The 58,208-nt window shown below is 38.4% G+C and overlaps 2 protein-coding genes and 1 long non-coding RNA gene across 5 annotated transcripts; 1 reads left to right on the forward strand and 2 right to left on the reverse strand.

Moving 5' to 3' along the window:
* Positions 1-870: 870 nt before the first annotated feature.
* Positions 871-4,079, reverse strand: LOC134644158 (nectin-4-like). The gene is made up of 5 exons (XM_063496906.2): positions 3,956-4,079; positions 2,182-2,523; positions 1,769-2,071; positions 1,213-1,306; positions 871-1,069 (listed from the first exon to the last, which is right to left on the reverse strand). The coding sequence occupies exons 1-5, from the start codon at positions 4,077-4,079 to the stop codon at positions 871-873; spliced, it is 1,062 nt and encodes a 353-aa protein (XP_063352976.2).
* Positions 4,080-12,876: 8,797 nt separating this feature from the next.
* Positions 12,877-31,717, reverse strand: LOC134645421 (poliovirus receptor-like). Of its 2 annotated transcripts, none has more exons than XM_063498847.1 (8): positions 31,481-31,717; positions 30,388-30,729; positions 29,972-30,274; positions 28,739-28,832; positions 27,726-27,880; positions 23,187-23,283; positions 13,498-13,652; positions 12,877-12,982 (listed from the first exon to the last, which is right to left on the reverse strand). In XM_063498847.1, exons 1-8 carry the CDS (start codon positions 31,596-31,598, stop codon positions 12,939-12,941), a joined length of 1,308 nt encoding a protein of 435 aa, XP_063354917.1. In that variant the 5' UTR covers positions 31,599-31,717; the 3' UTR covers positions 12,877-12,938. The 2 variants fall into 2 exon arrangements, with proteins under 2 accessions (XP_063354917.1, XP_063354919.1); XM_063498849.1 differs by lacking the exons at positions 12,877-12,982; positions 13,498-13,652 and adding exons at positions 19,616-21,868; positions 22,184-22,271.
* An 18,173-nt stretch (positions 31,718-49,890) lies between these two features.
* LOC134645915 (uncharacterized) lies at positions 49,891-52,920 on the forward strand. 2 transcript variants are annotated; one of them, XR_010096602.2, is made up of 7 exons: positions 49,891-50,120; positions 50,813-50,924; positions 51,236-51,324; positions 51,438-51,589; positions 51,707-51,739; positions 52,044-52,228; positions 52,710-52,920. It is a non-coding gene; the product is annotated as an uncharacterized LOC134645915 (long non-coding RNA). The 2 variants fall into 2 exon arrangements; XR_010573969.1 differs by lacking the exon at positions 49,891-50,120 and having other exon boundaries at positions 50,599-50,924.
* The last annotated feature ends 5,288 nt before the right edge of the window (positions 52,921-58,208 follow it).

The following is a 58,208-nucleotide window of genomic DNA, read 5'->3' on the forward strand; positions in this document are numbered from 1 at the left end:
GTGCATCATGTTGTCAGCTTTACTGTATCCTAGTTGAAACTGGCCAAGCCAATCTCTTCCAAATGTATACACTTTCCCCCCTTTTACTTTCAGTGAGCTCTGGCTCGGAGTCAATCATATGTGGCTCATTACGTGACGCTGTCTCTGTACCAGTGTTAGACATAACCTGAGAGGTCAATGGCACTGTGTCAGAGCATTGGCTATGAATTTCAGACAGATCAGGCCTTAACTTAACGAAAAAGTTATGAATCACTCTTTTCATCTTTTCTCAATACCCACAGCTATATCCACTTCTGTTGGGCTTAGGGTATTCACTAGGGCTGGGTATCGACACTGATTTCTATAACTGATTTGATTAAATACAATTTTTACTCAGTCAGAAATATTACAATTCTGATCATTTATCAGTACTGACACTTGTGTGACTTCATCAGAGGTGTAAGCATCACAGCAGATGCCTTTGTGTCAAATGCGTGTGTGTGTGTTTGTAGTACCTTTGAAGTTGTCTGGATTTATCAAGGTACCATACTGCAGCAACAACAACATTCAGGGAAAACAAAACACCAACTAGGGCCCAAGCAGCCGGACATGCTCCTACAAACATACATGAAAAAAATATATACAAAACTATTGTGAAAATGAGATAATCTTTTCTCTCCTTCATGGTGTTTAGTCTTTTCAGATGTTATTCAAACACCATCCAGCACCTGTACCAAGCATTTAAAAACTTGCTGAAGGGTTCTGAGGCAAGTCTGATATGAAGATGAAAAGAACCACATGCTAGGACATGTTCTTCCAGTGATGGAGCTTACTTTAGTTGGCTTTCAGAACAACATTGGAATGAAGCAAAACCAGCAAAAGCTCAAATAATCAGACAAGCTGCACAGCTAAATCCAAGCTGATCTCACCTGATGCCAGGTGATAATGCACAAAGAGCTGACCATGTTTACTTCCATATGCGTTAGATGCTTCACACTGATAGAGGCCGTTTAGATCAGAGGTCAGGCTCAGCAGTTGTAGCTTTGCACCGTCTACTTTAACAGCAGACTGCAGCAAAGACTGGCCAGATCTGGAAAAACATGAACAAGGCTCAACATTAAATGTACAAAAGGGGCAGTATATTGTGGGTTGTGCTAAAAGTCAAATACAAATATCAAGTGTATACACAATTTATTATTATTATTATATTTTTTAATTGTCAAAGTACTTTACCTGCTCCAGGTAAAGTTTGCATTAGGGTTGGCTTCTGTCACACACTCAAATGAATCTTCTGTAATCACTCTAATGTTGACTTCTGTGGGAGAGACTGCAAAAAAAGAGAGAAAACTGTGTTATTCCTGACTTGGAAACTAATGATATCGAAATAATGTTTCACATATGTTTGAATCTCATTCCATCAGACAAAACCCTAAATCTTTTCAAGACAAAAACAGTTTCAAGGTGTGACTAGCTAATTTACAATCACTTTAATTGTGAAAAAAAAAGAATACATTTCATGGGAATTCTACTAGAAATGGGAGCCCACAGATGTACCATATCACTAACAATCACTCGCTACTGAATGAGCCTACTTTTCACTTTCAGTGCAGCTTCAGTTATTTTTGCTGATGGTGTGACCAACAAACTTCCTTCTCTGACATTTCCCATTTATAGAACTTTGTCGTTTGCTAAATGTGTAAATTATTTTCTATTAAATTTAAGAATTCATATTTGCATTTCAAGTTATAAAAGTTCATTGTTAAAGATGTTTGGGGTTTGTGGCACTCACAGTAGATCTGTATGGTGAAGGGCAGGGTTTCGTCTTTAGTCAGGGAGTCACTGCTGATGACACACTGGACCTGGTGACCGTTAATCTCTCTCGTAGGAACACCAAACACAGAGCTGACTGTGGTAGTCGTACCGTTGTCATACTGGGTGGAGTTTGTTGTCGTCCTCACTTTGTCTCCCAAAGCACCAGTGAGCCACCTCACCTCTGGGGGAGGCCTCGAGCCAGCAGCCGTGCAGGTAGCAAATAAAACCTCTTCTATGCCCAAAGTGGGAAGATTGTCCTTGATGTTTGTGAAAGGAGGCACTAGGAGAGGTACAGCACACAAGTAGGTCAATATGCAAGCAAGATGGTGAAAGTAACTCTGTCTCACACACAAACACCCAGAATATTTTAAATAAAGTTTTTTTTCATACCAAGCAAGTTCAGAGGTATTTCTGTCTTCTGATTTCCACTGGGAAACAAGGTGAAGATGCACGTGTAGCTGCCTTCATCCTTCAGGGCAACATTGGAAAACTGGAGTGTTCCATTTTTGTCATTAAAATTCCCGATATATTTAAATCGATCATTACCTCCATTGACAAACTGCGGCCCCTCTCTGGGCAAGATAGTTAGGAAATTGTCATTGTGAGGTTTTTCTCTTGTCCTCCTCTGCCAGGTAATCTGTGTCAGGTCATCATTGGTATCAGTGACATGGCACGGTAGGATAGCGGTGCCTTCTTGAACCACTGTCACACTTCCACCAATCACCCGGAGAGCTGGAAAGTTAAATACTATTAAGCATCAGACCAAAAAAAAAAATGTAGAAACAAAAGAGTGTCCAATAATGTTAGGGCTTCACAATTAATCAGATCTTGATTTTAGTTTCATACAATAAGCCATTTTTGATTCAGTGCTTTTGCATGAATTAAGCAAACTAGTTTAGGAATGACATCAAACACAGGGTTAATTTTTAGCACTGACTTGGACAACAACAATATGATGTCATCAACTTCAAAAGTCCCACATTTTTCCCCTATCAGATTTGGACAGCCATTGTATTTTATTGTATTGTATTGTATTGTATCTTTTTTCAGACATATACAGAAAAACCAATACATAGAGGTACACATATTTGCATTTACAAGTATAAATATGAATTTATATGAAAATACACACGTATGTGCTCAGACAAAACAAAGAGAAATAAAATAAATAAAATAAAACAAAGTCTAAATGATATGACATTACAATTATTAAGTTTGGAATGGAGTAGGAAGAAATATATAAATACTTATTAATCCCTACCCCATGCTCAACATTCTATTGAATCACACTATTCATTGTTATCCCCAGTGTAGGGACTAACGCGCTATTAAGTAATGCGTTACAGTAGTATATTTCTTGTATTTATTTTCAGCTTCTCTACTTTTGTTCTTTATAAATTCTCTACATAAGGTATTTTTCTTTTTACATTATTTTGTAATCCTTTTGTGATCCATGGGCAGTTTGCTTATTTTTGTTTTTTGCTATATTTCTTTACCGGGTAACGGCTATCATATAACAGTTTAAATTTCCCTAAAAAAGTCTCATAAGCTTTATCAATATTTTTTTTCCTTATACACTATCTCCCATTCTTGCTTAAGTAAATCACTTTTAAATGCATTAATGAACTTCTCTGTTCTCACTCGTTTGTATTTTGTTGTATTTTCCTGGTTGACCTTCCAGTAATTGCTGTCATACACTGCAAAAACAGGTAGATGATCACTGATGTCATTAATTAGGAGACCACTTATAGATCTGTTTTCTATTTCATTAGTAAATATATTGTCTATTAAGGTTGCCGACTGCACTGTAATCCTGCTGGGCTTAGTGATCATTGGACAGAGTCCCATGCTATACATTGTATTAATAAACTCATCTTTCATACTATGTTTGGATTTAATAGGTCTATGTTGAAATCCCCACAAATGAAGATAACTTTTGGATTTGTCCTAACAAATGTTTTATCTACTCACTCCTTAAATATTTCAGTTTTTCAACCTGGTGTTCTATATGTACAACTTACAATGACATTTTTTTCCGTACTAATTTCTATTGTTACACACTGTAATATGTTGTCCACCACCATCAGTTGTAAGACCTGCCAGCTTATCTAATTTCAGCCCAAGGAAATCCAAGCATAAACAAATAATAAAACTTTTGACATACCGTCAGCTTCTCTGGTCAGCAGGAGCGCAGATATTAGCAACAAACGCTTATAACAGAAAAATAGTGTGGCATGACTTATCGCAGCAGTTGCCCATAAAAACACAAACAAAAGTATCAGCTCCATTCATCCATCCATTCACCCCTATTTTGCCATTAGCTCATGGCTGCTATAACAAACAGTAACTGAAATGTGTTGATACAGCTGGCTAGAATGGAGGCGGAGTCCTGGAGTCCCTGCCCAGTGATCCTGGGAAACCTATCAAAATCATCATCATCATCATCATCATGTTGTATTTGAGATACATTATATATATATATATATATATATATACATATATATATATATATATATATATATATATATATACATATATATATATATATATATATATATATTAGGGGTGCAACGATACACAAAATTCACGGTTCGGTTCGATACTTTGGTGTCACGGTTCGATATTTTTTCGATACAAAAAAATGTTCATGCCTTTTTAATTTGTCATTTATTAAAATTATAAATATATATTTTAACTCAAAAGTACAGTTTTTAAATTGAATGTTGCTGAAACAACAAAGTAATAAAAAAATTAATCTATCTGATCGAGAAATCCCTCATCTTTGGAAAAGAGAGTTTATTACAGAGAAATGGCTCTTTCCAAAATAAAAGCTATACTATACGCTTCTTCTGGGCTATATTCTCAGCAGCATATTAAACATATCAGGTCCCCATAAGGAGAATCATGTGCTAACGGCTGTCTAAATGACTCGGGTAAAGTTTGTAGCATGCGTGCTTGTTGTTTTTGTCTGCTTCCACTTGTCTTTGCACTAGGATGATGTCGGAGTAAATGTGCAGTCATATTCGTTGTGTTCCCACTAGTGCTGTCAGCGTTAATCTCGTTGAAATGACGTTAACGCCACAACACGGCAAATCTCCGTTAACGAGCTACCGCGGATCGCCCCGTGCGTGGGGCTGGACAGCGTCAACACGTTAACAAGCTCACTGCGCTAACGCAGTAGTTCCCACCAATGTAATTGAGCATTGCGTGGCACATCCCACATTCTGTTTTACTTTTGTCCATGATGCGCTTACCTTCAGGGTCATACTTCACATAAAAACCAAAATAGTTCCAAACGCCAGATCTGAATGAGGGTGGGGGAGGTTCAATTTGCCATGTTGCAACGGGCTTAACTTCTGTCTCGCTAGCTTGCGCTGTGCTCAGTGGTTCTGCGCTCGACAGTGCAGCCTAGGCGGATAAGTCGAACGCAGATCCACTGAGCTCTCAATACAGACAGCATCATCAGAAGCAAAGTTGATAAAATGAATTAAAAATTTTGTATTGTTCGATACACATGCGTACCGAACCGAAAGCAGTGTATCGAACGGTTCAATATTGATACGAGCATTGTTGCACCCCTAATATATATATATATATATATATATATATATATATATATATATATATATATATATATATATATATATATATATACATATATATATTTAAAGGGAGCTTGAGGGTCCTGCGCAGTATCTTAGCTGTTCCCAGGACTGCGCCCTTCTGGACAGAGATCTCCGATGTTGTTCCCGGGATCTGCTGGAGCCACTCGCCTAGCTTGGGAGTCACCGCACCTAGTGCTCCGATCACCACGGGGACCACCGTTACCTTCACCTTCCACATCCTCTCGAGCTCTTCTCTGAGCCCTTGGTATTTCTCCAGCTTCTCGTGTTCCTTCTTTCTGATGTTGCTGTCATTCGGAACTGCTACATCGATCACTACGGCCGTCTTCTTCTGTTTGTCTACCACCACTATGTCCGGTTGGTTAGCCACCACCATTTTGTCCGTCTGTATCTGGAAGTCCCACAGGATCTTAGCTCGGTCATTCTCCACCACCCTTGGGGGCATCTCCCATTTTGACCTCGGGACTTCCAGGTTATACTCGGCACAGATGTTCCTGTACACTATGCCGGCCACTTGGTTATGGCGTTCCATGTATGCCTTGCCTGCTAGCATCTTGCACCCTGCTGTTATGTGCTGGATTGTCTCTGGGGCATCTTTACACAGCCTGCTCCTGGGATCTTGCCTGGTGTGATAGACCCCAGCCTCTATGGATCTTGTGCTCAGTGCTTGTTCCTGTGCTGCCATGATTAGTGCCTCCGTGCTGTCTTTCAGTCCAGCTTTGTCCAGCCACTGGTAGGATTTCTGGGTATCAGCCACCTCCGCTATCTGCCGGTGGTACATACCGTGCAGGGGCCTGTCCTTCCATGATGGTTCCTCGCCTTCCTCCTCTTTCTTGGGTTTCTGCTGCCTGAGGTATTCACTGAGCACGCTGTCAGTTGGGGCCATCTTCGTGATGTATTCGTGGATGTTTCTTGTCTCATCCTGGACTGTGGTGCTGACACTCACCAGTCCCCGGCCCCCTTCCTTCTGCTTATCGTACAGCCTCAGGATGCTGGACTTGCAGCATGCATGGTAAGGAGCTTTCTTGTCTTTATGTCAGTGGCTTCTATCTCCTCCTTTGGCCAGCTTATTATCCCAGCAGGGTACCTGATCACGGGCAGGGCGTAGGTGTTGATAGCCCGGATCTTGTTCTTACCGTTCAGCTGACTCCTCAGGACTTGCCTGACCCTCTGCAGGTACTTGGTGGTTGCAGCTTTCCTAGCGGCCTCTTCATGGTTCCCATTCTCCTGCGGGATCCCCAGGTACTTGTAACTGTCCTCTATGTCTGCAATGTTGCCTTCTGGTAGTTCGATCCCCTCAGTTCTTACTACCTTCCTTCTCTTTGTTAGCATCCGACTACACTTCTCCAGCCCGAACGACATTCCAATGTCATTGCTGTACATCCCGGTAGTGTGGATCAGTGAATCGATGTCTCGTTCACTCTTGGCATACAGCTTGATGTCATCCATGTACAGGAGGTGGCTGACAACTGTTCCGTTCCGTAGTCGGTATCCGTAGCCAGTCTTGTTAATGATCTCACTGAGGGGGTTCAGGCCTATGCAGAACAGCAGTGGGGACAGAGCATCTCCTTGGTAGATCCTGCACTTGATGGTGACTTGTGCTATGGGCTTGGAGTTGGCCTCTAGTGTTGTACGCCACATCCCCATTGAGTTCCTGATGAAGGCTCTTAGGGTCCTGTTGATCTTGTACAATTCTAGGCATTCCAGTATCCAGCTGTGGGGCATTGAGTCATAGGCCTTCTTGTAATCAATCCAGGCTGTGCACATGTTGGTCAGTCTGGTCTTGCAGTCTCGGCTGACTGTTCTGTCTACCAGTAGCTGGTGTTTTGCGCCTCTGGTATTCTTGCCAATCCCTTTCTGTGCCCCGCTCATGTATTGACCCATGTGCCTGTTCATTTTAGCCGATATGATGCCTGACAGGAGCTTCCATGTAGTACTGAGGCAGGTTATTGGTCGGTAGTTGGATGGGACCGGTCCCTTCTTGGGGTCCTTGGGGATCAGGACCATCCGATGTTCGGTTAGCCATTCCGGGTGTCTCTCATTAACTAGCAGCTGGTTCATTTGTGCTGCCAGATGCTCGTGGAGTGCAGTCAGCTTCTTCAGCCAGTAGGCGTGAACCATATCATTGCCTGGTGCTGTCCAACTCTTCATACTGGAGACCCTTTCTTGGATATCTGCCACTGTGATGGTTACTGGACCCTGTTCAAGGAGGTTGCTGTGGTCTGCCCTCAGATCCACTAGCCACTTAGCATTGCCGTTATGGGCTGCGTCCTTCTCCTATGTGCTCTTCCAGTATTGTTCTGTCTCCAGCCTTGGTGGTGCTGTTCTTATATTGTTCCCCTGCCACTGAGAGTACACCTTGGCTGGTTCCGTGGAGAACAGCTGATTTATTCTATCTCTCTGGTGTACCTCCTCAAGCAGCGGGCCAGTTGGCAGTTTCCAAGGCCTCAGGTATGGACAACTTCCTGTACTTCTTGGGCATGTTCTTCATCTCCGATAGTTGGCTAACCTAGGGTGACCATATTTCGATTTCAAAAAAAGAGGACACGTAGCTCAGTAATGAAGAACTTGCTTAAAGAAACATATTTAACATACTTAAACGATGCCTTCTCTGTGCGGTTAATGAATTATGAAATGAAATATGTCATATAGGCTTTTACAAGTCAACAAGTGCAAAAAAAAAACCAACTTAAAAATCTCTGGAATTAAATAATGGTCCAGAAATAATGCCTCGTCTGCATAAGAAAAATTACCAATACTGGGTCGGTATGAGGGCTGGACTGGGACAAAAAAGGCTGACTAGAGACCGGCCCACCAGGTATTATAGGAAAAGCCATAAAGCCTTTGAATGAATTGTGACAGTGATGTACACTGTCTTGTTGGCATATGTATGATTTCTATACATTTTACATCAGATGAAAACTTTGGTTGTAAGATTCAGGAAATTATTTATTAAAAGCGAGACATTTTTTAATGAGAATAAGAAAGAGAAGTATTTCTTTGAGCCCCCCTTTCCCTGTTAATGCCCTACCTGGCCCCCTGGCAAAACTTTGCTAGACTCGCCCCTGTACAGTTACAAGCTTTTCATTGTTTATACCGTTACAAAAACAACAACAACAACAAAACCATCGGCCCGTAGAAACGAAAAATCACCATTGGGCATTCCGGGCCCGGAATGCCCAATGGTACAAGGGAAATGTCTTTTGCAGTTCGTCTGAAAAGATGCACTTGCGCTTTGGGATCTTTTAAACATCTGTCGGAATACAGGAAAACCCAGACATTTTTATCAATCTCGAAAGTCCGCCCGGACAGAACGTGAAAAGTGGACATGTCCGGGGAAAAGAGGACGGTTGGTCACCCTAGCTAACCTCCCTCCGTGCTACCTTGATCTTAGCCTTCTCCATGGAGGGTATTTCCCCTTGTGGCTGTTCAACTTGTAGCCAAGCATCTCACTGATCACTGCTGCTGTATTGTAGTCTCGGTAATCGTGGCTGTAGGTATCATCCGTAGTGCTGCATTAACATCATCTAGCAGACCTTCTGAGGGTACTTCACGTAATCTTGGTAACCGGCTACGGGGAACCTGTTCCTTCACTGTTGGGAAGTGTGCATAGTCTCCTTGCAGGTCTTCTTTGAAGAGTTCAAGTTTCCTCTGAAAGGAGCGGACAGCTGTCATCAGTTCACAAATTGAATTGTCCTTGCCCTGCAGCTTCAAATTCAGTTCATTCAGGTGTGAAGTGATATAAACCAAAAAGGCCACAATATCCATGTTTTTCCCACCATTTAAAAAGAGAGAAAAGTTTGTTGCTTTCTGACTTTCCAGCTCTTCCAAGAAAGCTGCTACTTCACCAAAATCGCTCCAATGCCCTGCCTTTGCTGAGCCATCTCACATTGTTGTGAAGCAGAAGATCATGACCGTGTGCATCAACTGCTCTGAGGAATTCCCTGAGCATGCGATTCTGACAAGAAGAAGATGCCTTGAGAAAATGTATCATTTCATCATTGTTTTTTATCACCTCAGCATCTGACAGGGTGGAGCATAAGACAGACTGATGAATAATGCAATAGTAAGAGATTAGCTCAGGATTGTCCTCTTTCATTTTTGCTACAGGTCCTTTCTCTCTCCCCATCATAGCAGGGGCTCCATCTGTGGTTATTGAAACCACTTGGTTCATTCAGTCTTGAAAGTTCTTTTTTTGGGGTCTACTTTTCTCTTTTTTGAAAGGACCATAGTTGGCTTGTCTCCCTGTGTCGTTAATCGTTAAGGTAGAGAGAGGTATGAGCCATCTCTATAGTAGAAAGTGTAAAACAGAACCTTTTCTCATATGTTCCTTTTCTGTTTTTCACAAAGTCAGAGAGGTTTGACTGGAATAATTTCTGAAAGCTGAAATTTCTTCTGTACTTAATAGCAGAAATTTGTCTTTCTTGTGTGCCTAATAAGCAAGTGAATAGCCACAGCTGCCCTGGGGCCCACTGACAGAGGCGAGGCTGCCGGACACTGGCGCCACCGGGCCCTCTGACCACCACCAGTAGGCAAACATGAGGTTAGTATCTTGCCCAAGGATATTTGGCATGCAGCCTGGGATCGAACCACCAACCTTCTAGTTAGTGGCTGACCTGAGCTACAGCCACCCCACTGGTTTTACAAATTTACAAATTGACTGACCACTAATAACTGTAATATGAAATTGTCTCGTGTGATGGATATAACTATATTATGGGCCACATATGTTTGAAACTCCTTTTGTACACAGTATATTAACTTTATTATCAGGGACATGACATTTAGATATTTTTGAACATGTGTAAAGCCCTCAAGTATGAATTGTTTTTTTGTTTTTGGTTCATTGTGGTATAATGAGTCATTACAACACTAAATAATTTGTTCCAGTTTGTCTTAATCTGTCTTATAGGTTGCATCAAAAGATGCATTTTGTTGCAGGCGCTCAGCAGTGACACTACATTCTTCTTACTTGCTGTAACACCACTATTTTGGGGGGAATTATGTTATATCCTGTGTTTGTGTGTGTGTGTGTGTATATATATATATATATATATATATATATATATATATATATATATATGTATATATATATATATATATATATATATATATATATATATATATATATATATATATATATATATATATATATGTATGTATATATATATCTCCCTTTAACCACACTTCACAAAAACACTCACCAAAACACTTATATGTGAGAGGTGCTTTACAAACACTGATTACTGCAGCTTTAAAGTTATAAACAAATATCACTGAATACAACAATCACAAGTTAGAGTGCAAAGAATAAAACAGAGTTTCCATTATTGAGTGGAAGTCTTAGTGTTATCTGTGTGGTCACTGGTGCAAAGTGGTACGGATGCTTAAGAAATAAAAATAACCACTCACTAAAAGCAGTTGCTCATCTAGAGTGTCCCAATGTTTAATCACTGACACTGATGTGTAATTTGATTTCATATGAAATAACAATTTTTAATATTCTTTTTTCATTTGGAAAGAAATGTAAATGTTGTGTTGGGCTCTTGAATAAAACTCCTGCTCAAGCGATAATGTGGAGCAACAATAATCTTTAATACAGCTTTGTTCGTGGCTGTTCACATGCCACCCATTTCCTGTTTAGTGGGTAAGTACTGCTGCCTAGTGGCGCATGCATGTACATCAATATAGATTACACCACAGTAAAAACCAAAATCAGTTAGTGGGGTTAGGTTAATTAGTAGCTCTAAATTGCCCATAGGGGTGAATGTGAGTGTGAATGGTTGTCTGTCTCTACGTGTTAGCCCTGTGACAGACTGGTGACCTGTACCCTCTCCCCCTAAGGCTAAGTCAACACTAATACGTTTTTGTTTGAAAATGCATCGTTTTCTCATTTTGGCCTTCCGTCCACACTGAGACGGCGTTTTCGCTCAAGGAAAACGCAGCGTTTTCAAAACGCTCTCGAAAACGCATACATTTGAAAACTGAGCTTTCGCGTCGCAGTGCGGACAGCGAAAACAGAGACTTTCGAAAACGATGACACATGTTAGTCATATGATGCAGTAATGTGACGAATTAAACAAAGATAGCGGAGGGCATTATACAGCAGTTGTTTTGTTTGCTCTCAATTTTGACAGCCCTATTAAAGATTAATATCAGTTTGTACATGCTCCCAATAGCTTTTCTTCAAATTCTCTAATTCTCAATCGCTTTTGCAACTTTTTACTTTTGTGTTACTTGCAGCAACAACTCCACCTCATTGTTCGTACATTTAAAAAACTCGGTGCTTTTCATAGAGACGTTTCAAAGAGCCGGAAAGTAAATAAACGGCAGACAGAAATGAGGCAGGCCGAATCGTCTTGCGCTTCACGCCTGCGCAGTACTGGAACGTAAATGTTTTCGGCCGTTTCAATGTGGACGCAGAACTCTGTGAAAACAACTGAAAACGATAGTGTGGACACGGAGTGTTTTCAGATGAAAACGCCGTTTTCAAATTTATCCGGGCTAGTGTAGACGTAGCCTAAGACAGCTGGGATAGGCTCCTGCGCACCCGTGACGCTAAAAAGCATAAGCAGAAGATGGGTCTGCAAAGTGAAAACAAAAAATTATTTACATTCATTATAATCATACCAAAAAAAGGTAGGTGGACATAAATACTAAATGACATTTAGTTTTCTTCTGTAGAATGAAACCAAAAGAGCAGAGTGAGATATTCTTTCAGTTTCTAGGTCTCTGTAAACCCCAGGAAGATGAATGGTCTAGGAGGTGGTTTCCACAAAATGTTTTTCTCTCCTTGCTGTTCTCTAGTTTTGCTGGTAGCACGAGATGGGAGCCTCAGCCCTTTCAGGTCACACAGATAATCCAGCTCCTCCAAGATGGCAAATCCACACACGCTCTTGCGAGAAAGCTTGCTGTGTCTCTGGGCACAGTCTCAGGAATGTGGAGAATATATGTGCATATTTCTGACCAAACTGTCAGAATCAGATTGCATGAAGGTGGCATGTAGTCCTTACGTCATTTACTGGGATTTGTGCTCACAGCCCTGCATTGTCTAATCATTGCCTGTCAAACACACCTGTTGTCACTTTCATTTCATATCGCTGAAGTTTCACTGATTTTTTGTTATAATCTTTTTTTTTTTTTTTTTTTTTTAACCTTTTTTTTTTTTAACCGGCGGCACCCTGCGCCAGGGCCGGGCCCCCATACACCCACCCGCCCACAACCTCGGCAACACACCAACCAGGAGCCAAGCCCCTGAGGCCCGGCCAGGGCCCCAGCCCAGAGACAGAGCGGAGGTTAACACTTTCAAATTGCAAACACTACACTTGGATCCCTGCTATATGTTTTGCCTCTTTAAGTTATGAAGAAAAAAAAACATTTTTATTAACGCCCCATTAAAGCACATATGCTTTAAAATGAGAAGAATTTTATATTTTTCAATATACAGAAATGCAGGTAAATGTTATAAGTACCTTATAAGATATGCATGTTTATAAAAGTACCATGCTGTAGCCCCAGTGACATTCAGGAAAACCAAAACACGAAGGCCCAAGCCACAGAGCATGGTCCTACATGGACACAAGAATTAAGAATATTAGACTTTCATGGTATTTACTTTCAAATTTTACATTTGGATGACTTGGAAAGCATTCAAATAGCATGTAATAACACCTGTACCTGTAAACATACAAAAACTCTGCCATAATGACAAGTATTAGGGCACAGAAATAAACGAGACAACTTGATACGACCATGAACGGAACCTATCACAAGTTAGGACATGCTCCAAGTTTTAAGTGGTGGAACTGACTTGGATAATATAATGTACTGGATGACTGGAGCATCAGTTATCTATCAGTCATTCATTATTTCATTCAGTTCTATGTTTGATGCTGGCTCGAGTAAGACGACTACTTCTTTCACACTGTCTGCTTAACAAGAATTTCTAACCACTTCATTTGGATGTGGGTGGAACACCTCCATATGGAGAGTCCATCATTTTACTCCAAGTCTAGATGTTTAAGTTTATTTATTTCATTTGATTGCAGCTAACAGAAATCAGAATGATACAATATGACCTCACCTGATGCCACATGGACATACAGCTGACCGTGTTTTCTTCCATATGCATTAGCTGCTTCACACTGATAGAGGCCATTTAGATCAGAGGTCCAACTCAGCAGTTGTAGCTTTGCACCATCTACTTTGACAGCAGACTGCAGCAAAGACTGGCCAGATCTGGAAAAAGACGAACAAGCTCAATGCGAAATGCACAGCGAGGGCACAGAATTTGGGCACAAATGTGAGTTGTGCCCAAATTCAAATGAATTTCAGCTATTAGTTAGTTGTGTTATGCATTTTCCTTGCTCACAAAAATGTTGCTATGTTCTTGAAATTAAACCTAAATACATGATATATGTGTAAGGCTCACTTTATGTGTTAATATCTATTTTTGTGAAGACAATCTTGGTTTTGGTAAGCTAACTCTTTGTTCAAAGTCTGTAAGTCGAGAGAAAAAAATATTGAGACTTAATGTGCAAACACTGCATTTATCATGAATTCTTCACATTTAATGGATCTGCAGCAAACTGCAGACAGAGAAGCCAAGAAGGACCACTGAGTGACGCTGGCACAGTTTAATCTGGAAAAAGCCTCTGCATAATGAAATATACAGAGTAAATAAAACTGCCTTCCCATGTGAAAAAAATATTCATGTTATTTGTAATTTCACTCTCAAACACAATCATGCACTTTAAAATAATCGAGATGGGTCTTAGAGCTGACATTATTTTTTTCAAGTATTACAGAATCAGTCAACACATGTAAATTTGAGTTTTTGTTACTTTTATGCTGCTGTATTTTGTGCTTCACTCCAGTGGAAATGTACTCTTTGACTCCAACACATTTCATAACAATGGTTAAAATTTAATTCAAACAAAGTTTCAACATTGTCATTTTTATTTATTCTGCATTTTTATTTCTAAACATTTTTTGCATTGTTGTCTTTAGTGTATGCTCACTGCTGACACACTTTTAATTTTACCTGTAGGAAATCCATAGTTTTAGTATTTTATGGATGGATGTGGTTGCCACACAAGTAATTTGAAAGATGGCTGGGGAGTTAATTGCAACTAGCTATTTGTTGAGGACTTGTTAAAATTTCACACATTTCTATCTTATCTTTTACTACACAAGAGAAGAAGAGAAGAGAATGCCACGTCCATGCAATACCAGGCTTATGGAAAAATACTACAGAAAATAAGTTCTGTGTCTAGAAAGAGAGGTGTTGACTCTATTCAAATATTAAAGAATTTAAATGAGATAGTTAAGCAAATATTCACTATATTAAAAATGGTGCCTCAATGGGCGTGATAACATAGCTTCAGATGGCTTTGTTGGGGGCATGGTGGAGGACTAGGAAGGTGAGGACGAGAGTCAATGAAACCTGGAAGAAGATGGAATAGATTTCCTCTCATAGTTTGTTTTTTTGTTTTCTTTCCTTCTGTAACAATTATGTGATCAGGCATCTCCCATTAACCTCATGTTGCCCTTTTCTGATGATTTAGGTTGATGACCTGTATAGTTCCAGTAACTATTATGAGAAGAGTGACAGAGCATTCTCACCTTCATGGGACCCCTGAAATAGGTCAAGAGACAAAGACTGTTCCTGTCTAATTTCACACCTGTGAAGGACACTGAGGAGGGACATGGGGCTTTCAGCTGGATTATGGATTTACACCTTAAAAGTGTAAAAGAAGGCACGGAGCGACATCGTGACGATAAACTGTGGCAGTAATTGCCACAAAAAGGAGCAACGTCATCAATCTGCTAATCCTTGGTAGATCAAATAAAAAAAGGGGGAAAAAGATATTCACACATACCAACTTCCGGGTTTGTTAGTACACGAAATGCGTCTTTACTACCCTGGGACGGAAAAAACGAAAGGCAGGATGTATGTCTAATGTTCATGTTCACATGAATGTGTTTGCTATCGAGGATTTTTCAAGGTTTTTTTTTTTTTTTTTGCCAATGGAAGACTCGAATAGGCTAATTAACAGAAATAAAATCAGTGTCCGAAACCAGAGCTTTAGAAGAGCCCTTGATACTGGGGATGCTTATTGAGGATGATTGAACATGTAGGGGTGTGTGTCTGTATTGGGGGGCGCGGTGTACTAGGTTCTGAGGTATACATATATAGTTTATAATATTAAGTTATTAAGTTTATAAATGTTCTCATGAAGGTCACTGATTTCTAACGTCGTCGAAATGTCTGCGGGGACAGTAATCAGGGACAGGTGTGTGAATCTATTTTTCATTATGTTACCATTAATTATGTTTTTAATGGTACGATACTCGGATTAGGCCAACTACAACAGTTTCCAGGGGGATGAAGCTCTTTAATCTGATGCCCGTCTGCTGCACCCACATTGGTAGTTAACACGAAGTTAACATTTTCCTTTCAAATCCCGAACATATGGGTCAAAAGTATGATTGATTCCATTTTCATGATTAGCTTTCATTAAAAAAAAAAAAAAAATTTAAGAAAACAAAACAAAACAGCAAAACATCTCAGTCACGAACAATTTGATATTAAAAGCCCATCATACATTTTCAGAAAAAAAATGGAAAGCTAAACATGTATTTCAATGTCAGTGTCATAGTATCTGTATTTTATTACATTCTGCACGTGCTGTAGGTTGAATAGGTTTTACTGCTGTTTATGCAGAATCATCTGGTCTGGCAACCCTTTGGGCAATAAATTGAGTAGCTGCAGGTACCTAATGAATAGGCCTAATTCTTTCTTTCTTTCTTTCTTTCTTTCTTTCTTTCTTTCTTTCTTTCTGTCTTTCTTTCTTTCTAAACCAGACTGTGGCTGTGTTGCTAAAGTTATGACTTTATTTCATACATAGAAATACCTTTCAAAAGAAATGAAAATATACCTGCTATTCAGATGAACTTTGGCCTGTTTTTACTGCTGCTTATCCCACCACATTGTTTGAAGAGTATTCATCATGGAGAGGAAGTGAATCTGTAATCAGGGCCATCTCCATAGTAAATAAAGAATGTAAACAGAATGTAAAACGTTAAAATATTACTTGCAGCTACTGAAATGGATGGCTGCTTCATCACACATTTTAGTCCAGATCTGTCTGTAAATTACTAGCTTTAATTTCCAGTGACAATGCAACATTTTGCACTTCTTTACAGCAGGTGGCAATATTGAGCTATGTTTCAACGGGTTTTAGTTTCTATTTGATTGGAGAATTTATGTCACACTTAGAGCATAATGTCATTAAAAGCTGGATCAAACCTGATTTTAGAGGATTTTAAACTTCCTAAAGGCCAGATTATATGTTTAGCATGAGTTACCACGGTGTTTTAGACAGATTAAAAGAAAGACACCATAAACCCTGACTAGTGTTGGGTCAAATGAATTGGTTACTGTAATCACATGACATTTTGCAGTAACGCAGTAATGTAGTAGTAAGTAGTAGTACTTACTGTAATAAGTAGTTACAATAATTACATAATTGTAATTACAATAATTACACTACAGCTACAATTATGTCATTACTTGTATTAAAAAGGTTCTTCTGTTGCCTGCATGCCAGGCAGATAGAAAGAAAGAAAAGAACAGAAAAAAAAAGTCCATATCTGTCAGAAAAAAAGCTCAGTTTTTACTCAGCTTCCTTGTGTATGGTTTGTATAATAATCACGTTTTATATCCATGCAGCCTGGACAATCAGATTGGGTATACTGCATGTTATTTAAAGCATAAATAGTATACATGGTTATAACAATATAATGACAAAATAACTAATAACAAACAGTTTTTACAGAATGTTACATAAACTAATTCAAATCAATTCATTCACACAATTCAGAGCAATTGTTTGTCCTGGCAATCTGGATAAAAATGTAACATTCTCTGCATACGTTAAGTATTTGTTTCAATTATTATTCAGTTTATTCAACATTTTTTTAAACACCAGGCGTATTACAAAGCAGTTCCTGCCAGCATTAAGACAGAAGACAATCTTAAACCTCCAGGCAGTAGACAAACTCACCTGCATATTGAACAACTGATTAGGTAACCTGAGTATTAACTAATAGTAATATGGAATGAATGGAAAGGGAATCTACACATTATTACATAGGAAATGCAGATTAATGCTGCTAAGTCATTTACTTTATCTCACTGTGTTGTGTGTGTGTGAGCACTCCGGCACACAGCTTCAGTCAGTTTCTAATTTCTGATAAAAAAACCTTTTAAATAATGGAAATACTGATAATCACAGAAGATGTTCAAAGTTGTTAAATACATTTATTTTACAAAGTCTCAAAACAACACAGCAGTTCAAGGCTGGATTTTAAAGTTTCTAAAAGGGCTTTGTTTGCACTGGAGCAATGCTATGTTACTCCTCCATCTCCAGCATTTGGCATTTCTGGGACATTTTATTTGATGTATACAATAAGTGAATCACTTGGTTCTTCTGGTCAAACATATGTATCCACCAAAGCTACAATGAGCCTAATAAGCAGTTTAGTTAGTCAACTCAACCAGAATAGAAATGAAAATAAAATTTCCATCTACATGATTGCATAACCAACATGAATCATAAGAAATAAAGGATGATACAAGTTGTACATGTTATATAGGCAGTAGAAATGTGTGTAGGGAGGAAGAGGAACTTATATTAATAATGTTTATTTAAATTTAATGAAAACTTGTATGTAATGTAACAACAACATAAAAACGATTAGAAAACACTCTGCAGTTTTGACATTTTCTGCAAAATAATAAAATAAAAACAAAAATGTAAATCAAACACTGTAACAGATCTAAAACTACAAAAACAATAAATGTAAAACTTCTTCAGCCATTTGAGGCACCAGTATAGCCTATTTGGTATTAAAAAATAATAATAATTAATGGTGATAAATAGTTTTCCGACAGCATGGAAGCCTGCCTGTGTAATGCTTTAACAGAGTGGTTCTCAAACTTTCTGAAATGCCAAATGTACTAATAAAAAAATAACTAATTTAAAAAAAAGTTTTGTGTCCACACCAAGGAGTTAGTTAAGTAATTAAACAGTCATTAACAAATCAAAAAGGAATGAATTTTAGTTAAAAGTCGACATCAAAAGCAACAGGCTCTTGTTTTTTTAATGGCCTTTACAAAAACAACAAAAAACTTTTTATCCCATGATGCTTCACCAGCTGGGCCATGTTCCACAGCTTGAGAACCACTGTTATCATGTGCAGTGGATCGATATACGTTAAAAATTAAAACATTTTTACTTATCTCACTTTCTCAAAAGGTTTAAAAAACAGAAAGTGTCATGTCTTCATTGTTAGGTTTAAAGAAAAGAATAAAAACTTGATAAATAATATAAAGTGTAGAGTTAAAATACACACGCAAGCGTTGCTAACAAGCATTTTATTTTAAAATTGATGTAACTGAATTTACCATACTGAGGTATGCAGGTAAAAGGTGAAAAATATCTTTACATCCATTATTAAATCTAAACACAGATTCAGCAACAAGATCCAGACAAAATGAGTCAGCAGTTTCTATCCTAAAATAAAAATAAAACAACCCCTTTGTGGTACTGAAGGTAGGTAACATGTAATAATACGTACAGTATGCCCTCCAACCAGCCACCATCCAATTCAGAGTCATTTACATTAAATGTAAGAAAACACCTTAAGTTTTCCTGAACTGCAAACAGCAAATCAACAGATCTGTGAAAACATGAAATTATAATGTGACCTTTGACACTGCACATTTCATAAATTCTGTTTTTGCTGACTTTGCTTTCTGTCTTAAGTTTGTATACTCGTAGTTCACAAATGAATTCAACACAAAACAGATGATCAGAGGGTTTCACTGACATGACTTTAGAAGCTTGTTTATAAACAGCTGTTAAATATGCTAATTAACCTTTTACAAAAGTGAAGCAGCCAAAATAAAAACTTAAGGCAGTACCAGAATACATTTTTCTAAAAAGTATAAAAAGAGGTATTGTTTTAATAGCTATTATTAATAGCTGCAGTGCTGACATGTCTGCTTGACTGGTTTAAAACTGTAAACATTGTAAGTTTTATACTCAAACATCCACATAAGTACCATCATGACCACTGAGACAATGGAAACTGTGAATCAACAAGACTAGAACATTTTTTTAAAAAAACCCTCAGAATTTAATGATAATAATTTAGAATATGCACTTAACACATGAAAACATGGAAAATCATTAAAAACAAATTAAACTTGACATTACACTAACAAAATACCCACCTTCTAATCTATCACATAATATTTCAGTCAGTGACCAATATGGTGGGGAAAAAATTTTACCATAAAACAATGAATGTTTATTAATTAGCAGTAAATTTCATAAATCCATGTATGAAGTGTGACTTTATAGACTGGTCACTGCTCTCTACAGCAGCTGGAGTTATGAATCATTAACAAAGCTTGTTTTGCCTGAGTGGACATTTTAGAAAACTTTTCCATCTCATTATGTATGATAGCCAACATAGTACACTGCTCAAAAAGGAACACTTATTATCACCATATATCACAAACCAGTTTTAGCACCCGATTCACATAACACTAGACCACTATGGCCCCTCCAGCAGGTGATGGGTTCACTGGAGTAACTGGGGTCAGCCAGGACCCATGAATAATAGGTTTTTAATAAAAAGCCCCTTGACTAAGCTTGGCCTTATGAAGGGGCCCTGGTAACCAAGATTCTGTCAAGTAACTTCTCATCATCGAACTCTTTAGAATAACACTTGGTCTGGCCCTTTACCCATGACCAATTTGCCTAGGGAGACCCTACCAGGGCCAAACTGTCCTCGACAACAGAGTTCCTGGGATCAGGGGGCACGCAAACCCCTTCACCGTGACAAGGTGGTGATTCATGAAAGAGGATGTAGGGAATACTTCTTTCCTACACCTGGACAAATCTTTGCTTTTACTTCTGTATCAATTACCCTATGCTTACTTTGGATCTGTGCCTGAATTTAACTGTTTACTTTTGCTTCTCAGTTCCTTTTTTAAATCATTCCTCACACTGCGCATTATGACAGGGAGTGAAGATAAGGAAAACAGAAAGATAACATCAAAGGGCAAACTAATAACAATACGTTGTCAAGGTGTGCTGTGTGCAGCAGGATGTAGGACTCAAATGCTGGACTCGGAGACTGAATGACAAACTAAAGGCAGCAGTTTTATTGCTGGAAACTTGAATATGAATTCAAGGAAACTAAAACTAGAAACTCAAAGCACGAAGCACTAACTAGAAAAACCGGGGAACTAGGAAACAAAACTGCGAACAGAGAACTAGAATGCTACCAGAAACAGAGAGACGAAAACACAGCACGGTGAGGGTACAACACGACACAGAACAAGGAAAACACAGGGCTTAAATACACAGAGGGAATGGGACAAAGGAGGAGAGCACAGCTGGGAGTAATGAAGCATTACGAGACGAAGGGGAAGCAAAACTGAAAACATTTACATAGGACAGGGACTGTCAAAGTACAACAGGAAACATGAGACAGATCACAAAGACTGCAGCATCCAATCTTAGTAAATACACCAATTACGATTAATGAGAGAAACCAAATTTTCCAGCTTTCCTGGGAAATGAAAGTGTACCTTTCATTTTCCAGGAAAGCTGCACTCTCCTGGAAAATGCTGCAACGTGTTACTTTTTACAGTTAAATGAAAAGATTTCAGCAGGGTGAAGACCTTTAATTTTCTTAAAATTAATTTAAAAAAACAAACAAAAACCCTATGATTCAACACAGTAACAAAGTCTCATTATAACCTTTTTAAAGATGTTTTTTTTCTCTTTCAAATTTCCTTGTATGTTGCTTTATGTTAGGTTATCCGAGCAAAACATCTGCTTTCGCCCCCATGTACAAACAAGGGTGGGGCTGTATTACTCAAGTATTATATACTATGTGGTAATCTTACTGGTTGGAATTACAAGGTATTCAGACGGTGTGCTTCGCTTGACTGTTTGTGCTGTCTGAACCTTATGGTCTCTGCGGTGTACTGATAACACTGATAACATTGTTTCAAATAGAAGCCCTGTGGGTTGATATCCTCAGTAGCTTAACGGCTTGTGTTATCAGGAGATGAAGAACAGAAAGAACAGTCACCTTCTGTGAACAGTCACAGAAAAACTGCCATTCATATTAGCCAGAGCTGGTATGTATACCCTAAATGCTGTGGTAGTGACAAGAAAGCTATAAATAAACTTCATTAAAAACTAAGAGATGATAAACAAAAAGGGGGCCGAGAGATAAACGAACACCAAGTATGTCCACCGGTTCTCCATCTGTTCATTTACCAGCTGACTTGAGAATGTCATGTTGGTCGAGCTTTCAGTGCAGATATACTCCATCCTTTGCTTCCACAGCTGTCAGGGAGATTGCTGTGGTAGACAGTTCAGAACATTTGTTTAAAATGGTATGTAATTTTAGCTGAACATGCAAAGACCTTCAGTGTATCTGCATATTTTAAAAAGAACATTTAAACTTCTATAATATCCAACGCACACATTCATTTTTTAAGAAGAGCAGATTTAATAAAATGGCTTGTTCAGAACTAAAACTACTAATATATCTACCATAACTGCATAACAAAGATTTTTACATTAAATAAAGTCATTAGCATCAAAATATTTGGAGAGAGAAATTGAACTTTGAATGAAAAAACTGCATATTTCAACAAATTAACTGTTACTGACCTCCATCTGATGGTGTTCTTGCTGCGCTGCACTGTCACCAGCTGGTTCATTTGTTGGGACACGCCGCCAAAAAAGTCTAAACCTATGCCTGGAATTTTTGGGACATTAATTAAAAATCCCTCCAACACCACTGCAATAGAGCTGAAATAAAACACGAAATACGCGAAACAAAGGCCAATGGCAAACGAGGAGCTTGTCCCCAGAAGTGGATCATGTATTGTCTGGAAACTTTTGATTTTAGAGCGATGCACTAATTTAGGTGCATCACTCGTGACAGTACAATAAAACATTTTTTCATGAAAAAATCACTGAATAATAATCAAATAATCATATTCTCCATATTGATTCAAATCATAGAGATCAACATGCTACAAGACTAAATTCACTGTGTTTTAAAGAGGATATGTACTTCTTAGATTATCCGATTTTTTCATGTTTCCATCCTTTTCCTTTCTACTATTTTGGTACCAGTTTTACTTAGTTTCATCTGTACAAAAAACATTGTTCACAAGCTAGTCTTCCTTTTTTCCCTCTTGCTGAATGAAATCTAGCCTAAAATGTCTATTGTAAGACGCTAACTAGTGCACTTTTTTTGCCCCACAGAAAGTATCAAAACTGCCAGTTAGGCCATTCCTAAGATTTGCACTCTCTCTGATAAGATTGCTTTGATTTTGCAGCATAAGTACAGCCTGACTAATTACCGTCAAGAGCTCATTTGTCCACACTTCCATACTGTTTTCCTCTTTAATTTAAGAAAAAATGAAGAATCATTCCACACAGCTTTTAAATAAAGTGTCCATTGAAATTCGAACACCTCAAAATAGAGACTGTGTATATAAAAAAAATAAAATAAATAAAAGTAAAAATAAAAATGTTTTTGTTCAACCCCTTCGAATTAAAGAGTCTATACTTCAGTTTGGACAGTAGGTCCACATGCTTTAAAGTCAGGTCTACTAAATATTATTCTACATATTGGATACATGCAAGTTAATGTATGAAGTACCTTTGATCTTCATGTGTATAAAAGTACCATACTGCAGCCCCAACGATGCTCAGGAAAATCAAAACACCAAGTAAGGCCCATGCAACAGAGCACGATCCTGCGGGGACACAAGAATGAAGGATATAATGAGGATTACATTATCGGGCATTTACGTTTTATATTTCATATTTAGATGACTCAGACAATACTTAAACATATACCATGCACAAATCAAACATGTAGCTCATGTAGGTTGAGGGCAGGTTAACAATGATCACTTCTGGTACTGTTGGTCAAAAATGTTCTGGTGAAAACTTTTCTAGTCTTGGGCGAAGATAAAGGAAGAGAAGATGGGAAAGGTGTGTGAGAAAGCTGTCTGATACAGTTGGGGAAAAGCAGAAAGAAATGAACTGTCTCTAATTTTTATGGTAGTTTCAGTTTAATGAGACAAAATATCAACCTAAAGTCCAGAACAAAAAGCCAGAATTCTGGTTTCAACAAACTGACACACAGATTACAACCAATCAATTAATCACAGATGCTTCTGACCTGAACTGAAGAAACCACAGAATTAGTTCCTTCTTTTCTAACTCTGCACCATGGGAAAGACCAAAGAGCTATCAAAGGACATCATGGACAAGAATGTAGATCTGCTGTAATGGATTACAAGACCCTCAGCAAGTAGCTCAGTGAGAAGGTGACAACTGCTGGTGTGAATATTTGGAATAGGAAGAAATATAAAATGACCATCAATTGCCCTCAGCCAGGAGCATGACAGTGACCCAAGGCCACATAGTAGGTCACAAAGGAGTCTCTAAAGAACAGCGGTTTCTCAACCAAGTACTAAGTGATACTTTGCTTGGGGAAAAACAAAACATACAAATCAATTTATAACTTATGTGTTTTTTCTGGGGTTTTTTGATTGATATTCTGACAACACTTCAATGAAGCTAAATGAAACCATTGGAGCCTGTTCATTTCTTTGTAACTGAGAAAAATTACCAATTCACCAGGGGATCAAATAATTTTTCCTCAACTGTACCTGTGGAGGTACAGATATGTCTAGGAGAGCGGACAGTAAACATTTTGACCAGAATGTATAACAGAGAGTGTTGGAGAGTGGGATGATGTCTGAGGAATATGAGGCTATAACATGAAGATTTGAGAAAGAGTTGCTGAACCTCGGGTAAGACGAGAGGTGAGCAGCAGTATGGCTTCATGCCAAGAAAGAGCACTAAAGATGTTTTCTTTCAGAGTGTTGATGGAGAAGTACAGAAAAGGCCAGCAGGCGTTTCATTGGGTCTTTATGGATCTAAAGAAAGGATATGATAGGGACCCAAGAAAGAAACTTATACTGCATGAGGAAGTCAGGAGTGGCAGAGAAGCATGTGAAGGTGGTGCAGAACATGTATGATGACAGCGAAACAGTGAGATGTGCGACAGGGGTGACATATGGGTTCAGGATGGTTGTGAGATTACAGCAGGGATCAGCTCTGAGCCCCTTTTTGTTTCCGATGGTAATGGATATTCTGACAGATGAGGTCAGACAGGAGTCTTTTCAGACTGTGATCATTGCAGACAACAGTGTGATCTGTAATAAGCGCAGGGGAAGAGTTGGAAGTGAACCCGAAGAGGCGGAGGTATGGACTGAAGAAAAGATATGAACGTCAGTAGAAGCAAGAAAGAATAAATAATGTGTGTGAATGACAAGAAGACAAGTGTAACACTGAAGCTGTAAAGAGTAGAGGTGGTGAAGGTAGATGAGTATAAATACCTAATATTTATACTCATCTACCTTCAACAGACAATGCACAAAAGAAGTGGTGATTTCTGACCCCAATATAGCAGCAAGGGTGAAAGCTATGACACTGCTACATAGGTTGCAAATGGTGGCATTGCAAAAAAAGACAGGATGTTAAGTTGAAGATGCTCAGATTTTCATCAGGAATGGCTGGGATGGACATGATTAGAAATGAGTAAATCGGAGGGAAAGCTACGTTTGGAGACAAAATTAGAGAGACTGAGACGGTTTGGGCGTGTGCAAAGGAGGGAGAGTGCATATTTTAGATGATGAATATTTAGTTCCCGGGCAGAAGAAAAAGAGAAAGTGAAAGAGGAACACTGATGTTTAATGAATGTAATAAAAGAGGACATGGAGGTTGGCATGAAAGAGGAGGATGCTAGAGCATGAGGCAAATAGTTTGATCCCTAAACGATCTGAAAAAAGAAGCAAAACTTTTTGAGCCAACCCTCATTTCTTCATAGTTTAGTCTTAAGGAGCCAGACTTTCTTTCTTTAAAGTATTTTTTCATAGCTTCTCTAAGGAGAACAGCCGAAAAAGACTACATGCACCCACTGCACATTCAGAATCTCTCAGACTGACACAATCTAAGGCATAAGACCATGAACAGAATATATCATACGTTAAGGCATGCTTTAAGTTTTAAATTGTAGAACTGACTTGAGTAATATGTACTGCACTGGGTGGGCATTAGTCATCCATTAACTTGTCTGTTTTATGCTGGCTCTAGGGTTAGGCAATCATTTCCTTAAGCTATTTGCTTACAAACGATTCTTAACCTCTTATTTGTATGTGGGTGGAGTGCCTACAGAAGTCCATCATTTTACTCTCATAGTAGATGTTCAAGTTTCTATTTATTTCCTTTGAAGGAAGTCCACAGAAAATGAAACAGAACAACATAGGAATTAGGGCAGGGCAATAGGGGCAAAAATATCTATCACGATATATATTTGATATAACTGACGATATAAGATTGACGCGAGACAAAATACATTACAACTCCAAAACTTTATTAGTGCAAAAAAACCCCCATCAATGTCTTTTCACTTAAACAAGCAACTGTTTTTATGTGCATTAAAGCTATATAAAATTTTAACAGTGCAAATGCAAAATTACTGCTGACAGGCATTTCCAGTGGAAATGGGCCGACATATCCTCAGCATAACCATGTATAATATCCACAAAACTTAAAAAGAGGTTATACACACACAATACGGTAATATTATGTTGAAGCACAGTACGTATCACTCTGCGAGGCTCCTGACTACGGTAGCCGTAATGCTCCGACAACCCATCAAACGGTGCTGCTTCGTAGCTTACCAAAGTCGTATTAAAACTAGTGCTGTCAGTGTTAATCTTGTTAAAATGACATTAACGCCATAACTGCGTTAACACGGCAAATCTCCGTTAGCGAGTTAACGTGGATTGCCGCGTGCGTGGGGCTGGACGGCGCTAACGTGTTGACGCCGTGCAGCCCCAGGTTTTTCGGCCTGCTTGCAGGTTCTACCAAAAATTGTGCTTTGGTGTCTATCTGATGGATGAATAATAAACCAGTGCCACACTACTGAAGTTGGCACCATTTTTACTAGTGGTGCAACGGATCAAAAATCTCACGGTTCGGATCGGATCACGGTTTTAAGTCATGGATCGGATCAATTTTCGGATCAGCAAAAAAAGAAAAAAGACAAAAATTTAACATTTACTTATTTACTTATTGAAGTATTTTTTGCCTGTTAAAAACATTCAACTCAAGACTCATTCCACGCAATTATTTTAAAAAAATTATGATACAATATAGGGCAGTATAGGGCTTTGTATCTACCACTCAATTCAATTCAATTCAATTTTATTTATAAAGCGCCAAATCACAACAACAGTCACCTCAAGGTGCTTTATATTGTAAGGTAGACCCTACAATAATACATACCGCTCATTATATCGCACTCCACTGTGATATAATGAGCTGTCACGGTAGCTTTCCGTTGCCCTGGAGGTCCACCCATTTGTAGTAGTTAGAGCCACCGAAGATGCCTGGGACAGTTCAGCCATAACTTAAATCTTTTCCTGCTCATACATGCTTGGAACGATCTTGCCACTAAAGTGGACGCGCAACGGGATATCATTGCGTGGCTCAAGCACGTTTATCATAGTTTAAACCCCTTGTTTTGCACAACGGAATACGGCCACCCGTCTGCAGCTAAACACCCCAATAGCTTCTGTAATAGCTTTAGCCCGGTCGGACTGGGCAGCAAAGGGCTGCAAACCACAAACTCCTCTGCTCCTCCACTTGGACCACAAGCGCTGGCCATAACTATCGCTTGACAGACCCACCACGTGCACCATACACATACTTTTTTTTTTCTTTTTCGAATCTTCGGATCACGTGCGTACCGAACCGTGGAGTGGGATCGGTTCGGATTACGGATCATCCGTGCACCACTAATTTTTACAAACCAATTCAGGTTCATCTGTTTCATTCAACGATCCGCTTTCGCCCTTCTCATTCTCCCTCGCCGCCATGCTTTTTCCGCCATGTGTGTATGAAAACAAAGGCACTACCTTTGTTTTACCCATATTCTATCGCGATATTTCATTTTCTTATCGTTGCCTAACATTATACCGGTATTACTGTGAACGGTATAATATGGCCCAGCCCTAATCAGAATGATGCAACATCCACAAAAGCTAAAATCCAAAAATCAGAAACCAGTTCAAAAAGATTTGGACAAACTGCACAGCTAAGTCCAAGCTGACCTCACCTGATGCCACATGCACATAGAGATGACCACGTTTACTTCCATATGTGTTAGATGCTTCACACTGATAAAGGCCATTTAGATCAGAAGTCAGGCTCAGCAGTTGTAGCTTTGCACCGTCTACTTTGACAGAAGACTCCAGCAAAGACTGGCCAGATCTGGAAAAACATGAACGAGACCTGAACGTGAAATGTGTATTAAATGTACAGAGACTGCAGAAAAATGTGAGTTGTGCTAAAAGCTAAACATCTACGTTAATGGTGGCAGTTTTATAAATTATGGTCGACATTGAGTGGATGGATCTATGCAGGTCAGATTTTTGGAAGCAATCTTCATGTTTCTTTAAAACTAAAATGAGGTCACTTCAGCTTGTGCAGCCAGTTTTAAACCACAGGCCTGATTAAAAATAGCAAAGCCAGTGGGACTATGAGGATATTGTGTGGTCACAGTCAACTGTCTTGTTTGGTGAACACATTGATCGACTTGTACATAGAACTTCAGATAATGTCTCTCCTCTTTGTCTCCTGCTTGCCTCTGCAATCCAAGACAAACATTCTAATCAGATTGCAGCTTATGTGCCTAAAGTGTTCACACTGAGCTTATTGTCCAAAATTCACTCTAAACACTCTAAAACCATCTTTATTGACATGTGCTCGGTGATAACACCCTTTCCTGGGGGGTGGCTGTAGCTCAGTAGGTAGAAAAGGTCATCTACTGAATGGAAGGTTGGTGGTTTGATCCCTGGTTCCCCAGTCTGCGTGCCAAGCATGCTTGGGGAAGATACTGGCCAGATACTAACAAGTTGAATCCATTGGAGTATGAATGTGTGTGAATGTTAGTTAGTGAGCACTTTAAAAGCATAGAAGAAAGTGCTTATGTGAATGGGTGTGTATAAAGCGCTTTGAGTGCTCCAGGAGAGTAGACAAGCACTATATAAGACTCGGTGCCTTTATTATTACCACTCCCGTGAAATGAAATGAATATTTCAACTGAAACCAATATTCAAACTACTTTACCTGCTCCAGGTAAAGTTTGCATTTGGTTTGGCTTCTGTCACACACTCGAACGAGTCCTCTGAAATCACTCTAATGTTCACTTCTGTGGGAGAAACTGCAAAAAAAGAAAAGAAATAAAGACCTGTGTTAATATGTAAAAAACAAACAAGCAAAGAAATGCATTTTGGGTACTTTTCATGTAGTTTCAAGGAGAGATCACTTTATACACATTCAAGCATGTCGGTGGCCTGTTTAAAAGCATGGCCTTTATGGGGATTTCAACCAGAAATAGAACACCACAGATGAACCGTGTCATTTAAAAAAAGAACCCACACAACTGGAAGCACATGCTTTAACTTTGAAAACAGCCTCAAGTATTTTTGCTTCACTGGACGGATCTGAAACAAATGAAGTCATTTTCATGCTTTACAAACAGGTTTAAGCTAGTCTGTGCACCGTGGTGTCGTGTCACTTGCCTTTAGCTGCTGACAGTTAATTTTTAACCTGAACATCTGCACTCTTACCAAGAGCAAATATATAGTGCAAACCTATATTTCACATGAGCAATGTAGATAGTGCATTTCACAACTGCTAGTAAGTAAAAGAAAACACAGTTGGACTTTGATTAAACAGACATAGTTTCAATTCTACTTTTCCCCTACCAAAGCCTTGCTGGTACACACACTGATGCACAACTTTACTGAGTTTGCTGCATTTCAGCTGAACTGGGTGGTTCTGTCTCAGGACACAGATCAGGTTCCATTACTTGTCTCATCTTTTGCAAAATATTTATCCAGCTATTGTGACAACATGAGTGAATGACAGTAGCATGAGAACAAGGATAAAGCTGGTATCCCATACTGGGAAAAACAAAAAACTAAAAATCAACTCATGAACAAAGAAAAAAAGCAAAACCATGTCAACTCTTAACACTTAAGACTACCTGAAAGTATGAAGTTTTGAGGGTTTATGTCTGCTTCTGTTCCAAAAAAAGATGCAGGGTATAGTTTAAAAAAGTGCAGCTATTACTTTTATTTTATCCATAATTTATGAAACTATTTCTGTTGCATGAGTAGATAATACAGATCAACTGGTAATGAGTAATTAAGTTCTATAGTATTGCTTTGCAGTTTAATCAGTTAATCCTTGATGTGTCTGTGTACTTTTAATATTTGATTTAGTAATCAAAACTGTTAAGTCAACAGCAACACAAAAGAAGACAAATAATAAACTACATGAGCAGCTGACACTCACAGTAAACCTGTATGGTGAAGGGCAGACTTCTTTCTGTAGACAGGGAGTCACCTCTGATGACACACTGGACCTGGTGACCATCAATCTCTCTCGTAGGAACACCAAACAATGAGCTGACTGTGGTAGTCGTACCGTTGTTATGCTGTGTGGAGTTTGTTGTTGTCCTCACATTTTCTTCCAAAGCACCAGTGAGCCACCTCACCTCTGCAGGAGGCCTAGAGTCAGCAGCTGTGCAGATAGCAAATAAAACCTCTTCTATGCCCAAAGTGGGAAGATTGTCCTTGACGCTTGTGAATGGAGGCACTAGGAGATTTACAGCACACAATTAGTCAACATGCGAGCAACATAGTGAAATGTCTGTCTCACACACAAACACCCACAATATTTTAAATAAGGTTTTGGGTTTTTTTTTATACCAAGCAAGTTTAGAGGTATCTCAGTCTTTTGATTTCCACTGGGAAAAAAGGTGAAGATGCACGTGTAGCTGCCTTCATCCTTCAGAGTAACATTGGAAAACTGGAGAGTTCCATTTTTGTTGTTAAAATTCCCGATATATTTAAATCGATCATCACCTCCATTGACAAACTGTGGTCCCTCTCTGGGTAAGATAGTGAGGAAATTGTCATTGTGAGGTTTTTCTCTCGTCCTCCTCTGCCAGGTAATCTGTGTCAGGTCATCATTGGTATCAATGACATAGCACGATAAGATAGCGGTACTTCCTTGTTCCACTGTCACACTTCCACCAATCACCTGGAGAGCTGTAAAGTACAGAAAACGTGATTAAGGCAGAGCTGAAAATAGAAACAAAAGAGAATCCAAGTACATTCATATCAAAGTGTGATGAACTCTTGTGTTTTTGTGTGTGTGTATGCTTCATCTTTCAAACAAATTTTGAAATTAAGCTGGGTAGACATTGAAAAATAACTATGATAAATATTCTTAACTAGTTTCTGGGGTGTTGAATCTACTCAAGCTTGAAATTCATTTTGTTCATCAAATAATCAAAATAAGAAAATACACAGATGTCTGGTAGGTAACGTAACACAGCTTATTTTCTTAACTCAATGTGAGCCAGTCAAGGTTGTGTGAGTAGTCATGCGCCAAAGCATAGGAAAATGGCCCTGAAAACACCCACCTCTACTCTTAACAGAGGAATAAAAACAATATCCTCCAGCGTCCTCACCATGCCCTTATATAGTTACATATTAACAGTTAACTACACAAAAACTCTGTATTGTGCAGTAGTTCAGTAACATGTGACAAGCAGAAACCATCAATTTCAAGTTAAATATGCATATGTAACAAATAGATAATAAATGATGATACACAACCATTCAGTTTGATGAACCACAAAGTTAAAGAAAAAACATATTAAGACCCCGCAGCGAACATTGACACCATATGTCTTGTAAGCCAAATCTCTGAAGCGTGAATGTTAAAATAAGAAGCTGCAGTGGACAAATACAACATTCAAATTCAGTTCATCGCAGCCTAGGTACTACAAAATACCTTCTACATCAGCACATAGAAGAGACAACGTCACGAGAAGGACACGTAGTAGCGCAGAGTCACATATGGACGGTATATTGTGGCAGAAACTGCCACAAAAGGAAGCAGCTCCATCCATCCGCTAATCATTGCTGTCCACTAATCATAATATTTACACATTCCAACTTCCGGGAGAAAAAAGTCCACAGCCCAAAAATGTTAGAACACAACAGGACCGATGATTCTTTTGTGAGTCTAGCAAAGAAAGGAGGCGGGCTGAAAATGGCTGAGCATAGTGACAGGGGGTGGGAATAAAGCCTTTCACACATAAGGGTGAATGAAGGATGCAGCTTTCTGTTCAGCCTTTTAAATAGCGTAACGGACGAAAACACACGTGGCTTTACCTTAAATCAGTGGTTCCCAAACTTTTTTTGCTAGGCCCCCCTTGTTTTACAAGAAAAATGTTCGCGCCCCCCCCAACCCCCGCGCGTGCACGCGCGCACGCACACGCACATCCTCCAACCACACACCCATATTTTGCTCCATTCCGATTTATTTCACACCTCAAACATTTATTAAACAATTAAGCAAATACAAGTAATCTGCAATAAATTACAGGCAGCAATGAAATAAACTACTAACTCTTTTACCCTACGTCCACACCTACACGGGTATTTTTGAAAACGCAGCTGTTTCGTCCACATGTAAACGGCGTTTCGAATCACCGAAAACGGAGATTTTTTAAAAAACACCTTTTCTGCGTTTACGTGTGGACGAGGAATACAGAGTTCATCACGCAATGTCAAAGGTATGTGCCTTTTTTCAAGTCACGTTATTGTTTACATGAGATGAATTGCAGAATGGCAGATAGAGACGAAATACTGTTAATCTGACTATCTGCAGGTTTTACACGCTTACATTTACACACGCAGTTACTGTCCCTCCATTTAGAACGGCAGAGGCATCACGGTGTGATTATTTTACGTGTAGTTGTTTTTTTTCCTGTGTAATAATATTCAACATTGCTATCAATACATTTTTCAAAAAATGCCTCTCTGTACAAACAGCTGTGGGATACTGTTTGTCCGGGATTTGAACAGGGGGAACAAATCGTGGCAGGATCAGCCTGATGTTATTTGTGTCCCACACTGAAAAAAAAAGTTCTTTCAATTTACTTGATTTTATTGTGTACATCGGTCCCACATAATATGAATAAGTATGACTGACTTCGTTTTCCACTTTCCCTCAAGTAATTAATGCTTGTCAAATCAAAGTATTTTATTTACATCAGATTACTTTAAAAAATCATGTTTGATGTACATACTATTTATTTGTTACCATAATATCAATGCATTGCATAATGTCAATATATTTTAATGTTTAACATCAACTTATTTTTAATTGCCAGTGGTACGCAATGATATTGTGTAATGTAAACACATTGCAATTATGTTCCTGCAACACAAATTATGGCTTTAAATCCTACTTAATTTTTTCAATTTAAATATTAACTGATCATTATTGACAAAAAAGGCAAAGACTGTTAGTTCTGCTGAACAATTCACCTTTATTAAACTGTAACAGCAGTGAAAGCAGCAAGCTGCCATAAACAAGCCCAAAATCACATCCATATAAACTTGTTAACACATTTTTAAAGATAGCCTGCAGAAATAACTAAAAGAAAAATTTAAAACATTTGCAAATATTTCACAAAAAACTGACCTTAGCAGCAAATAAAAGAAAGTGCTTATAGATGATCCTGTCATCTCTTACATATAACATTTGTATTAATTACACAATTGAAAATTTAAACTAAATTAAGACTACCTGAAAAAAAGCAACACGCTTTTATGAATAAACAGATTTACACAAATATAACTTGTGTATTATTTGACAACACTTTCAGCTTCTGTACAAGTATTTACCTGTACAAAATTTCAACTAAGTTGAGCCTTAAATGACATTGTTACATAACTAATACCAAACACCTACATGAATCTTAATCTTCCTTTTAAACATATAAGCAGGACATTAAGGTTGACTCAGAACATATTGCTAAAAATCGTCAGTAAATATTTCTTACAACATGATACCAGAAGGAAAAATCATCCTGCATTGCAGTCACATGAGGGGAAAGCAATAAAAAGAGAAGCAGTATAACGTTACTGAACACAAAATGAAAAACTGCAAAGAATTGCAGAAGTGCTGTCTTTGACTTCTCAATGAAACAGATGGTTTTTAAAAGCAAGAATTTAGAGAGTTTAGCTCCATCCAGTTCCATGAAAACCTTCTGGAAAACGTCAAAGGTGTAGGGGAGGTCAGCAGGGTAGGCAAGGTTTAATGCATAAATGAGTCTAAATAGCATTATCACAGCAAATGCTTCATTATCCAAATTTTTCACCACCCTGATGCTGAAGCTTCCTCTTTAAATTCGAACAGTGGTGTCTTCAACAGTCTCACTGATGGCACGTTCTTCCATGCCCTGTAAAAAAGAAGCCATGTTAGTCATTTCATGCCAAGTAAGTAATATGACACACTGTGGAAAGTCCGAAAAAAAAGAAAGAAAAAAAAAGACAAGTACATACCACATACTCCCGGATAAGCATGCCAGGGTCTTCACTGTGTAGATACACACTCCCTTGACACACTCACGTCCAGCATCAACATCTTCACACTGAAATGAAATGTATGTAATTAGCATCTTCATTCAGCCCTTGTCCTTGATTTAAGTTTTATTAGTGTACTTTACATGAATGTTTTTAAAGTAAAGGCACACAAATTAATAATAGGTTTACTGGCAATTAATAATAAGTTGACAAAGTGAAGGATAAAAAAACAAGCAGATGTAAAAATACAAAATGAGAGAATTTATCATGGGAAAACATTTGAAATCTTCCACAATTATAAAGTTTCATCCAAAGAGGATCATGTTAAGTGAGTGTTGAGGCTTTATCACTTACATTATCCATTTGTGCCACAATTCTTTCCAGTATTAGTCCAAGCTCTCCTCTTCTGTTGACCAGCTTCACCAGGTTGTCCAAGTAGAGATCCAGCTGAGCCAGGAACTTTGTTTGAGGGATGGTGGCAATTCTCTTAAACTCAGCATTGATCTGAAAACATGAGCACAGAGGAATGAGCTTCAAAGGTTTAATACCTGGAAGACAGCTGCAATCACTCATGCTGAAGAAATGGGCTGTCAAATAACAATTGTGCCTTAACCGTTTTAGGCTAATACCGCAAGAACACCTTACCTCATGGAAATCAAATAGAGCAGGCCATCTTGCCATGAAAGCCTCCACCATTGGTGCATCACAAACAACTTCATGTCTTCTGTATGAAAAAGTCTTTTCCATCTTGAGTTTCACCAACTCTGTTACTCTTTTTTATGTCCATGTGGTGGGCTTTGACATGTCAGTAGCTTTAAGAGTCCCTTTGTCTGCTACTTCTGAAACTAAGGTGAGGTTAAGAAACTTATTCCCAAACAAGGAATCCATAAACTGAAGTCTGAAACTGTCCTGAAGACCACACTGTCTCTTGACTTCAACAATGAGATCCTCAGTTGACTCAGTCGCTCCATTAGAGAGTGAGCCTTCGACAGGTTCCGTCAGCCAAGACAGTCTTTAGGACCATAGGACTCTGTAGGCAAAAAAGAATTACATATCAGACATTCAGAAAGAATCATTTCAGTTTAGTTTTCATACAGCTATCCATACCCAATAGTCAAAGTTATAAAGATCAGACATAAAAAAAGAAGAATTTATCTAATGAAATACATGCGACTGAACCTATTACACTTATCTGAACACCTTTTATTTCTATATGCCTTTTTAAAGTCACAATGTGGACTGATCCAATCTTATAGTCAACCAATGGATAAGTATCAAGGAGTTAACAGAGTGAAACGAGAGTGAATATTCTTGTGGATACTGGGCTGAGCTCAAAAGCTCTGTCGTGCTCTCTGTACCAGCCACCAAGCTCTCTAACAATGTAGAATATGCTGTGGTACAATGCAGATATGGTTTTTCAGTATTCTGGCAATCCACCTGCTGCCCTTTGGGCCAGTACCATTCCCTTTCTATAAGTTATGCCCTTTAATGTCACACACTGTGCAAGTCGACCTCTAGAACGTCAGGGAATATGTACCTAATGACTTAAGCTATCTCCTCTTTAAGCAAATCCACTAGAAAAGCTGATACAGCTGAGACCTCTAATTCAGACTTGCCAAGAGATGGGGAGTTTAGATGCTAAGCTATCATCATCTGATGTTTTGACTTCTGTAATCATAAAGGTGAAAATTCCACCATCACAAAAACATTAATTTTAATTGAAAAAAGGTATTCCAGTCCAGAAGAGTACCAATCTTTCTCTCATTTATACATAATGTTTTGAGTAGCAGCTCACATATGTTCCACACAAAGTAGAAAAAGAAGGGGGAAAAAAGGGTCCTAATTTTTGCTAGGACAATGTTGGAAAATTCACAATACATCACTTAATAAACTTATCTCCTTGTAGATATCTGCTGTATTATTTGGGCTTGACCAATTGAATAGTCAAATAAGTGACACTTCACCTAAAACAATGACTAAATGGAAAAATGATTTGGCATTTATGGGCACAGGTTCTTAAACCCACGTCGTGTCGGCAGCAAGAATTAAGGTATGGCACTGTGGCGCTCCCAGCTTCTTAAACTCTGACGGTTACAGCCAGACTAATTAGCCACTGTAGCCATAACTAGCACGAGTAACACAAACACTATTGCGCGCTCTCTCAGTGACGTTTTAACTTGCTAAGCCATCAAAAACGCCAGTGCTCTCTGTCACATACATAAATTCCATATCTGACCGACAATTTTGTGCAATTTGTTACTATTTTTCAGCTTTAGCCACGAAGCTAATACCAACTTTAGCTAGCACTGTAAAAACAACATGCAGATGCATTACAGATTACTTTTCATATAGCATGCACTACAACAATTCTGTGAAAACGTACCCAACTAAAACAAATGTATTTAAATTACTTACCTTCTCAGTATGCCTGACTCAGTGCCAAAGGTTGCAGAATCTTCCAGAATCTGGCGGTCAATTGCGCTCTCCTTAAATTATGTTGTTGTCTTATTGGATAACACTCTAGGTCTTATTATCCAATCATATTTAGTTGTTCTCTTTGAATATATTGCATCATTTCCGGTTGTGGTCAAACATGATTACAATGGTTTTAGTATTCTAATTTAGTCACTTTAAATCAATGCAAGAAAAATGAGTAGTCTCAGTATTGTTTATAATCAAGTAAATTGTACTTTATTCAATCATGTAAATAAGAGAAACATGAAAGGCTTGTGTAAGATTAACTAAATTCATTTGTGCAAATTCAAAAGCCTGCCAATTCCCATTTTTTCAGTGCACTGTAACTTTACTGTATAAAGAGCTAACATCTCCAAAATGTCAGGAGTAGTTAGTCATTACAACAAGTGTTTGTGAACTAAAAATCAAGAATGTGGGATACTGTTTGTCCGTGATTTGAAGAGCCCAGCGCGTGCTCCCGATGCAGGGAAAAGCAATTCTGCAGGGGAGACCTACCTTGGAACTTGTGCAGGTGAAGCCAAAGGGAAGATATGCTTCACCATATTTTCTAGTCTTTGGCTTAGAATGAAGTTGGTTTGGAAACATATTCAGCAATGCTTCATCTCCTGCTTTGCGTTTCTGTGGGTGCACCGTGCTAGCAGTGTCCAAGCGTTTTGTTTTGTTTTTTTCCCCTTTTCATCCCGCGCCCCCCCTGCCATGGCTCTGCGCCCCCCCTAGGGGGGCGGGCCCCACACTTTGGGAAGGTCTGCCTTAAATGTACATCAAAACAACGGCGATCACGGGGAGGACCAAAATCCTTGCTGTCTGCGCTGTCTGAGAAATGTGTGGGTTTTTTTCAGGGGAGCATCCAGGATTTTCCTTAATTGGATGCCACAGGACCCAAGAACCAGGCAGAAGCGCTCACATGAAATCTGAATAAAACACTGGGCACCATTCTCAGGTTAGTATACACCACTGTGCCCTGTTCTCAAGAAAACATGGTGCTGCACAAGGGTTTAAGTATCATTTGTGTTGGATAATTGTTTTACAAAGCAGGAATAATGTATTTAGATTTTTTCCTTCGGTAAACAGAAAATAGTGAAAGCTTCTTAGGTAGGATGCTTAGGTAATTCACGTCTGGGAGATCTTAAAATTAAAAAATATACAAATTATTATATTATTATTAGTTGACATTGTTAGAATTTTACTCCTCAATTTAGATGATGCAACAAAACCAAGAGATGCGTGATGAATGTGAGCTGATTTCTTGGCACTACCTTATAAGTGATCAGCCAGAGACCATTCATGTGTAAAGCTTCCAAGTGAAGCTTCCCTTAGTGTCTTTAAGGTAGTTAAATATTTATCCAGCCTCTCTTTTTGGTTTTGCATTCTGTGGCAGTCCCAATACTTTGTGCCATAGTCAGCTGCACAAACACATCAGTGTTATTTGATTTGCATGAAGGACGACTTATTTAAATTAAAAAGAGGTTGTTCTCTTTGCATTGGGTGAGTATGGAAAGTGAAAAGTCATCCGTGAGACTCCAGTAAGTCTAGAAATACAAAAAAGGCACAATTGCTAGTGCTTATAAACTGAGCTGTAGTGTTTCCTGTTTTCATTCTCATTTCATGGTGGCAGGTGATGGATAGATTCACTGAATATACACAAAATGCTTCTAAATAGCAACTATATCTGCATCCTTTAAAATTGCTCATTTTGACTGAATTCAGTCTTTACATTTTGTTTTGATTCAGCTAACAGTAACTATCAGTAATTAACCTGTTGTCACAGCGGGGTGCGCCGATAAGTTTAGTGTACAGGACCCAGAAGCAGACACTGAAAGGCGGAGTTGCTGGCTGAACAGAAGACGATCCTTTATTTGGATGTTGGCACATGAAAAAGCATGAAGCTATGAAAACTAAGAAAACTGTGAACACTCAGAAACCGAAAGGACTAAGAAACTCAGTGAAAATACTATGACTAACTATGAACACTGCGTAAACTATGACATAACACTATGGGGATGCAAACAGACGACCTGACAACGAAACATAGAAAACAGAGGACTTAAATACACACATGAGGTGATCAGGGGAAGTCGAGACACATGAGGAAACAGCTGACAAGGAAATGTAAACTCAAACACAATGACATGAAAACTGGACTTTCAAAATAAACAGGAAAACATGACAAGACACAGGCATGACAGCATCAACCAGAAACATGACAACAACAACGGGAACATTAACACATGGGAACACCGCATGAACCTAATAACAAGGCAGGGGAAGGGAACCTAAATACAATGAACAAAGAACATACTGGACACTTACAACATAACACAGGAAACATGATGAGGCAGACCAAACAACATGGGCTTGACAAACGAGACATGACACACAAAGGGCAGGTGAGACCAAAGCCCAGGGAAAGGGGAAATGAGGGGATCAATACAATAACAGAACTAAGGCTTAACCACTTAGGGGTTTTACGGGAGATATATTAGCTTAACCCAAACAATTAAATGACAAAACATAAAGCCTCAAGTTCTAACCAATAATACAAAACAAGAACTTAACGTCTCCCCATACTAATAAAAGGAATAAACAATATATCATGAACTCAAAATGCTGGGTCACAGACCCAGCCCATGACACCTGTAATACAATAAATTACAAGAATCCATCTTAGATAAAGACTACCATTGTTTTGGTTTTTTTTTTCTTTTTAATCACACTTAAAGAGTTGGTGCTAACCAAGTTATCAATTTATGAATATATTGTGGCATAACAGACAAACTGTCATCAGCATATTGAAACTCATTACATACAGTTATAGTCATAGTTAAGTGAAGTCTTTAGTGTAAATTTAAGCTTTGAATGTTTTATGATTTTTATTCATGATAAAAATCCAGAAAATATCTCTGGCTTACTTTGATAATAAAGTGTCAGCATTTTATTAGAATGTACATGTGCTGTAAGATGAGTTGATTTTAATGTATTGTAGGCAGATCCATCTGCTCTTGGGGCCTCTGGGAAATAAAGCAACAGCTGAAAGCAACTATTTGTAGGCCTAAATCATGTTTTCTTCCTGTCTTTTTTAAAAATCATGCTGTGGATCTGTCATGATGGGTTTCCTAAATTATGAGTTTCATTCATGGAGAAAAATATATCTAAAAAACAAGTGAAAATATAATGACTCACTCAGTAAATGCAGGCTATACTGTGTCGCTGGAGTCATCAATTAAAAATTTAAATACTACCAAATTCCATTTTGATTCTACCTTTATCCCAGATAAAGGTTGAAGAGCAGCCATTATTGCTAAGCTAACATCATCTTCTATACTATAACATTTGTCTAAATCAACACAGAGCAACAGCAGCATTGGTCAGCTTACCAGTGACGCATTTGCAGTTGAGTAATTTCGTGTTACCTCACCTGCTACATCCCTCTTTAAACCCTTCTTTGCTTCTTCTCTCCAGTTAAGTTCATTGTGTAGAGCGCCAGGGGTGTCTTTCTATTCAGACAACCAGACATCAGATCACTCAGGTCAAAATATTTTATTTTACTGACTTAATCTTCCACATTAATGAGGTACAAGATCAGGACCTTTTGAAAAAAACAAACAAACAAAAGGCTTCTTAGTCTTTATAAACTGTAACATGTCTCCTGTTTTCATTCTTTTTAAATCACTGGAATTAGAATGTAAGTCATCTAGTCTGGCAACTTTCTGAATAAAGAACAATTGTTAGTTGCATGGGCTTTTTTTTATAGCAGCTCCTTCCTCCTCATTGATCTAACAGTGCCTCTTTGTTTGGATTCCTTAAACCGTTTCCTTTTGTCTAAGATTCTCGCTAACAAGCCTCTTTTTATTTTTTGTTTAACCTTTGTTTATACAGGTAGTCCCACTTAGACTGGGCTCCATTCCATCTAATGCTACGGATGATCAGAAGGGAGTATGCACAACTCCCTGCTGATCAGGGGCGGATCTACAGGGGTGGCATGGTGTGTAATCTCCTGCCACCCCTAGTGGCAACCTGATTTTGCAAATACAGTGTTGTTTATTAAAATAAGCTAGCATTAGCACTTTGAGCCTAGCTACAATAAACGTTGAATATAAATTCTAAAACTGCATAGTGTATTGCATAGTGAGACACGCACAGAGACGCTGTCATGATCCTGGGTCCGTGTGACCCAGCGTCTTGTGTTTTTCTATTTAGTGTGATTTTGGTTCTGTTCTTCTTCTGTTTAGTGTTTACTCTGTTCGGCCCGTGTGTGTCCTTGTATGTGTAGTTCCTGTTTTATTGTGACGGTCTGTGTCTTATGTCAGTGTGTCCTGTTTACGTTCCCCCACCTCGTCAGCTGTTATGTCTCCCAGGTGTGTTCCCTCCTGTTTCCCATCCCCCTGATTACTGGTGTGTATTTATTGTGTGTGTTCACTCGTCCTCGTTGCTGGTTCGTCTGTGTTGTTTACCTTCGGTCTCCCTGCGTCTCTCCATGTGTGTTTCCTCGGACCTCCCTGCATCTTCGTTTCTGGTTTGCTTTGTTAGTTTTCCCAGTTTAGGTTTACCTGTTAGTGTCACCCGCCATTTCTGTTTATTTGTATCGCTGTTAATAAATTCTCACCTGCACTTGAGCTGCCGCAGCCTGGTCCTAATTAATTCCCACACGGCTTGCACCCGCAAACCGTGAGAGACGCGGAGGTAAGGCTGACTTGGAGAGACAGAGAGGGCACATGGAACATGGAGACGCGAAAAATGTGAAACACAGGAAGACACAGAGACAGAAATCTATAACATAATCAAAACCATAAAGAGAACCAAGAGCACAAATAACAACAAATCAAAGACTGTAACTTAAACCAGAACTACACAGACAGGCTTCCAGAGGAAGGGATTTAACATTATTCTGTAAAGGAAAAATCAATTTAGTGATTCATATAGCCAATACGAGAGATGCCTCAAAAATAACAGAACCAGTTTAAATGCTCCTGATAGTAAATAAACAAAAATGTCAAATGCAGAGATATTCTTTGTAGATACAGAAACATAAGTGTGAAAGAAAGTATTGCTCTGTATCTGACTGTAAATAACTAGCAGCTTACCTGGAGATCTTTACAATACATATAATCAAATTCACAGCGATCAAAATGTAACATAAATCTAAATTCAAGCACCAACATGCAATAATTACACAGACAATTATGGGATTTTATTGTCTTTGTTGCATCTTTGTGTGCGATCCAGTGACCTTGTTTTGCAATACAAGAACTACACAGATAATTATGAAAGGTTATTATTCTCTTGATTATTGTTCCAAGTGTGCCCTGGATCAAAGGTGACCCAGTGTGTCCTTTCTCTTATATTCTCTGACCAACATGCACAAGCTTGTCTATTTAGCTTTTTTTTTTTTTTTTTTTTTTTTTTTTAAATGTCTTCTTGTCTTGAGCCTTTCAAACTGCTACCTGTTATGTACACTGCAAAACGTGTTGCTTGTTGAGGGGCCACCTATGGATTGATCAGGTAGAGCTTAAATTTACTACTAGAGAATAGCAAGCAAGTACTAAAAACACAAGCTTAGTAAAGAGAACATATCAGTCACAGCATTTTGTGAGAAATGAGAATGTAATAACAAGTTCCTCTAACCATTTCTCAGAGCTCAACATGATACTAAAAACAACTCAGTTTCTGATTCTCATACTGGTCCCTGCCTGGGGCTCTTGAAAACAGGAACAAAACACAACAGGAGCTGTGGGTGAAATACATTTTGAAAATATATGTAGTATTTGATAATACTGGTGGTACAGCTGCTGACTAAAATTGAGCCGGTTTTTAGGGCGTACCTATAAGAGATTAGCTCAATACAAAACAAGTGATCAGCACAACAATATTATCACAGAGCATATGAAAAGCATGTGCAACTTAATCTGCTCAGGATGCCTCCGGGGCATGTTCCACATGTATGCGGTCCCCGAGGCAGTTTCAGGACATGCTGGCAAGTTTACATCACTCAGATGGCTTTATTTGATTGAAAAAGGTGAAATAAGTAGCTGGGATGAGGAAGATCTGGGCATGTCTAAGACTGCAGCTCAAATGGATAAGTGGTAGCAAATGATTGGATGGAAGCAAACAGAAATCCAAATGTAATAATATGGAAACAGGAGTTTGGAAGAATTTTTGAAAATGTTTTCCCCCTGTATATGGATAGGAGTGCAATACTGTGGACTGTTTCTCTCTAGAATGCAGAAAATTTTAGCAATTGTACCGATAGTGCAGATCTATAGTTTCAGATCAGCTACAAAGACACAATGAAGCTAATAACAAGTTTAGTTAGCAAACTCAACCAGCGGAATTACTCTAAAAATATCTCTCTGCTCACAGCACGTGAGAGACTGAAGTTCTGTTTCACAAGACTTTGATAATTATCACATATTTCCTGTTTTTGTGACAGAAGTCAGTCCCAACCACATGATCACATGCTGAGTTATGACACTTTGGTCTGTGTATCAAATTTATCCAAAGTATCCAACTGTGATCCTAAAAAGTCCCTGAAAAGCCTTGAGTTGATTCAACGTTCTCCAGAGTACTTACAGGGACTAGCACAAGAGAGCATATTTCTCCCATACTGGCTTCTCTTCATTGGTTCCCTGTTAAATCCAGAATCATATTTAAAATCCGTCTCGTCACATACAAGGTCTTGAATTATCAGGCCCAGTTTTGTCTCAAAGACCTCATAGGTCTGTACCAACCCAGTAAAGCATTTTGCTCTCAGACTGCTGGTTTACTTGTGGTTCCTAGGATATTTAAAGGTATTATGGGAAGCAGAGCCTTCAGCTTTCAGAACCCACTGCCAGAGGTGCAACCTCATAAACAAAAATATCACTTTTGGCCAGACGTCTTTAATTTTGCAAACCATGCCAGTCCTAAAAATATAACACTGTGCAGACATGGATCAATATTCTACATACAAACCTCTCCACCATGATAAGGTGTCAATTCATGTCTGTAGTTGTGTTGTTTCCTCTCCAGTGCACTGTTGTCGGATTCATTTGTACAAAAGCATGTAAAATGGATTCATGGTTTATCAAACACAGGGATATCCCTGAAGATGAACTGACTTTGTGTTATACATGTGACAATCAAATGCTTCCTTAATTTTTTCTGAGCAGTGTACTATTATCAAATTTCAGACTAATATCAGAGTTAATTCTCAGTTGCATTCGGTTTCCATCTTTAGTGTGATGATGATACAATTTCCATAAAAGTGAAGTAAAACCACTCCAGTTGTTTCTCCATTTGTGTCCACGCCTTGTGCATGCCCAGCCCCTCCTCACTCTGGCATGCCCCAAATAAATGAGTGCTTAAAAATATGCCTGCTTTGGCTCACAGCTCAACAGCTGAATGATGGCATTAGTCATTGGAGCCATTTGACCAATCTGTGTTATGAATCAGTCAACTGAGTTGAGTGTATGGAGTTAAAGGTCTGGACGAGGACAAAAAAAGGAAAAAAAAACAATAACATAAAGATTAGAATATTATACTAGGGTCATTCTCCTGGGTCTTTAAAACTGTGTTTTGTGCTTTTGGACTTTCAAGTTCTGAAGTTCTGTTTATTGTTAAGTAAATATTCTCGGTCGTCGTGTCCTTGGGCAAGACACTTCACCTGTTGCCTACTGGTGGTGGTCAGAGGGCCCGGTGGCGCCAGTGTGCGGCAGCCTCGCCTCTGTCAGTGCGCCCCAGGGCAGCTGTGGCTACAATGTAGCTTGCCATCACCAGTGTGTGAATGTGTGTGTGGATGACTGAATGTAGTGTAAAGCGCTTTGGGGTCCTTAGGGACTAAGTAAAGCGCTATACAAATACAGGCCATTTACCAAATATTAATATTACACAAACTAATAAATAATCTTAGTTTACTTACTCTTTTGGTTTTTAATTTCATATTTCCCCTAAGTGTTTTCCCTGTTACTGTTATGTGTAGTGTATGCGTTCTGGTGATATTTGTGTGTTATTATTCGTTTTAATTCCTCCTCTGCCTCATTGTGTTGATTGTCTACTTGTGCTTGTTTGCCCCAGCTGTCTCCACTTCCCTTGTGTATCTTGTGTGTCAGTATACTGATCAGATTAATGATGGATCAGAGAAACCTGATCTTCCTAACTACTCATGGAAAATACATCTTGTGTTTTTTAGTTAAATAAAAAATATCTGCAGCAGCCAAGCTTCAATTTTCTTACAGTTAATAATAATAAAAATAATAATGATAGTAAACATAAATCCAATAGAGAAGCATCTTTTATCAGTAAACTGTTAAAAAAAATCCCTGTAAGTTGCTTTACATTAAATTTTACTAGTGCAAAACGTGTGCATTCACTGTCAGGAACACATGAAAGGCAGTCGTGTATTATTTATTACATAGTGTGCACTATGTGGTAATGCTCTATGTGGCAATTTGTCATCAGACAGACTGATTAATACATTCAGTGGGTTTGTGTTGTGTGAATGTTGTGTTGTCTAAGTGCTGCATTATAGCTACTATCTGTGTGGGCTTCAGTACCATAGAAGTCCAATAGAAAAGCTCTACCTGGTCTTTAAGTGATGACGTGATGAATCCTGCTTCCGGGCCCAAACTACTCTGCGTTTAATAAGGCTGTTGTGTCTTTAACATGTTTTAATGTGTTGTATCTTGTTCTATTTAAACTCAACAAGCCCCTAAAAACAGTCAGTGATCACTGTCGGCCTCTCTTGGTTTGCATTACCGCTAATCATTGTAAAGCTCAGTTTTTAAACCCTTAAGATGTAACTACATCCCAGCCCATGCAGCAGTATATTAATGACTAACCTTGTATTGTGGATGGATTATCTCAGTTGTTCTCCTGACTGAAGTTTGGTCCGTTTCCAGCATCCTGCTATGCGATTACATTTGTCCCTAACCCTCACGTTAACTTTTATCGAGTGGAAAAAAGTTAGCATTCGTCCTCCAGCTTCAATGTGTTTATATTATGCTAACATAGGTGTGTCGCAAGCGATCACCTAGCATATCATTATATACCAGCTAGTCCAACTTCAGTAACCCTACAAACATGTTTACTTTCCTGTCTTCATTTATGTCGGAAGTGATAGCAGAGCTGTACGTTTTATTTCGTTTAAGAAATCTCTCGGTCAGAACATGGTATTGTAACGTTCTCAAGAACCAGACGTTTTGATCTCAGTTTGTCCGTTTATTCAGTGACACAGGCAAACGGGCCGTTAACTCCGGGGAGAGTGCTCTCGAACAACACCTCACTTCAGCCCCGCACAGTCACACAACAACAAGGACCCCCCTCCCCTTCCTGCACACATTAACTCCCTTTTTCCTGCAGCACAACCAAACATGTATCTTAAAGAAACAACAGCGTGCAGAGATAACCAACCTGAATGTAACATAACATTTAACCATCGTTACAGTATATTATATTTAAATGGAAACTAGCGCGCTAACTCTGTTAAATTTAATAAATTCTGTTTTCACGGATGCCTGGATGTTAAATTTAATTGCTACACCTGGTAAAGCAGCCACACTGATCATTTTATTAAAGATGAAAGAATTTAGACAGTTTTTACCTCTCAGTGATGCCGCAGTGATCGTTTGACTTAAGGACCTGCAGCAGAGTTTGGGCCCAGACACGGCTAATGACGTCAAACTTAAAGACCGGATAGGAAGTCTATTGTTTCCTATATAATCACTGTGCTTTCAAATCCTCTGTAGCTTAACAGTTTATATCATTAGGAGGAAAATAGAACAGACAGAAAAACTGAGCTTCAATCAGCACAGCCAGACAGACCAGCTACAACTGCATTCACACAGTGGCTATATACTGTCATGGTGCTTTTCAAACGCATAATGTACAACAAAAAAAGACAAAATGTAAAAGTCTGAGTGATGTGTCTATATTTCCCTGGCACTGTATATTATAAACTTAAAATTTGACATGGTATCCTTAAGGAAAGGTCGTACTAACCAGCGGAGTCTACAGTTACCACATTAACCCTTGTGCATCCCTCAAAATTTACACCCTCCTACGTTCCTCGTTACCCAAAATGGTCCCCATCCAAAAGGTGCTATAGCAATATCATATATGAATTTTTTTTTCATTTTTTTTCACATCAGATCTTTTAAACAACTTCAGACCTATCCACAGATATAAAGTTTTTCATAATTTTTTTTATATTTTTTAGGTTTTTATGGCTTTATTGTCATAAAAACCCCTGTTTTTTGGGGGGTAAAAAACCATAATATGCAATATTTTCAAAAAAATAGTTGCAAATGGAACTACTTGGCATGAGGTTATTAGAGCCTCGAATAGGTAAAGAATTCATAACAGAATTGATTTGGATGCATTATTATTTTTGGAGCAATAAGAGTTTTTAAAATTTACACCCTCCTACGTCCCTCGTTACCCAAAATGGTCCCCATCCAAAAGGTGCTATAGCAATATCATATATGAATTTTTTTTTCATTTTTTTTCACATCAGATCTTTTAAACAACTTCAGACCTATCCACAGATATAAAGTTTTTCATAATTTTTTTTATATTTTTTAGGTTTTTATGGCTTTATTGTCATAAAAACCCCTGTTTTTTGGGGGGTAAAAAACCATAATATGCAATATTTTCAAAAAAATAGTTGCAAATGGAACTACTTGGCATGAGGTTATTAGAGCCTCGAATAGGTAAAGAATTCATAACAGAATTGATTTGGATGCATTATTATTTTTGGAGCAATAAGAGTTTTTAAAATTTACACCCTCCTACGTCCCTCGTTACCCAAAATGGTCCCCATCCAAAAGGTGCTATAGCAATATCATATATGAATTTTTTTTTCATTTTTTTTCACATCAGATCTTTTAAACAACTTCAGACCTATCCACAGATATAAAGTTTTTCATAATTTTTTTTATATTTTTTAGGTTTTTATGGCTTTATTGTCATAAAAACCCCTGTTTTTTGGGGGGTAAAAAACCATAATATGCAATATTTTCAAAAAAATAGTTGCAAATGGAACTACTTGGCATGAGGTTATTAGAGCCTCGAATAGGTAAAGAATTCATAACAGAATTGATTTGGATGCATTATTATTTTTGGAGCAATAAGAGTTTTTAAAATTTACACCCTCCTACGTCCCTCGTTACCCAAAATGGTCCCCATCCAAAAGGTGCTATAGCAATATCATATATGAATTTTTTTTTCATTTTTTTTCACATCAGATCTTTTAAACAACTTCAGACCTATCCACAGATATAAAGTTTTTCATAATTTTTTTTATATTTTTTAGGTTTTTATGGCTTTATTGTCATAAAAACCCCTGTTTTTTGGGGGGTAAAAAACCATAATATGCAATATTTTCAAAAGAATAGTTGCAAATGGAACTACTTGGCATGAGGTTATTAGAGCCTCGAATAGGTAAAGAATTCATAACAGAATTGATTTGGATGCATTATTATTTTTGGAGCAATAAGAGTTTTTAAAATTTACATCCTCCTACGTCCCTCGTTACCCAAAATGGTCCCCATCCAAAAGGTGATATAGCAATATCATATATGAATTTTTTTTTCATTTTTTTTCACATCAGATCTTTTAAACAACTTCAGACCTATCCACAGATACAAAGTTTTTCATAATTTTTTTTATATTTTTTAGGTTTTTATGGCTTTATTGTCATAAAAACCCCTGTTTTTTGGAGGGGAAAAAAACATAATATGCAATATTTTCAAAAAATTAGTTGCAAATGGAACTACTTGGCATGAAGTTATTAGACCCTTGAATAGGTAAAGAATTCATAACAGAATTGATTTTGATGCATTATTATTTTTGGAGCAATAAGAGTTTTTAAAATTTACACCCTTTTATGTCCCCATCCAAAAGGTGATATAGCAATATCATATATGAATTTTTTTTTCATTTTTCTTCACATCAGATCTTTTAAACAACTTCAGACCTATCCACAGATATAAAGTTTTTCATAATTTTTTTTTATATTTTTTAGGTTTTTATGGCTTTATTGTCATAAAAACCCCTGTTTTTTGGAGGGGAAAAAACCATAATATGCAATATTTTCAAAAAATTAGTTGCAAAATAGATTATTTGCAAATGGAACTACTTGGCATGAGGTTATTAGACCCTTGAATAGCTAAATAATTCATAACAGAATTGATTTGGATGTATTATTATTTTTGGAGCAATAAGAGTTTTTACAATTTACACCCTTTTATGTCCCTCGGTACCCAAAATTGTCCCCATCCAAAAGGTGATATACCAATATCATATATGATTTTTTTTCTTTTTTTTCACATCAGATCTTTTAAACAACTTCAGACCTATCCCCAGATATGAAGTTTTTCATAATTTTTATAATATTTTTTAGGTTTTTATGGCTTTATTGTCATAAAAAAAAACTGGGTTTTTTTTGGGGGGGGGGGAACATAATATGCAATATTTTCAAAAAATTAGTTGCAAAATAGATTATTTGACATGAGGTTATTAGAGCCTTGAATAGGTCAATAATTGATAAGAACATTAATTTGGATGCATTATTATTATTGGAACAATAACACTTTATTGCAAAAAAAACAAACTGAACTGATCTGAACAAACTAAACAAAGATGCAATTTACATTATCGTACATAGCATGAACCACAAGATGGGTAGATTTTGCAGACAGGACATATCTTATATATATCTAACATTTGCAGCAGTTACGATAATAATGTGCTGTTTGCACAATGAGCACTGCTTCCTCTTTTTGGAACGCTGCTCTTTCCCAGCAGCCTCCCCTAAATTGACTGTGCGCTTCGTGTTGTGCGTGCGCGCGTCAGTGCATTTCGTGGTGTCTGTGCAGAAATGACTAGTAAGACCAGGCTGCAAACTATTCTCACAGACTTCAAAGATGCACCTAAATTTAAAAAAAGATCATCCTCTATCTTATTGTACAGACGATGATCTTTTTCTGTCTCTCCCTCCTGTTCTCCCAGATAGCAAGACGACATTGAATCTATGTTGATTTTTCATCCGAACCGTCGTATATGGTCGGGGTTGAAATGCCAATGTTGTAACAACATTGAAATACTGTGGTAAACCGACGGTCTTACTATAGAGACGTTGTAACAATGTTGATTCACCGTTGTTTTTTTGTCATTGATATTTGATCTATTTATAGTCGACCAGGTGACAACAACAACGTTGAGAAAACGTCTATTTATAGTTGACGATCATTCGGCTCCGGTCACCATCAAAAACCATCGATTTGTAGTTGAGCATTAAATTGCATTGCAACTGATCGGGTATAAAGTACCAGAGAAAGTAGATTTATTGTTCATTTGTTATCAATGACTTGGTCTAGTTCACCAGCTTTAAAAAATCGTGTCTACGTGCAATTTATGTATAGTTGACCGGGAAATTAAAGCAGCGATCACTTGGACTATTCCGCAGCACCCCTCTCACATTGGTACATCCCCCCAGGTATTCATTGTCTTCTACAGTAGAGCGGGACATTTGATTTACTCTCAGCGGAATTGACCGGAGAAGGCATCAGTTCATGCACTGCACTGGCCCGCACCATGATTAGTATAAGGTAAGAATGAATGATTTTTTTTTACTCGTTATTTCGTTATGTTTGCATTTGAATAACAATAAAAAACTTGTTATTGTTGTACATTAACGACTTTTTTACTGTTATTTACGTTGCTCCCACAAAATGTGGGAGCCCGAAATTGTGTCTACTTCTTACAATTCGGCAACAAATAAATTGCACTGCGAACAAAGTATATCAACAAAGAAAACATTTTTGTTTCATAATTTCTTCGTTATATTCCCTTACAAAGCTAGCTTTAACGCTTCGAGGTTTCCTTTCTTCTTGCCGTCGCTTCGGCGCTTGACCCAGACTTTCGCTCTGTATATAGTTACTTAGTACTACAAAAAATTCTAAATCTGTGATATATGATTGATAAACGTAAAGTTAACTGTATAAACGTGTTCAATGACTTTGTTACTTTTGATGATTGGAGAGCACTCGCTTCAATTCGCACACGAAAACTTTAGACTCAGTATGAATGCTCACGCAGCATGCCCATGTGACTGTACGTTGTACGCGCACCTAACTTTACGTTGCACGCGTACATGACTTTCCGTTTGTGCCTTAAATAATGAATAAGGCTACGTCCACACGTACCAGCGTATTTTTGAAACCGCTGATTTTTCTATGCGTTTGCACCTTTTGTCCACACGTAATGTATGTCTGGCCGTACATTGTGTTTGTATTTCCAGGCACATTTCACGAAGCAGAACGCAGTCTTCAGAGATATCCACGTGAACGCTGTGATACGTCTGACCTTCAGTCCGAAGCTGAAACTCAGACCAGTCTTAAAAGAAAGCACAAGTAAAACCTTTTTATTCACAAACATATCTTTGATTGTTAAGAATTTATGATCTTGTCTTTTATACATATCTGTGGTGCTTGCATACTGCAATATCACCACATAATATAGTCCAAAAAGTGGAAGTTTGTAAACTTTTTAAAAATGCAAAGCCGTGTACACTTGTGCACTTCAAAAATTCATTGTATACTGTACCTTCTTGCACGTCTCTGTTTCCTGTGTGTGTTGTTAGAAATCAAACTAACTTTAGGAAACAATATGCCAAAAGCATATTTACAATTACTTAAGACCGTTTTTAATTTCTTTTCTTTAGACCAAATCCCCTGTACACATATACGGACTCAGAGGATGAGCAGCCTACAAAAAAACGGTTTCCCCAGGCCCCTCGAGTGAAAATACCAGGTAATAAAATACTGTCTAGTGTCTGTGTACATATCTGTGTCTGACACGAGGAAACTTTTTTGACAAGTTGTCTGTATTCTTAAATACTTAAAAAATTATCTTTTTCTAAACAGCCCTCATCACTCCGCAGTCTGCCCCCCAGCCCACTGATAGCAACCATCATAATGCCCCACCCAGCTCCCGGCACCTTTCGCCACTCCGGCACAAACCGACACAGCTTTGCGATCTCCCCAGCATGCAGAGTCTGATGTCTTCCCTATAGATGGTATGCTTTTTAAAAAGCTTTAAAGCTGCATCACAATGTCATTGTACTCTTATCTAAAAAAAACAAAACAATTTATACTCCTGAATGTCATCTTGTTGTGATTTTTTTTTTCTGTAGATTCCAGAGACTCTGTGAGGCCACTATTGCAAGGCAAGTTTGAAAATCTTGGAATTTCACAGTTTACATGGTATAACAAATATATGTGACAGGCAAAAACTAGTAAACACTTTTAGCAGTTACAAGAACTAACAAATGAATATCCAACAAAAGGGAATAGAAATACATTGTACTGCCAATACTTTGGTTTATTCTTTGTATGACTTGAAAATCAGGCTTTAGGGAAAACTAAATGACATGTTTCTATCATCAATTACATGAAGTAAACACACAAGCACTTGCATACACATTTAAGACATGAGACACGCTAATTCCATCTCATAAAATGTGTCTATAGGTGAGACGCTTTGCGTTGATTGGTGCTGCTGAACCACACTGGAGGTGCGAGTCCGCCGTGTAATGGTTTATGCCATTACAAAGGAGCTGGCCTCTGTACTCAACTGGGCAGGGGAAAAAAAACCAAGGACCAGACAAAGCAAAAAAGGGCATTTAAAGAGACAGCACTGTGCAGATGCATATTTGGTAAGTTTTAACATTTATTGTAGTTTTATGAGCCTAAAGTGAACAATAAAGGGATCAATTGATGTGCTGGGTGCATTTCACATTTCCTATGTCTGTTTTTTGCTATATTACTTTGTCTTTCTTAATAACAAGACTTTCATATCCGGTTAATCTGGAGATGGAGTCTTTGGTCTTCGGCTTGTTTTGTCCTCGGGTTGTACACTTTGTACAGCCTGAGGGCCCATGTTTTCTTTTTCTTTTTCTTTTTTTTTTAAAGGATACACGGCACACCATGCTAAGACATATCACATTTTCAGCTTATAGCTCTTTGGGAATCAAATGCGGCAGTTTGCTGATTTCCGCCTGGTGACTTTCATGTTTATCAGCCTAGGAGTTTACATACTTTCTCCCTGCTGAAGACAATTAACAAGAGCTTATTCATGTGCTCTAATTCCCTTTTTTTGTCTTTGTTTTTTTGTGTGTGTGTCTATTTTTGTCCTAGATGGCCTGGCGCAGCAGGTAGGGGCGAACTCTGTCTGAGTTGGTCTTTGCTCAAGCAGTCCAGAAATGGCTCAGATATGATCCAGATCGTACGGGTGGCGCGCAGGACGCCCATCATCCATCCCCATCCCGGAGTAAATAATAAAAAGTGACGTGAAACATAGAAATGTAAATAGGAAACTTTGTCTTTTAATAAAGTACTTTGCAAATGATACATGTCTATTGACCTTTTTTGTTTTTTTTTGTTTTTTTCAATAAAAAGCAACTGTGCGAAAGAGGTGGAAAAGCAATACCATATCTCAACAGTGTTTCAATATCAGAATCTGACATTGTTTCAATGTCAACAGTGTTAGAAAATATAACGTCGAATCAATGTCAGGTTTCAACATTGATTCAACATCAAAACCTGACGTTGTTTCAATGTTAAAAATGGGTGCAAGAGTGACGTTGGGTCAACGTCACACTTCAACGTTGATTCAATGACGTCGCCTGATATTGACTCAACATTGTTTCAATGTTTCCTTGCTATCTGGGCTGCGTTCCTGTGCCACTGGGAAACTGAACTGACCTGAACAAACTCAACAACAAACTAAACAAAGATGTAATTTACATTTTATAGCACAAAACTCACCATTTGCAGCAGTTACGATAATAATGCACCGTTTGCACGATGACCACAGCTTCCAAGCTCCAGTAAATTGACTGTGCGCTTCGTGTTGTGCGTGCGCGCGTCAGTGCATTTCCTGGTGTCTGTGCAGAAAAGACTAGTAATTCCAGGCTGCAAACTATTCTCACAGACTTCAAATGTGCACTTGAATTCAAAAAGATAGAAAACGACCTCTCTGTGTCTCTCTCTGTTTACATGGCACTCGGAGAGTGTAATGACTGCCCCTCCCCCGTCTGCTCAGCAAACAGGTGGCTGTTTTTGCACCCCTCCCCCCTCTGCTCAACAAACACGTGGCTGCTTTCACACCTCCCCTCTCTGCTGAGAGCACACAAGGCTCAATAGCGAAATGAAGCAGAATAACAGTGACAGAGGTTCAGAGAAAGGGGGAAAAATGGAGCAGGCCCCCTTTGTTTACTTCAAGGAGGCGGCTCTATGGGCCGTTTTGTTTGCGACCGACACACACACACACACACACACACAGTATATATATATTCTCAATCACATTCACACCACTCTCTTATATCAGTTCCACTACATCAAGACTATTTTATGGTGGTCAGCTGTTTTATTACCATGTATTTTGCAAGGTAAGATAACCATGTCCTGCATTCAAAACCAATGAAAATGTCTATGGTGATGCTGTACCTAATATTGTGCTCATTTGATCCAAAACCTATTTTTCCTTTATTTTGAAGGCAGAGGCTTAGATCCATTAGGTATTCACGAGAAAAGCATTATCACATGTCAGGATTACAGTATATCGAAAATATGTGATTATAATGGGAGTCAATGGGGCCCAAAATGGTACGAGGAACGAAGGAGGTAACACCTATGTGAAGCTCCTTTACTATACACCACACTATAGAGGGGATCATTGAATTTTAAAAATAATCCTAAAATGCACATCATAAGTCAGTTTCATGCAACTAGTCTTTAAAATGACTGATATATTGAAAATCAAAAATCCAAAGTTACCCAAAAGGGTAACTTTTTTCACGAAGAACGCACGAGGGTTTTAATAACACAACTGATGAAAGTAGTTCCAACTGATGGAGAAAACAAGTAAATATTTCAAGAACCTTTTTATGATTCTTCAAAAGGAAGAGACAGCAAAAGCTACATCCTGAAGGTCATGGCAATGACAGGCAAAATTAGAGAAAATCAGTGAACAAATAATTAAAATATTTCACTGTATTTCTATCATTAAGTGGGAATCATTTCACATTACTGTAATTTAACACATGGCAAACAGGAGAAGAAAGGCAAACAGTGCTTGCCTTGTCAAATTGAAAAATACACAAATTAAAATGTACCAAAATAAAACAATTTTTCTCCTTTCATCTTGAACAGTGTTGCTATAAAGTTCCCCACCTGTCTGAATCCATCCTTTACATTACTGCCATCCTGTGGTAGCTGTTGGCAGTTGTTCCTGAAAGCTGTGTTGTTTGTTTCAATCTTCCAAAACACTGCAGCTCTCTGTTTTGATGGTGTGGTGAGAGAGGACCCAGGATTGCAGACATGGAGGCAGCACAGAGGAGTTTCAGCCAAAGGAGAGCCTTTTAATGAAAAGGAAGCTAGATACAAACTGTCTAACTAATAGGATCACAATTTGAACATAACGTACAAGTATAAGGGAAGACAGACACAATATATACACAGGAGGGTGGTTAGGAGAAGTGGAGACAGGGAACATGGGAACACAGCTAGAGAAACAGACATGACAAGATGGGGGAAGCAAAGCAGAACACGAGGCACATGAGATGACAACTACCAAAATGAACAGGAACTCACAAATGCTGAGACACGGACACAGAGACATGACTGAGGAAACAGATAGTCTTGTCTCCATGCTTATTTACCTGATTTTACAGCGAGATGTTGAGGACAAGACACAGAGACGACACAAAGACATGAACGCAACCTAATATCAAACAAGACACTGAACTAGAAATACAGAAAAACTCAAGACTAAACTAAGACTAAGAGTCTAAACTGAAGCTCTGACGACTACGGAGAGGAGATGGCAGTATGTTTAACAAGCTGCTTTTCCACCAGTCCACTGTAATTTTTCATTACATTTTAATTCACACTGTTGATGTTGACAGTCAACCATGTTGCTCAAGCTTTTTATTTGAGCTGATTTAAAAATAAATGGTAAATGGCCTGTATTTATATAGCGCTTTACTAGTCCCTAAGGACCCCAAAGTGCTTCACATATCCAGTCATCCACCCATTCACACACTGGTGATGGCAAGCTATGTTGTAGCCACAGCCACCCTGGGGCGCACTGACAGAGGCGAGGCTACCGGACACTGGCGCCACCGGTCCCTCTGACCACCACCAGTAGGCAACGGGTGAAGTGTCTTGCCCAAGGACACAACGACCGAGACTGTCCAAGCCGGGGCTCGAACCGGCAACCTTCCGATTACAAGGCGAACGCCCAACTCTTGAGCCACGATCGCCCCGATCGATCGCCCTCGATTTATACTGTTAATGTATTTTAATATACTTAAAACTAATCAAACTGTAGGCCTGGGTTGTTGGTTTTTTTTTTTTGGGGGGGGGGGGGGGGGGGGGGGGGGGGTTCCTTTTGTGTCTAGTTTCCCTGTTTTGTTACCCTTTGTTTCCGCGGTCATGTTCCTGTGTTTGTCTGACATCCCCGTGCTTTTATGTTAATCTGTCTGTGGTCCAGACCCTGTTGCAGGTTCACGTAACACGTATAGTGTCCAGTTCAGGCAGAGGCATCTGTTTATTTACCAGCTGACTTTAAAATGACATGTTGGTGGAGCCTTCAGTCCAAATAATGTTCATCTTTGCTGTCAGAGAGATTCCTGAGGGATCATACGGAGCATTTGTTTAGACTTGTATTTAATTTCAACTGAAAATACAAATACTTTCAGTGTCTGCAGATTTAACAAAGGACATTTAAACTTCCATAATACTTAACACACACATTAATAAAATTATTTTTTCTTGTAGCTCAGCTCTTTCAAGTAAGATAGATGTAATAAAATGCCTTGCACACAACTAAAACTATAATTGTGTCTCCAGTAACTGCATAACAGTAGTTAACATTAAAATATATATAATTAATTCCAACATTTTTTTTTTTTCCCCATAGACCTATTTAACTGTGGGAGAAACAAAAGTGAGCTATGAAGTATATGAACAAATTAACTGTTACTGAGCTCTTGATCTCTCTGTAGGTCTTCTTACTCTGGTCTGTGATCATCGTTTCTCACACTCCCAGATGTTTTGTGTCATGCTGCTTGCCACCATGTTGGTTTAAAGACCTCCTACCGTACAAAATAGTGACACAGTATTCAGTTAGGCTGCAAATCAACTTTTAAAATGTGGCCTCTGTACACCAGAACAGTAGAATTGAAATAAAACGATAAAGGTACAATTTAATTGCAGACTCAGTTGCAACTGAAGGAATTGAGCAAAAACTTCTGTATTACCTGCAGCTGAGATTCAACTTGACAAATAAATATAAACATAAACTAAGTCGGAATACTTTGTTGAATCCTTTGCTGGCAGTGAGTGAAGACTTGAACTCTTGGACATCATCAAATTCATTTCTTGATTCATTTCATCTTTTTACTGCATTTGTGTTCAGTGACAGTATATTTGTTCATGGCTTGACTTTTATAAAGGGGGAAAAGGCCATGTAGGATGTGGTTCAATTGGGGTAGACTAGCACAACTGCATTCTTATTGGACCAAAGACTGCTTCTTCAAGACCACCGAGGGTACCACACATGACAGTTTCCCCACTAAGAATAGCAACTATAGTCTGAGTTAACTACAGTTTGTTAACCTAGACAATGAGGAGAATGTGCTGGACAGGTGGAGAGAACATTTAATATTTCTATTGTACCAAGCTAACTAATGCACTTTGCTTTTTGTAACAAAAATGTGATTTGGCCCCTCGTACTGGAAAAAAAACCATCTGGATATCTATACTGATATGGACTGGGTAATGTGTAAGGAACAAATGGATGTCACATTGTTCGATGGAAATGAAAATGATCTACCTACAGAGGGATAAATTCAAAGACACCCTGAAAATCAAAGTGAAAAAAAAAAAAGATACAGCAGTTTTTTGGGTTTAGGAGAGTGACTAGTACCAATTCTTTCATCTGCCTGCATATTCTCGCCTATTAAGGTCAGGCATTATTGTATAAGAGGAGGAAACCAGGATCAACGGAACCAGCGTAGGGCCTGACAATGTGTTCAAGGATTTCACCCTGATTCCTAATGGCAACCTGTAAAGGTCTCTGCGTCCCTCCATAGATTTGTCTCCCCACATCATCACTGACCTACCATCAAACTGTTCATGCTAAATGATGCTACAGGCAACATAATGTTCTCCGTGGCTCCTCTCTACCCTTTCATGTCTGTGACATATGCTCAGAGTGAACCTTTTCTCATCTATGAAAAGCACAGAGCACCAGTGGTGGACCTGCCAAATCTGGTATTGTATGGCAATAGCCAATAAGGCTCAATGGTACTGGGCGGTGAACCTACATGAAAGGGCTTACTAGAGGATGTCAGGCCTGCCTTTAGATTAAACTTTATACATAAGACATTAGGTACATAAGCTTTAAAATCAGAAGTACTCCATATTATTCTAGATATTAGATACATGCAAGTTAATATATGAAATACCTTTGAAAACATCCATGTTTATGAAAGTACCATGCTGCAGCCCCAACAACATTCAGGAAAAGCAAAACACCAAATAAGGCCCAAGCAGCAGAGCATGCTCCTACAGGGACACAATAATGAAGAACATGAGAATGAGATGATTGTTCTTTCCCACTTTCATGAC

This window comes from Pelmatolapia mariae, linkage group LG16_19 (assembly GCF_036321145.2).
Source record: "Pelmatolapia mariae isolate MD_Pm_ZW linkage group LG16_19, Pm_UMD_F_2, whole genome shotgun sequence".
Lineage (NCBI taxonomy): Eukaryota > Metazoa > Chordata > Actinopteri > Cichliformes > Cichlidae > Pelmatolapia > Pelmatolapia mariae.

What these genes read in the sequence shown, in the direction of transcription:
- LOC134644158 (XM_063496906.2), bottom strand. Translation starts at nt 4,079, where the DNA reads ATGGAGCTGATACTTTTGTTTGTGTTTTTATGGGCAACTGCTGCGATA. An exon ending in CTTCACCATACAGATCTACT is followed by an intron (nt 1,307 to 1,768) that starts GTGAGTGCCACA and finishes CTTTTTTTGCAG; the next exon opens with TCTCTCCCACAGAAGTCAAC. An exon ending in GCAAACTTTACCTGGAGCAG is followed by an intron (nt 1,070 to 1,212) that starts GTAAAGTACTTT and finishes ATGTTTTTCCAG; the next exon opens with ATCTGGCCAGTCTTTGCTGC.
- LOC134645421 (XM_063498847.1), bottom strand. Translation starts at nt 31,598, where the DNA reads ATGGATGGAGCTGCTTCCTTTTGTGGCAGTTTCTGCCACAATATACCG. An exon ending in CTATGTGCATGTGGCATCAG is followed by an intron (nt 23,284 to 27,725) that starts GTGAGGTCAGCT and finishes GTGTCCCCGCAG; the next exon opens with GATCGTGCTCTGTTGCATGG. An exon ending in GTATGTCCATGTGGCATCAG is followed by an intron (nt 12,983 to 13,497) that starts GTGAGGTCATAT and finishes GTGTCCATGTAG; the next exon opens with GACCATGCTCTGTGGCTTGG.